Source organism: Micromys minutus (genome assembly GCF_963924665.1).
Source record: "Micromys minutus genome assembly, chromosome: 26".
Classification (NCBI taxonomy): Eukaryota; Metazoa; Chordata; class Mammalia; order Rodentia; family Muridae; genus Micromys; species Micromys minutus.
In genome coordinates, this window is record NC_137961.1 from 17,277,578 (window position 1) to 17,349,666 (window position 72,089).

The window sequence follows — 72,089 nt, forward strand, 5'->3', positions numbered from 1 at the left end:
GTATGTCACCAGAAACTCCAGCAAAGAAATGTGGACCGAAGTGTTTCACCACATAAATATTAATATTAAATTCTCCTCTGTCTAAAGTATTACTCAAGTGGGATGAGCAATGGTAAATCTGTTGACAAGTGATTAGTCTTATTTGAATGGAAGGTACTTCTGAAATGTCAGTACTTGGTTTTAAAAAGTTCTTTAAAGACACTGGAATCTTAACATCTACCTTCAGGGGGTACAATCGTAGTTTCTAGCCTTGGGAACAGATTGCAAGTGTTAGGAGTCACCTTAGCTACTCGCTGGCATTATCTCTTACCATTCCTCTAATACATGCCCATTCATGGAAGTCTGCCAACATTTTGTTTGGACTAGTAGACTGTTTTTCTTTCATAAACCATCTGAAATGCTGAATTTGGAAAGTCTCCTGGATTTTTAGAACATGCTATGGGAGTGCTGATCCTGGATGGGGTTCAGCTCAACTTCAAAGGTGAACTTGTCCCCGATTGAGTCATCTACAACCTCCTGAAATAGATAATAAAGCAAGATTTAATTTGGTCTTAGGTCTTATATGAAAAGGGAGGGATGTATAGACTGCTAACATGTTTTAAATAGGCTTCAATACAAATACAAAAGAATACAAATACAGTAAACAGTACAAAAGAAAACCAGAAATCCCGTATTCTGGGTCAACATGTATCTCCTTCAGTGTTTAAATATACCTCAAAGTCTCAAAGAAATAACTTTATCTTCAGCGTCAACTTAATCCCTTTAGCAATATTATCCCAGAGCTGGTTACAAATAGGACTACTATATAGTTCCAATCACCAGCCACATGACTGGACAGACACCATCATGTATAGTACAGGTGCACCATGGCCTTTGTAGTTATGTGTTAAATAATGAAAATGTAGTGGTGTTGGCTTCACAACTGTGAACTTCTGTATCTCTTGGCCTTTGCGAACATTGTTTAGCAAACAAATGAGAACTTAGATTTTTAGTAAACTGCTTCATGTACACATGGAGCACAGAATAACATCTTTCCTAATAGATACTCTCCCACTGTCCAAGAGAATTAATTTATTGTACAGAGAACAGAAAGTAATGGCTTCCTTGGTAGAAGAAATTCCAAGTAAGCCCAAAGGGTTTTGGGAATGAACTGGAATTTGGAGCTTGCTAAACTACAGTTGAGAATGCAAAGTAGGTCACAGGCTCAAGTGAGAGAGAGTCAGGGAGCCCTGGCTGAGGATTAGTTCCAAGGGATGAAAAGCAAAAGGGAAGGTTTTGTAAGAAGCAGCAAATGCTATTATTCTGTAAAACTCTGTCTTCAAAGCTGGTGTTAGATAGAACTTAATGGAGCTTCATGATGTGGGAAGGTCTGGCAAGAAGTCACTTAGATGAGTCCTTTGTATCCTAGATTTCTTTCTTTTTTTTCAAAGTCTGACTTTCATTTAAATACAAATATACAAAATGTATACAGAGACAATGGAGAAATTTACAAAAGATAATAAAGACAAAATTTAGTTCTAGTTATGATGCTATTAAAATCCGTGCAAGCTGTCATATCCCATTGGGTTTCTGTTGCGATGTTCAACAAGAAAAATTCTAGATTTCTTACTGTATCAAAATTTATGAATATTTTCAGATATCTGCCTTCTCTTGTTCTATGTGTTTGTTGTCCAGTTTGATTGTGTTTCTGGGTTCACTGTCTCTGTGACTGTCCACTCCTTGCTTTGAATATGAATACTGGCCCTAAACACATGTGTGAATAGCTGTCCCTAGTCATTTTCATTTTCATGACTCTGTTTGCAAATGGAGCTGGTGTACACCTGGGACGGAGGAGAGTGGCAGTCTCGGGACGTTCAGATGTCTCACTGGCTCATAATCTCCTTCTAATGCTTGGTATTTGATACGGTTTCCAAGGAAAGCTGCGGCACACGGGCATTAATCTACCTCATGACAGCATGGGGTTTTAATGTGTTTTCTGCATCCACAGAAAGAGCCTCCTATGGAGGTGGTGAAAGGAGTTATGGTGAAATCAATATCTTCATTTCACCGGGGCACTGACAATTTGCAGCAATAATACAAGGGATCGCTGCACAGGGAAAGCTTTTGGGGAGAAGCTTACATACAGTACACACACTTCAGGAAATGCACACAAACATCTGCTTGAAGAAGAAACAAGCCCACAAACAAGAGGTGGTTAGGTGACATGGAGCAATTACTTTTCTGCCTACATGTACACAGTCTAGCTCAAAACAAGGCTTGTCTCTGGGAGCAATGGCAGGTTCATTATAATTCTGTTTCTGGAACACAAAACCAATTCCATAAACTGTATAGAAGAATTAGCTCAAAATGTTCTGGCCATGTATTTAGATATCTAAATCAAAAATATGATTCCTGGTAGGTGACTAAAAGCGTAGACCAATCTAGAAAATCAAGCAGTAAAATTTCAAGGATCAATATTAAGTTCACCCAGCCTTGTTAATGAGGCTAATGAAGAAAGGAAGTCCACTTTTGAGTTATTATGGAGTGAGGATGTATGGAGTGCCACGCAGGCTAGCTTTTTAAGTCCTTGTATAGCAACAGTTTCAGGTTTTGATATCAATAGTAGGACTAATTGAAAATGATCTTTAGTGGCTAACCATTGAACTAAGCTACAATTAATTATTTTATTCTTGAGATATTACTGCTCAGCTTAACCCAATTTTTGTCGTATTCTAGTAAACAGCAGTGCTTTATAAATTCATATGCATAGTTATCTATTTGAAATGTTTCAAATAAACAAGTTTGTAGAAAGGATTCATTTTTAAAGCTGTCTGTTAATTGTTTTGCTATTTTTCTGGCTTCCACAGGGCTAAGAATATTCACAAGATATAGTATTCATTGAAATTATTTCTCTTATGCTACATAGTCATAAAAATAAAATGAAAAAGATGTATCTTCTCTGTGAGTTTCTTTTTTCCTGAAAATGTCAAGAAATAAAAAAATTTAAAGTATTTAGACTTGGGTATTTATATTTTCTTCCCTGAGTCATGAAAGAAGTGTCTTTTCACTATGCATTTCAGATGTGGTTGTTATTTCTAAAGTGAGGGAGAGACGGAAAGCAGATATGATGCACATAATTAAAACATACACTTGTTACCAAAACTCCCAAACTCATGTTCTTCAGAAACTAATCTCAAAAGAATTCTATTATCAAATAAGTTTGGAAGACACACTCTCTTATTTCCTGTAGACTTATTGCACACTCCAGAATACTTAAAGCTTTGGTAAACCCCGCAGAAAAGCAATTGCTTCAACAAAGCCCAATGCTTTTGAAATGTTTTCTACAATGAAACTCAATGGATTCATGAAATTATCATAATGACCTGCTCATTTGGGGGAAAAAATAGAGTGCTGCATTCTTTGCAAAATTATTCCTTACCAGTTGGCAGAACATCCTGCATGTAAGCATTTTTTCAATACACACACACACACACACACAGAGAGAGAGGGGGGGGGGCATATACATGCATATATAATATGTATATATATACATGTATGTGTAATAACTTTTAAAGACTAGAGAGAGAGGGAGGCATATACACACATACATAATATGTATATACACATGTGTGTGTAATAAGTTTTAAAGACTAGAGCAGAAGCAAACACTGGAGCCCTTTATCCCTCACCTGCCTTAATGGCTTTCATCCATTTTCATTATCTCCTCCATTATTTCATAAAATTGCTGTGAAAAATAACCAACTAAAAGGTCATTTGGCTTGTCAAGTTAAGTGCTATATGAATGTAAAGACAATAGCAACCATTAACGGAATACCCACTATGTCAGACACTCAGTCACCAGCTCATACATTTAACATAAATGTTCCTTGTTATACCAACAGGGGAAGCAATTGCTGTCTTCACTTTCAACTGAGGAAACCATTCTGAGAGGCCCCGAGTCTGGTCCAAGTTTGCTTGCTGCCACAGAATAACAGCATGCCGTTTCTCTTTTGTCTTCCATGCTCCTGTCGTTTTTCACTATATCATGATGTCTCCCTAAATAATGTGAATTCAGCCAGTCCCCGAAAGATAATAAAATATGAAGTGATAAGAATAATGACGCCGATAATGGTAATTAATTACAATCAGAGTGGTATTAAAACTTTACATATTGTCATCGTGTGAAATTTATAGCACTGCAGTATTTTAGCAGAAGAGAGCCCACTCTCTTCCATATCCAATTAATCACTACCCCTGGTTGATTTTTTTTTTTATTCAATATCTCTATGATTCATTGACTGCCAATAACTGTTGCTCAAGTTCTGCTGTGACCTGCTGCAGGTTTTTAAAAACAATCAATGCCTAACTGGTTTCCTTGTGGTCCCTCAGTTAATTTTATCCACGGAAACGACATGAGGCCTTTCTAAAATTCGAATCTGATTGGTGCTATCAGTTTCCTATCTCTAGGACTCCTCAGTGGTGCGTGGTTAAAGTCAAAGTGTGTATACTTCCTGACAATCTCACCCCCAGCCCCTCGTTACCTGTCTAGCTTTAAACTTCACAGTCCTTCTCCCCATGAAACGGTTTGTTGATAGCACTCATTTTATTGGTGTAACAGTGTTTCTCTGTTTCCTGCCTTCACACTTCTGAATTTAAGATGCCTTTTATAATCGATGGTTCACTGTGGTCAAGAAACAGCATATGTAAGAGGAAAGGACACCCTGACGCTGACCACTACATGGAATGAACGAGATGCTACAGATCCACCTGTCTAGTTCACTGCACTTTCTTACTTGGAATTATATCCATGGCTCTTCTATTTTTGCCCAGGATGCTGTCATGTGATTATTATGAGCAAGGTGTGGACACATATCTATTCAATCTAGATAGGCCACCCATCACAGATGAAAGAATGATTCCATCCAAGTCTAGTGTAAGGAGCAGAAAAAGCTCATGTGTGAAATCCTGAGAGAATGTGTGCTGTTGACATGCCTGACTAGACCCTAGAACCACAGACTCATGGTGGAATGGCACAGCTGTCCCTCGGAGGTCAGGCTCAAAAACATAGCAAAGCCTTCGTCTGGTTCAAGTGTAGCTTTTGACAGTGTTTTCAGAAAACATCTCCCATAGCTTTCTCCCATTGCATATTTGCAGCCTAAAGACAGCTCTCCCACAGGGATTGAACCTACCAAGATGAGCTGAGCCTGTCCCCTTGATCCAGATGTACACTATAAATTCTTCCTCCTTGTTTATCTGTATATAGTGGCCCCACCCTTTTGCTCAGCGGGATGCACCAACCCCAACCCCCATTTCAAGCTTATATATTAAACACACTAATCTTTCAGTATGCTGAATTTTCTCCAGAGGAGAAGTCAGGCCACCACACCAAAGTGTCCTGTCTTGTGGTCTCTGCTGTCTGTCTATCCTTCATTCCCTGGGAGCTGTGCATATATGAATTAGTCAAACTTAGTGAAACAATGCATTAATTTGGGTTAGTGATGAGCACATGGAGAACAGGCTTAGGAAGTCAGCTCAGATTCTCCGACACTGGATAAAATATAGCCCTCATTGTTCCCCTAATGTTTATCATAGTTTTAAAAAATTTTTCATGGTTTTACAATTTTTTTTTACCCTCCCTTAAAATATGGTGACTGCTTAGTGGTTTACTTCTAAAGACTTGAAAGTCATAGAAGACTCTGTGAATTATCTTCAAGGTTAAATTATAAAAGGGCATTGTAATTTTCCCTCACTTTGTCTTGAATTGCTTGCTGTAGGAAAGGTCCTTCCATGGCATGAAGAGGTTCACTCTTAGGAAGTTCTTCTGGGATGAGCAGCTATGTGAAGTGCCATCTGGGATGCGGATTCCTAATGTCAAGGCCATGGCTCCGTTTATTATAGCCTTGGCCATCATCTTACATGCTTACAGTGTTGTCGGAGACACTAAGCCAACATCACCTGGGCCACTTCCAATTCTGGCTCACAAGAATTATGGAATGAGCAAAAACTGTGTTGTTTATAGCTACTGCATTTTTGATGTTTTGTAACATAGCAGTAGATACCCAGTATTAAAACATGGAATAAATTGTTCCCTTTCTCTTTTGTACTTCTCTTCGGGCGGAAGACTCCCGGATGTTCAGCGCTCCACCTGGCTTATGTCATTGCTTCAGTGCTCAATGTAGCATTTGAAACGTGTAGCACATTCAGAGTCAGGAAATAATGAGCATGAAGAATCGTCTCTTCTAATGGAGCACTTTGGTTTAGACAGCAGGTGACCCTCATTATAAGCAAGTATTTGTAAAATGGTACAAATGGAAGTTTAGTTATTCATGTTATAATGAAGGAAGCAATAGATTTTTAAAATGATGACAATTTGTTTTTCCTACAGTAGCAGGACAACCATTGAAACAAGACTCTGGTCTGCTCCCAAAAGCACAGAGACATGCTTTCACAATGCATTTAGCATAAAATTGAATTTTCTTCTTACATTTCAAGATCAGGGCTTTTTAAAACTTTTCCATTCACAACCTCTTTTGTATGAGAAGTGTTTACATGACCCCTGATATATAGGTGTACACAAAAAAACTATTCAATGATAACAAATCATAAAAAATACTTTTAAAATTTTGGTGTACATGTAATATTTTCCAGTTGCTAAAGACTAAAGCAAACTTTCATACAATGATGTGTCTATAGTTGTTTACTTTTACATACAGAATGAAATCTTGTCTGAATATTTCATAGTGCAGATTATAGTACATCTTCAGTATTTTCCAGAGTGTTGATAAATAGTTTGACTTTATAATTGTTAATGCTCATAACCCCTTCATACACACACACACACACACACACACACACACACACACACAAACACACACACACACACACACACACACACACACACACACACATATATATGTATAGTAAAATATGGAGTAGGTTTAAGGTCATTTGCAAAATTGTTAGACATTCTGTCTTGGTTAAAGGGAAAGATTTATTTACTTAATTTTAAACAAAAGTCAAGTAATGGAAAGACAGAGAGTTGAAGAGAAAATCTGCTTCAAGTCAGGGTGGAATTTTCAGTTCCCTGCTCTAGCCTTATTATGCATTTCTCCATATTAATTATAAATGTCCCCCTTTAAAAAGTTAAATGAACTTGTTTTCTGGTCTGTTGCAATGAAAGCTGTCTTAATACATTCCTATTACACACACACACACACACACACACACACACACACGCTCGAGTATGCACACAGACACACAGACACACATACACATACACACATACACACAGACAGACACACACATACACATACACACATACACACACACAGGCACACACAGACACATACACACACATACACATATACACATACACACACAGACACACATACACATACACACATACACACACACAGGCACACACAGACACATACACACACATACACATATACACATACACACACAGACACACACACACATACACATACACACATACACACACAGACACATACACACACATACACATATACACATACACACACAGACACACACACACATACACATACACACATACACACACAGACAGACACACACAGACACATACACACACATACACATACACACATACACACACAGAGACACACACACATACACTCCCCACACACGTATACCCACCCACCCACACACACACACGTGTGTGTGTACACAGACAGACACACACACACACGCACACACACACAGGCGCACACACACACAGACACACACACATACATACCCACACACACATACAGAGACACACACAGACAAACACACTCATGTGTGCACACAGACACACACACATACATACATGTGCACACAGACACACACACATACACACAGACACACACACATACATACAAATACATACACAAACACACACATACACCCCCCACACACATATACACACACACAGACATACACACATACACACACACACATACACCCCCCCACACACATATACCCATACACACACACACACGTGCACACACACACATACATACCCACACACATACACACAGACACATACACACACACCTGTGCACACACACACACACACACACACACACACACACACACACACACACACACACACCGGGTGGGAGGACTAGCTATAGTCTTAATGATAATTCTGGTTAAAGAAACAGGTTGCGTTGAAAACTTGGACACATGGAGCTCATTTCACACACATGTGCTGCATCGGCTTTGTCAAACTGTGGCGATTAACATCAGCGTGGTTGCTTCAAGTTTGCCAAAAGAGGAGGTATACGAAATAAGGCGATAACTACAATCCTGACAGTGATCTAGTCATACTCAATAAAAACTAGGAAGGCTTCAGAGCTCCACACCTGGCCGGTGTGAAACGTTCACCAATGGCTTTTAAAAATATGGGCCACCGGAGCTGGTTTGCTTGGCTCTGAGGTGCTGGACTGTTTGTCACGTGACCTAGACAATACTTTCATATGATAATATCAGGAGCCAATGCTCTTCTGTCTGCCCGGTTCTTGCTGTTCTTATTTAAATGAATTCCATCTGTTTAGAAAGAATTTTTCTTTCAGAAGCTCACAGTATCTGCTCTCCTAATCAGACAAAAGAAATTCTTTGGTACACTAAAGTGTTCACTCCCACTAATTCATCCAGTCATCATTGGCAAGCCTTACAAAAGTCTGTGCTGACTCCTGACTACTGTAATAACTTTTAAGCAGTTTTAAAAAAAAAAACAGCATTTAAATAACCGGTATGTCATTTCATTCTCTATTACCAAATTTCTTTCCCCATGTTAACCCACCTGCTTGACTAACACCCATGTTCTATTGCAACTAATTGAAAGCCATCAGTCTTTTGTAAGACAAACAACACACCTTTAACTATGCAGGTTAGTATTTTGGGCATTGTTGTCAAAAATATGAAGGCTGTAGTTCTGTGGACTTATGTCTAGGTCCACTATCCTATCCATTGATCGACATGTTTGCGTTTGAGCAAGTGTCGTGGTCTAGCTGGTAATCATACAACCCTTAAATATGTATATTATTTAATCATACAACCCTTAAATACGTATATTATTTAATCATACAACCCTTAAATATGTATATTATTTACTCCTCTGAAAATTTCAGGAGTCATATTTGTATTTCCGTGCTGTACAGCTAATAAAATTCTTCTGTCAATGATTTTAGAATCAGAACCAAAGAGACGGTAAGTTCCTACTAACACATAATTATATTTTTTTAAATATAGATATCCATACGCATGTGGGAACAGAACAAAATTCTTGGAATCAAATCTTGGTTAAAGAACCTGTGGGTTATACTAAGAACAAAGCACAATACTGACGTTTATAGTTTGTGGATCAATGTAAGCACTTGTGTTTTATAAGCTTATGTGCATGAGTACTTTTATGGGGGGTTAGGGTCTGTTAAGTTGCTAGAAAAACATGTGACCATTCTTGAAAGTGGGACATCAGTCTAAGATGAAAATAGCAGTAGATTCAAAGTCTAGGAAGAGCTTACACTCTGTTTCCTATATGATGCCTTTTGTTGCATTCACATAGAGGAAGCTTAAAAGGGCTGACAAGCTCCCGCAGACTTTTTTACATGAGTGTGATATCCTTCACAAGAACTCTATCCTAATGACCTTGTCACATTGAAACTCCTCTTACACCACTGCACAAGGAGCCAAGTTTCAAAGTATGAATTTGCAGATAACAGAAACATTGATCCCATAGAACAGACCATTTTATATATGTTTTGCTAAGTCTTGGATCACATTATTTGGAAATTATATTATAGTGGTAATTGTTATTACCAGTAAGAATTGATTTTTATGAAATTCTTCTTTGATCAAAAAAGTTTGTACAACTGAGTAAACATCTAACTTACTGTTACCGGAATTAAATATGTATTGCATCATGAGTTATATGAGTTCATATAAAGTATGAATTATAGGATTCTATATAATGAGTAATGTTATGCTATTAAATTTGCATTCTTTTGTTTGTTCCCATGAATAATACATTCAAGGCTTAACAAGCCACATTCATTGCTATACAAAAATGCTAAGCTACTTAGAATTTCTCTTAAAGTAGATATAGCTATATACAGAGTTATATTTCTGTTTGAAAAATGATACCCTTGATTAGATGGTTCACAGGCAAGTAGTTAGCCCAGCTCTTGCTAAGAAAAAATAAAACAATAAAACTAAACCCAGATAATGCATTCAGTCAGTTATTTTCCATAATAGTTTGGATCTATCTTTAACACTCTGTATGCAGTAACTGTTTTGGGAGCCACTTCTGAGGAACTAGACAAAATGAAGAAATGAAGAAATATATTTACATTTTACTAAATATTTTCAGATAAAAAGGGTAAAGAGCTGTTGATGCAAACTTCGGGCCTCATAGGATTAATGAGTTAATAAGCCCAGCACTGAATCAGCTACACTGACAATAAAGATTTCTATTCAAGTGATTGACTTCCTATTCATGCATGTTTATTGGCTATTTCCCCCCAAAGGCTATGTCTATGAAGAATGTTAGAGAATTTTCTCAGAAAGCTTGACATCATAGAACTTTTGGAAACCAGAGGTCTGGATATGTGGCTTTTGTCAGTGAAACACTTGCTATGCAAGCATTAGACCCTGAGTCAAGATATCCACTAACCATTTCCAAAGCCCTATGTGGAGAAATGTTACTTTCCTCCCGGGGAAAGATGGCAGGTAGAAGCCTGGAATTTACTGGTAAGCCTGTCTATTTCAGCCAGTGAGCTCACGGTTCAGTGAGAGACTCTGTCATAAAAAGTAAGGTGGGGCAGAGAGATCAAGGAGGATACTTGGTGTCTGGCTGCCAGTCTCTACTTGTGTGGATACAAATGTGAAAACAGACAGAGACAGACAGACAGACAGAATTTTGGAAATTGAAGCAAAACCTTATGGCCAGCCATTCAGTGCCCTTGGGTTTCTATTGCACCAAATCCTTGCTCTGTGCTAAGTCAAGTGTTCTGACTGGATAAATGAGATGTCCATTTTGTTGAGCAGTAATATGGTACTTTTTATTTTTGGAGCCCACACCAGCACCATGTTGTTGGTTGCCTCTCTTGGAAGTTTTAAGGAGCTGAGGTTCACACATGACCGAACTCTGTTTCAGTAGGTGGCTTTGCTAGGATGAGCTCAGTTTTCTCCCTTAGAGCATCTTTGATTTTGAATATGTCTAAGGAAAATCTTTGTTTTCTACAATGGCCCAACCTAAGCTCATCCCTAGGCAAGGGTTTCCCATTAGATCTGGTCACATTGTGCCACCAGAGGCATTATCTGGAACAATCATCTGTGTGCTCAATCTCCTCACCAGAGGGTCTGTTTTCATTCAGTGTATCTTTGCTCAGGCAGATAAACATCTCAAGTGACAGCGTGACCATCATTCTCTAGTCCTGCAACAGAAAGGTAGACAGTTCCGGAGCTTTCCTTTGAAATTCCATGTTTCTATTTGACATTTGGAAAAAGGCGATCTGCGTGTTCAAGGTCAGGTTGGATTCTGCAGGTCATTTCAAGTGTTCACAAAAACAGCCTGTGAATTTCCGTCTAGGTCTCTCCAGAAGATGACCCCAAGTGTCTTTTATTGCTGGTTCCTTGGGGATTTTGCTTTTGTAGCTCGGAGAGCACTTATCTGCTGCCGGTGAATAAGATAACAGATCTCCTCAATTCCCCCCTGCCCTTCTAAGGCAGCTAATGAAATTAGAGCTCCTGTGTTTCATCTGCCCCTTCTAAAGTATCACAAGAGATAAGATATCAGAGCTTCCCCCAAAGCAAACACAAAGGATGAGAGGACAACACGGGACAGGCTAACCTGTGCCTCTAACTTACCTGATAATTAACCAGAGCCAAGATCTGATCATACGTCATGAACAAGAGCAGGAAGCAAATAAATTCTAGTCACTTCAAATTAGCTCACTCAACGGGCCAGGAGCAAGTTAATTCTTAAGCATTTAATGCAGTCAATTGGCACTCAAAGGAGGAGAGGCAGAAACAAATGGTACAGTCTTGGTGAGGTTGTTATCCTGACCCACACTTGTAAGGGTAAATTAAAAATGTTCAGCCTTTTCTTCATTTTCTAGGATTCTGTGAGAGTATACATTTTTGACTGGAAGCTTTTTGATCTCTGGTGTTGTAGCCTGATGGTGTACTATTCCCCCCCTTCCTTAGCCCCACCCACACAAACACATTTAGTTGCCACACCTACTTGGGCCATCAGTTTAACACTCTGCACCTTGGCTCTACACTTGTAAAATGAAGCAGCAACAGGAGCAAGCTTGACACAGGCTAAGAGTTAAAGAGTATCTAAAGCATTTAATAAATGCAGACACTACTTAGCACACCTGTGTCTGCACCCTTGCACCTCACACACTGAGAAATATAAGCGGAGGATGAGAATCCTCTGCAGAGCCCCCGCCTTTAGTCAGCCGTGGGGATTCTTCCTGGATAGGAAGTAGCCTTATATTTTCATGGACTGATGCTAACAACTGATTAGATGACATCAATTTGCTGTTAACACTCAAATTACATATTTGTTCTGTTTGCCTTTTTCCCCTGTCTTTTTTTTTTTTTTTTTTACATAACTGAGATTATACCGTCTTGATAAGGAAAAACAAAAGTTGATCCTTGCATTTCTGTACTTCAGTAATTCCTCCGAGAGCCGTGCCTCTGATTTCCCTTCTGTGAAGTGCCATCTGTGTGGCAGTGATCTTTTGTTGGCTCCTTCTGTGATTCACTGTGACTCTTTATTATTACAACCAGGATGGCCTCCCCCCCACCCCCTTGCCTAATAAGGAACAGAATCAACAAGACTGCTTTGAACACTGGCCTTTCTTCTGAATACAGTTCTAACTAGATTTGTATTTTTATGCTGTGGGTGGAAATGCCAGATAAGAAGAAACAGATGAAGGCAGATGAAAGGGTAAGATAGAAGGCGGAGGTCAGTTATTTGGACTTCCTTAGGTGGGACATTTGTTGCAGAAATGGCAACCAGCTCTTTAAAACAAAATGCACTGGAGTTCAGTACCATTAACAATAGATAAAGAAAGGGAGCAAGTAGCTACTTGGTGTTAATCTCACCCCTCACAAATAATGGCACCAGTGACATTTGACCATGTGACAGATGAGTGAGTGGAGAGCTTGGGGACTGTGATGGTGACAGTTTTCTTTTTCTGCCCTTGTAAATTATTCAGCATTGGCACAGCACTGGGAAAACACAAACTCCAGAAAGGGTGAGGGAGAAAAGGAATTCTATTGCAAACGAGAGTGGCGGCTGACAAGTCCATTAAAAAACAACAGACCAACATTCAAGATGCATCTGCTGCCTTCAAAATGTCCTTCAAAGGTTCGGTTCACTAACCTCTTTTAGACATGCAAGAAGGTAGCAGAGGGGAGAGGATAGTTCCCCCTGGAAGCATCCCACATTAGTCTCATTTCTCAGTGTGTCTGTGTCATTACCAAAGATTGGATGGTACTTCTCTTAAGGTCACATGTGGTATTAAAGCCCGAAGCCCCAGCCATACATTTCCATTGCAGTAATTGCAATCTGCTGGCATAAATGTGCCTTCCTGGTCTGGGTTAGTGTGACTGCCTTCCAACCCTGTCTCTCTTATATATCTGAGCTGCCACTCCAGTAGAGGTGGCTTTCCAGAATGTGATAAAATTTCATAGGCAAGCTATAAAAATGACAAGGCACACTTGGGGGTGGGGGATACAGAATATATTGTATTTTGATGAACTTTATAATTTCTTTCTTTTTCCCCCCTCTACTTAGGAAGGAAATTGGGAAGTCTTCCATCTCAAAACCCCAGCCAAAATGGGGACTCAAGGAGGTCTCCTGAAGGGAGTTGTAAAGGGATTCTGATGGCTGAGCAGACCAGTTATACTGCCCCAACCTTCTCTCCCACAAACATCTGCTGTGCAGCTGGAAGACAGAGAAACTGATGTTTTTACAATGGTTGTCCAGCAAGGGGGGCTAGAAACTACAGTTCCCTTTCTGTTAGAGCCAATTCCCCCTCTGGTACATCCTGCTAACGAAAAATCATTGGTAACATCTTGCCTTTGTATAATAGATTTTATGTGACATTTTCAAAATATTTTACATTAATGTGTGAAGCTTCCCCTGGTAAGGTATAATGAGGGAGCACTTTATCTCCATTTTCTGGAAGGGGTAAATGATACAACAGCAGGCTCAGCGAGGAATAAATCTGCAGCACCAAGGATGGTCCCCAGATGGTCTACCCTCTGCCCAGCCTCTGCATAGCTCTAACATTCCTTGACCTGTTTTCTCTTTACAAATTCTGACCTGTGCAAGCCCGTCTTACTAGGAAACAACATTAAAGGGTGGAAGGACCATCATGAATGTTTCTGTGTTTTTCTTGACTCTCTTGCTGTGATTGGACAGTCACCTTCTGTCCAGACACCTCTCTTTTAGGCTCCTGTGTGTCTACATCTCTGCTGGATATCTTTTATTTGATAATACAAGGGTCTGTAGTGTAAAGCTCCCATAATTCCAGGCTTTGGAACTTCATTTTGTAATATCTGCTTCCATCCTCTTCCTATTCACCTATACCTCTTCAACCACTGCAAGTTCACCCATCACGAGATTAAAGAGCTTCCATGGTGACTCTGATTATCACTCATTATCTACTGCTGACTCAGGTTAAGCCAAAAGATGTAAAGGTATATCTTTGAGATGGCAGCCCACCATATACCGCAAAAGATGCTCCAACCTATAACAAGGACACATGCTCCACTATGTTCATAGCAGCCTTATTTATAATAGCCAGAAGTTGGAAAGAACCCAGATGTCCTTCAACAGAGGAATGGATACAGAAAATGTACATTTATACAACGGAGTACTACTCAGCTATTAGAAACAATGACTTTGTGAAATTCACAGGTAAATGGATGCAACTAGAGACTATCATCCTGAGAGAAGTAACCCAATCAAAAGAAAATTAAAAAACAAAACAAAACAAAACAACAACAACAACAAAAACTGCACAAGGTGTGTACTTCCTGATAAATGGATATTAGCTCCATAAGCTCAAATTATCCAAGATACAATTTACAGACCAGAAGAAGCTCAAGAAGATGGAAAACCAAAGTGCAGATGCTTCAGTCCTTCTCAGATGGGGGAACAAAAATATCCACAGGAGGAAACCTGAAGACAACGTTTGAAGCACAGACTGAAGAAAAGGCCATTCAGAGACTGCCCCACCTGGGGATCCAGCCTGTATACAGCCACCAAACCCAGACAATATTGCTGATGCCAAGAAATACATGCTGACAGGAGCCTGATATAGGTGTCTCCTGAGACCCTCTGCCAGATCATGACAAATACAGAAGTGGATGCTCACAGCCAACCATTGAATGGGGTCCCCAGTGGAGGAGTTAGAGAAAAGATTGAAGAAGCTGGAGGGGTTTGCAATCCCATAAGAACAACACTATCAGCCAACCTTAGCTCCCAGGGACTAAACTACTCTCCAAAGAGTAGAAATGGACAGACCCATGGCTCCAGCTACATATGTAGCAGAGGTTGGCCTGGTTGGGCGTCAGTGGGAAGAGAAGCCTTTGGTCCTGCCAAAGCTCGATGCCCCAGTGTTGGGGAATGTCAGGGTGGGGAGATGAGAGGGTGTGGGGACACCCTCAGAAAAGCAAAGGGAGGGGGGATGGGATACGGGTTTTCTGGAGGGGAAACCAGGAAAGGGGATAACATTTGAAATGTAAATAAAATATATCCAATAAAAGAAGAGGGAGGGGGCAGCCCATGGAACCAAATGACCAAGAACAATCCAGAAGTATCTGACAGTAATTGGGTTCTTTAAGTTGATGTAAGAAATTAACTTTGCTCTGTTTACCCCAAATAAAACTGATACTGCAATTCTCTTTCCCCTATCTGTGTGTCTCTGTGAAGAACTAGAAAGAAATGGTAGTTGTAGGAGAATTGAATGTGCTCATGTGGAATGAAATGTAGGACTTAGGAATATAAATAGAGAGTACAAGTCAGTCATTGCTTACTTCAAAGCCGGAGCATAGTTTGTCAAAGGTTTATGCCTCCGTTTATAACCATTTTATAATGTTCCTCATTAAAGGGATTTCTTTTCCTAAAATGTCTAACACACAGCTATTCATATAGGCTAGAATTTAAATTAGGCATATTTTATAAGAATCTTAACCTTTGCATTTTGTTAAGTAAGGGGAAAAATGTAATAGAAAGAATTTAAGGGACGATGCTGTGCTGATATTTCCTGGTTGCAAAATGCTCCTGTGCCATTCAATGGTATTTGTGTAGGATTCAGGGATGCTCGGGATTCCAGCCTTTCACAGAAAAGAATCAGACATAAAATCTGCCATGTGATTTCAGATATAGATATTATAGTTTATAATTCTTCTCCTCTCAAAGATTAAGAAAATTCAGTTCTATGTTATTCAGCCAATTCCTCAGCTCACACCAGAATGCCTCCAAATTAGAACTTCTTTAACAATAATTATTACATGGCTTTTTGGTTCCCTGGGCCTCTGGTTTCCCCAAATGATCTATACACTTTCCTTTGTAAACAAGTTTGAGTGTCTTCTAAGAATTCTTTCTGAGAAGTAGAGATTCTTAGCAGATCCTTCCTGTTGGCCATGATCCATCAGATTCTAGCTAGTTCATACAGCCTCATAAGAACTTGTGTCAGACCAGTGTTAAGATGAGGCATTTCTTGATTATTCTAAGGTACAGTTAGTCTAGGTCCCTTATTATAGACTGGAAATCCACGTTTAAAAGTTGGAAGTGTTATTATTTAGAAAGATAGGGGATTTCGTGTTACTACATACATGTATATACTTAATATCCTATGAGGTAAACTGCCATGTAAATAGAAATTGTCATAGTGTCATTTTTGATGCTTATTTTTTTTTACCCTGGCCCATTTTACCAGTTGGAAATAGATGAAGCATTTGATTCAAAACAGATAAAATTATTATATTCTTTCCCAATAAAAACAGGAGGTAATCGGTTATATAACTTCATTATAAAACAAAGCCAGAAAAGATATGAGCCTCTTGTTTGACAGGTTTCACAGTGGCTCTGGCATCTAAACTTCATAAGCTAGTGAACTCCATGTGAAAGTCTGAATTAGTAGAATTTAAAAATATTCCTTAACTCTGAATGCATAATTAGCAGTTTTCTGGACACAATGACAAGTCTGTAGATTTGAAATAACAACTAGTTCAACCAGAGAGAATTCACCTGCAACAATGCAAAGTATGCAAGCCACATGGGACTTTGCTCTCTAGAGAGAGGCACAAGGGGCTTTACTCTTAAAGTATTTCTCAAACTAAATTTAGAAAGTGTACCATCCTCATTAATTGTCAACGGGGGTAGAACAACTTTACCTAGAAATAGACTCACGACGTACTTCTTCTTTTTTTTTTTTTTTTTTTTTTAGATTATTCCTGTGTATCGGGAAGGCTAGATATCCAGTATTTTTGCATAGTTTCAAGTTTTCTCTCACTCTTTGATTTTTATGAAGTTGGAGAATTTAAGTTCTATTTTTCACCTGAATGGATGACAGTATTTTTCAGACATAATGCACCCTGGGACAACAGACACAAAAGGAATGGAAACTATGATTCTGCTTTATGTTCTCTAGAATAGAAATAAACAATATGGTTGAGGGAGAGATAGATAGATAGATAGATAGATAGATAGATAGATAGATAGATAAACACTTATCATTAATTCAAGACATACTTCCTGAACCAGTTTTCAGCACTATATAGTATATCATAATATAGCCAAAAGTTACTCTTAAAATTTAACTTAGGGTTGTGGTGGGAAGATAATGATGTCCAATAACAGTGAAACATTTTGATTTGCATTCATGTCTCTTGCATTGTATAGAATTTGATCCTGAACTAAGTCATTGGGTTACATAGACTTTGGGAGCTTGGTGATCTCAACCCTTTTTAGTGAAGGCAGAGAGCCTAAGAAGAGACAAGAGGTCAAGATCTAGATGCTATTCAGAGTTGCTGAGATATCAAAGAGGAAGTAGAACATATTCTGCTAAAGAACAAGACTTGGCTTCTGAAGACTCTGGGACACACAGCTTCTTACTTCCAAGAGGGCATGAGAGTTTGCCACATCAAACAATAACTGCCTACCATGTCAGAGTCAAGAAATGTCCTTAGCTATATCTAGCATCTATCAGGAGATACATCTCCCTACTTCTCTGACAAACCACCTGGTCATCTTTCACCTCCGTGTATTCATATCTGCTTTTAATTGTAGTCTCATTTAGAAGCAAAGATGACCGTTTTCCCTGGAAATTTTTCATGGGCCTATACATTTATTTCTTAGATGTCTGATTTAATTTGGATGTGTGCCATTAAGAAAGGCTAAGTTCACAATTACACATAGGAGATATTTTGTTGAGTTACATTTTCTTTATTCCAACACTGGGTCTCAAGTCAGTCTACAGAATGTCACTCTCCCTGTAGCAAAATGCCAGCTGAACCCTTCTGATCTTGACCTTTGCCTGTGACAGTTTAGGACTTCTAAGTTTACCCAGGTTTTCCAGCCCCTCCTTCACATTGTTGACTAAGCCATTGCTAATGCTTTGGTCCAAGTGGGTCATTTTAGTTAAGCGGCTCATTGCTTTGAGACTGCCTAGTAACATTTTATTCAGTCATCATTGCCCTTGCAGTGGGGAAGGCTTTCTGTCTTCAACTTTCAGCAGCTTGTATTGAAAAATCTGCCCTTCTGAAAGTCAATTTTGACTTTTTTGCTTTCTTCTTTGATGCATTTTAGCTAATCTTTTTTTTTAATGTCTTTTGAAAATAAATCACAGAAAACCTGCTTTGGCACATGTACTAGTTGTTTGTGTGTTTCTGTGAAAAAAATTCCATGACCAGCTCCAATCTGTGGAAGGATGGGTTTGTTTTGCCTGGTTATTCCATATGGATGAATCCTTCTTGGTTGAGGAGGCAGAGCAGCAAGAAGTAGGCATTGTAGCAGAAACAAGGAGCTGTGAGCTTATCTTTTCAAATTCGGATATGAAGCTTAGAGATCAAAGAGGAAGTCAGGTAAGATTATAATCTGTCAATGTCTGCCCTCACTGATGTACATCCTCCAGCAATTGCTCAAATGCCTGAGAGGTTGCAGGGCAGTTTTCTTTCAAATCACAACAGTTGGTTGCCATCCTTAGAATTGATGTTTACATCCCTACCATCTATAATCAGCTATTTTGCCATTTTTCTTTATAAGAGAACACTACTTCTGTTTGATCTGGGACAGTACCTCACTTCTGTTATTCATTCTGTGTGGCCTTGAGTTATTTTCAGTCCTCCATATTGGATGTGTGCCCTCATACTATCAACATAGTTCAATCTCTCTGACTGGGATGACTGGTTTAGGTTTGAGAATATGACAGATTTATCCCAGTAAGAAAAAAACATGGTTGGTAGTTTTGCATATTATTATTGGGTTGGATGGGGATATTCTCTCTTTTATATGAATTCTCACTGAGGAAATGCACGAAACTGTGGGTACCACTTTGGCTCAACTAACATAGGGAATAGGCGTGAGAATGGAGCCAACACAGAGGAAAGCAGGACCAAGCTGCAGGTGACACCGGGTCCCTCGTTCAAATCATGACAGAGCTGTGTACTACTTTTCTTTGCAGTTCTATTTCCTGAAAAACATCTTTCCTTAAAAATTCTAGTAGGAGCTGAATTTTCAGATGTCTAAAGAAGATTCCATCCTACAGGTTTGTTTCCTCATAACTGAATATTGTGACAGTCACTTAGGATCATTAGGCTGTGCTTTGACTTACTGTTCAGTCATACCAAAGCGATAGATAACAGTCTGGAAACGCAGCCACAGGCTGGCCACAAACATTCCAAGATGGATTTTCCCAGAGACAAAGGTTCCAGACAGTCTGAGAGAGTAAAATTAAGCACAAATCTGTTTTCCTTCGTGGATTGAAAAGCCATAGCTATTCCTTATCCTGGTTCCACTTCCCGTAAATGTTACCTCTGGAATAATGGACAAGGGGTGGAAGGAAATAGAAGACATGGGTCTGCTTTCCCCATTAGGCCATAAAAGCTCCTCTAGGAAGAACTTTCTCTCTAGTTTACAGTTAAATCCTCCAAGTTTAGGATGACTATCTAATGAAGGGCAGCTTTTTAGTAAATGTCGGGAATTCAAAGAAGTAGAAAGAGTTACTCCCACGAAATGCAGTTCCATGCTTTTCCTCTCTCATTTGGACAAAGCCTTCCATGCCTTCAGAGATGTCCAGGACTTGTGTGACTTTTGTGTGATATATGTTCATCACTCAAAGTTACAAGTATGTTTGTGGCAGCCAGAATAAAAAGAGTCCAGTAAGGTCCCAAATGCCCAGCCATGAACTTTCCCATCCTTTCTCATCCAGGAGCTCCCTGGTCGGGAAGTATTGCATCTCAGTCTCTCAAAGACTCAAATAAGGAACCAACATTAGAGACACTGCCTGAAGCTAAATGATATTAAACTGTCTATTCCCTATCTGACAATGGGGGGTCTACAGATTTCATACTTTCAAAATCTTGGAACACTTTTATTATAGTACTTGTTCCAAATGTAGCCAACTTCAGGCCACTGGGTTTAGCGTAACGGAGGGAAGACGGAGATTGCTTATACTTTGAGGAACAGTGACAAAACACGAGGCTTCTGCAAGAAGGGTTACTGTGCAGTCAGAAGTGTGAGGTGAAGTGCAGAAAGGCCTGGAGCTGGGATACAGGCCACATCTGGAGCTGTGCCTGGCTTCTTCATGATCAAGCTTTCTCTGCAGTTCATCTATTAACTTTGTCAAACCAAACACGATCCTCCCTGGGTCATCCACACTGATAGTGAGGCAGAACTAATTAGCAAACAATCTCCTGACATCCCGAAGACCAGAGACTCTGTAGGGCAGTATCTGCTCCTTCGTATTCTAGCCACTTCTTCTCATTTGGAGAGTTATTTTTAAATAAAGAGGAACAGAGGCCAGGCCACGTGCAGCTGAGAGATGTACGCTGCCTGGAACCCGGCCCAGAACTCCTGGAGCTGAGTCCAGGTGTTCAGCAAGGCACTTTCTTTGCAGGGAGGTCAGAAGGAAGGCAGCACTGTTTTGAGTTCTTCAACAAGGCCTGTGGTGCTTTTTGTCTTGTCTTTTTACAAGGGGCGGTCAAGTTAAATGAAGGCAAAGTCTCTTCTCTCTGTTCTCCCTACTCCTCTGATGTCCTGGCAGCTAGACTCCAACTGGGGAAAACTTTAGTTGATTCCCAACAGCGGAAACAATGGCATCCCTCTAAATCATGAGGAAACCCTGGAGGGAGGGGGATCTTCAAAATACGCATCATTTCCGAGATTCAAGTAGTTCCTTCATACTGGGGGACAGAAGGAGCCACAGCAGTCCTGTTCCTAGTAACTCATAGACATCCTCCATGAGAACACCAGTCCTTGCAAACCAAGGCAACTGTGGAATTGTTTGTTTGTTTGTTGTTGGTAGTGGTTTTCATTTTCTGTTTTTCTTTTTTCTTTTCTTTTCTTTTCTTTTCTTTTTTTCTTTCTTTATTTATTTATTTTTGTTTTGTTTTCTTAGCAGACTACGCCATCCAGAGACATGCAAAAGGAAGAGAAGTTCCATGGTACACTGTCATGGCTGCTGTGACTTTGCTTGGGATGCAGCTCCATGCCAACTAACTACGTGGTGGTAGGAGGATTACTCTCAGTAACTCAGTTGGCTACATGCTGCCTGCAGTAGAACTTGAGATGCTCATATAAAAATTGAGATAAATCATGACTTTAAAGTGAAATATGATGTAAAGATTAGAGGCAAGAGGCAAGAGGTTATATAAATTTTATGTTAATAACAACTCTAGCCTTTGGGGTAGAGCACTTGTTTTGTTATCACAAAGCCCTGGGTTTGATTCTCAGAACCACAGCAAGGAGGGAAAAAATAGTGTAGAAAAATCCAGTACTATGGCTGGGATGGATTCACTGTTTTCTCATGGGAAGGAAAAATTCAGCTAAATATAAAAGACAGTGGGTAAGAGTTCGCCAGGTGGGTCACATGACTGGAACCCCCAGCACTTGGCATGGTAAGGAGTTTGAGTTTGAGGAAAATCTAGTGATAACCCTATGCCAGATAGAAACAATCAGACAAACAAAGAGAGTAGAAACCAATGGCGCATCATTGACATTGAACTGACTCATTTAAACCACTTGGATTCTCTGTAGAAATCCTGAGTTGTGAAATGTCTTTTAGGGTTCATTATAATCCAGGACAAGCTCCGGCCTCTTTGTGCCTTCTTCCTCCAATCTATCTGTGAATTCCTGTCATCAAGTGCAGTCTTCTGGTGCAGTCCTCTGGTGTGGTCCTCCTACTGAGAGTCCTCCTGTCTTCTCTTGGTCTCCTCATCTTAAACCCCCAGCCCTCTATGTCTTCAGCAGCTGGCTCTCCTGACTGTGCTCACTTTACTTTTACATCAGTGCCCTTCTCTCCAACTGACCAATGAGAGATTCTACCTAAATATCCCTGATCATCTGAAATGGTGCCTGCTCCCTCTGAAACCATTCTTCTCTTACTAGTTCCACTGGGATAGTTTTGCTGTTTTCTATTTATACTTTTGTAATACTTTCAAGTGCTCAGCCTCTAAACCAACAAAAATAAAAATGAGCAAAAACTTAAGATTTAGTCCCCCTTACTCCTTATTGTCAGGTGTCTTTTGCTCTTCCTTCTTTGTATTTTTTTCTTTTTTTCTTCCCACTAATTCACCTGACACTTGAGTTATTAAGCAGAACAACGCACCATTTCCAATCTTTTATGTAAAACGTGGGCAAAGGCAGTAGTTTTGAGTGACTCACTCAAGTAGCTCCTGAGTGATGTCTCCCAGGACTGATGGGAAATTAATGAAGTTTAGAGTGTGGTCCCTTCAGGAAACAACTCAACCTTACCTTAACTCTCCACATCTGAAGCGCTTTCGGGTGCTCCGTAGTGCATAGAAAGATCTCAGCTTTTGAATTGTGCATACATAATTAATTTAAGCATTTCTGGAGCCTTAAATCTCGCCACTGCTTTCCAACATTTCCCACTCCCTGATTTGGAGGAGGACATCTTGGGAATACATCTCTGTGACACCACTTCAAATCCTCTTTGGAAGGAGCAGACAATAAATGTTTCATCAGTCACCCGGCTTCTATGCTTCCACTTGGCTTCCTTGCCTCTGCCAAAAAAAAGACAAGATCTTACAGGCAGGGCACATGACTGGATGTGTTTTGCCCTCTGCTCTGACACAGTCTGCTGGCCTTCAGGGCACAGCTTAAGACCCATCTGTTCGATGAAGCTTTTGTCTGATTGACATGGGAGAATGGTCCAGGTGAGGGGGTCCCTTAGATTATTATCTCTGTCTCTTTGTACATGGAACTGGAGCCCTCTGGTGCCACTGCCTCCTCCAGGTGACCTAAATGAAGAAATGCATAAACAATGCTTTCACAAGCAATTATATCCATTCCAAAAACCTTTCTACTCAAATCCTTTGTGGAACAAGACTGCATATAAACATACCCATAAATAATAAATTCAAAGTATTCCAAGTAGTAGCTTGGAAAAAAAAAATCTCACTGCTTTGACAGGAAACCTTTTCTATCTGAATGGCCTTTCTTTCTCGTTCCATGCACAAGGTGAGTGTAAATTATTTTTTCCAAGACTAGTGTTTTCTGCTTAGCTAGTTGAAGTTTTAACTGTCCAAACTCATATAGAGTCTAAAGTGCCTCTTCATTATCTCAAAAAATGGGAAGTAATTGAGTCACTTTGGTCTGTACATACTTCAGCACACCTGTAGCTAAAAGTTGAAGGTATTTTAAAAAAAATCCCATGACTATGCCATTTTATATCTAGAAACCTAATAACAATTGCTCATCTGATTAACATGCATGCACACAGTCAAATGTCCTTCATTACTGCAGAGTTCCACATATTGGAAGCACCTCTGAAGTTTCTTTATTTGTTTACGTCCTGCCCCCTTGCTCACCTTGGCTTTCCAGTCTTCTGTCTTCCTGCATTCCTTAGTCTGAACTTGACTGATGGTTGTATAGTGGTATTTAACTCATTGCCTTTATCCTGGGTTTTCTGTAAGCTATTGGAGGCCTTTAATGGATCAGGATTTGATGTTTTAAAGAAAGAAACTTAGTAGATGATGCTATAGTTTTTCGCTATTTCTTTCTCTAAAGAAACAAGACATGCACACCTCCTGATTATTAATCACCAATAGCCCTGCTGAGATTAGTCATTGGAATTGGCAGGACCTCTATTCTTATTTTTGCAGAGAAAGAGTGGGTCCCATGCAGCAGACATTTTTCAGACAATAAATCCCAAAGCTCTGCACCTGAAGATGTCGGAGAAGTTTAAGAATTCTCCCATTAGCCATTTATGGTTTTGTGATGGATGTCCCTCGGGGAGATGTAGGCATGAGCTTAGTGGATAGACAGAATGTGGTACGGCCATGGCAACAGTCAAGAGGCTCACAGATGCTGCATTGGGTAGCAATACAAAATGGGCTCAAACAGTGTAGTTAGGCAATGTTCCCTCAGGAAGTATATTCAGAACTCGATTAGGAGGAACAGAAGAATTTAGCAGGAAAGAGATGTACAGGCACATAAAGTGACCCAGCCAAAGACCAACAGGAGAGGAACGCCGTCGGGTTCTACATGGGGAGAGAGTACTTCAGCAGAATTTATCCTATCAGCACTGTTTTCTCATTCACTTCGTACCTGAATAAGTAAGTACCTTATCAGAAAGGGCTCAGTGGGTATCCATGATGACTGTAGCTGGCTGAATCAATTGGCTTTGTGCCACCGTTAGACACATTGGAGGATGGGTTGAGATGTCACCTCATTTGGGGTTGTGGTTTTCAAACTTAGGAAACCTGATTAAAGAATAGACTCCCAGCCTCTCATCCTAAGAATCTGGTGCCTAACTGGTACCTAAGTATTTGCCCTTTTGATGACTGTTCTAAGCTACTCTGATGGGTAGTCCAGATGCTATGACTTAAGAAACAGTATCCAGAAAGCCATGAATAGCAGAATATGTGCCTGGGCATATTACTAAGCTTGCTTTGATAATGGTGATGATATCCACAGGCAGGGGCCATACTAAGTGTCCACATGCATTGTCACATAGAATTCTCCCTGTGTTACCTACTGTAATGGACACTATTTTCATTCCCATTTTATATATGAGGAAACTAAGGTTTGAAGGTGCTAGCTTCCCAGAGGAGCAATAAGAGAAATAAAAATAAATAAATAAAACAAATCTGCGCGGATTTTATTCTAGAAAACATGCTCTGAACTCTAATTCTACTTTGTCCTGGAAATCCAGCCTCCTTTGTGAATGGCCACAGTTTCTCTCCAATCCTCACACACCTTCTAGGCCCCACTTTACATTTTGGTGCCTCTCCTGGTGCATCAGATTTCTAGTCAGCTCTGGCAAAGGGTCATGCATTACTGCATGTCTTTGCATATTAAAATATTTAGAGTATTGTTTCACTGGTATACTGACGCTTGACTGCAGATAAAAGGATGTAGGTGTCTATCCTTTGTTCACAGGGGAGGTTCGTGTCCCAGAATGCACCTACATTTGCTCATTTTTTAAAGATAAGGATTAAAAAATAACTGTTTCTCCTCAAGTCACATCAGAAAAAACACTTTGATCTCTAGAGGGCTCAGTTGACAGCCTTGAATAGTGTTTCCAAAGGCTAAGCTTGTGTTTCTCACACATGGTTTCAGTTAAAGACACAGAGCTGAGGATGAAAACTGTAACTATTTCAGGAAATGAAATACAATTTTTTATTTTCTTGGTGTTTGTAAAATACTTTATGGTGACCTAACACATGTCCATTCACATGCACACAGACACACACACATACAAGTACACACTCATACACATATGTACACCTTGACAGATATGTACCCTCCCACACACATACATATTTTCTGAAATTTATAGTATACTTTCTGTATATGAAAACAATCAGGGGAGAAAGAAATTTGAACTTCAGCAAACATACAGTTATTAAATACATTTTAATAAGATTTTGATGTAATGTCAAAATTGGGGCAGTTAGGGTGAGGGCTGGATCAGGTTTAACCCATAACTCATTTTAAAATATGTCTCTAATGAATATGTTTGAGGGTAGAAAGGGCCACCGAGTCACCTGGCTTGATGAAATGGCCTCAGATTTGTTTAAAATATATCAGTAACTCATTTTTTTTCTGAAAATTTTGTGTCTAATGAAATGAATAGGTGTATAGAGGGACAGTCAATGATTTCAATTAGTCATCTGGATTTTCTTTTTATGGAAAATAAGCAGAGGCCAGTGAGCATCCCGATTCTGGCATCCTCATGCAAAGACATACACTTTAACTACAAAACAGCATGTTCCAAGGCTGTGTTTTCTCCGGGTAGTAGTAGCAGGAACACAGTGTTCATTTAAATTAAACCAGTTCCTTGGATAATAACAAAGTAATTAAAGAAACCACCAAGGAAAAAGAGCCAATTTATTTGAATCCTGCTCATAAAACTACATCAAGAGCCTGAAGGTAGAAAATAATGTGGATAAGATGGCAGACGGATGACTTTTTAAAATTCTGCGTGGGATGCATCTTGATAATAATTCAGATGAGTGTCCCTCATCTGAAAGTAATGCAAGATGCAAAAATCATCTTTCTTAAGAGAAATGAGATCCTATTAAAATTTCCACATTAGGAATCGCTGCTTATTCCCCTAGTCCACAACTGTCCACAAATCTGTACAATAAGAATATTTTCTTTTAAGGGTCAGGAATTTATATTGATATCTTCTGTAATCACAAAGAGACATTTTCTTAGTTTTTTGTTTTTTGTCAGTAGCCAACTTTAAAATCTAGTTTGAAATGTTTGTCATGTTTCTATATCACTGTGAGAACTGACAGTTACTTTAAAGGAAAAAAAAAAATCAAAAAACACTGCTAAAATTTATCTTGCTTCTTCCTATTCTCCTAGTACCCTGCCAGAACTCTTGGCACATCTCAGCAGAAAGGAGTGCTTCTCTCTATATAAAAGAATGCTCCTCACCACCTTCAACCCTTCTCTGCTTTTAAATCCTGCAGCTACACCTACTGATTCTTCCTTAGCCAGGGACAATAAAGGAAGCAAAGCAGTCATACAACAAGATCTGTGGATGTGAACAGAGCAAAACTGTCTACGATGAGCAGCTATTAGAGATATTAAGAACTTAGTATACGGTAACTTTAGAGAGAGAAAGAAAAGACGATCATTTGACTTTCCCTCCTAACAAAACACAAAGGGGGAGAAAATGTCAAAGTTTATCCAAGGATACAAACCAATAAAACATGTATGCTATGGCCTACATACCATGGTTCAGTAGTAAGAAAATAGACTGACATGTTGCACACTGAAATAAAGGGAGAAGAGAATGAAAAGAACCGGGTGGAGTAGATTAGATTCATTAGTATGTTGTAGAAGGGAAATGAAACTAAACAAAGAACAAGGTCTAAATTGGGGGGAGGAAATCCAGGAGAAAGCAGAAGAGAACCCAGTAGTGGAGTCAAGAAAGCCATGTCCTTCCTTTCTGCAGTAAACACTCTTGCAATATGTCCCCAGAACTGATCAGGGCTGATGGATCCTCAAAACCCACAGTCTCTGGCCTAATGCTCTCCTATGTCATTGTTTTTGTTTTTGTTTCGGTTAGTTTTGTTTTTCTTTGCTTGTCTTGAGATAAAGTCTGTTTACATAGCAAAGGCTGGCCTCCAATCACCATCTCAGCCTTCTGTGTGATCAGATTATGGGTTTGCACCATAATGACCAAAGCACTTAACCTGTATCCAGCGTGGGAGTAACTCCTTCACAAAAATATGGCCACCAAGAAGTTTTTGAATGATTAAAGATCTATGCTTTATCTATACATTTTCTCTAGTTAGCCACAGAGTTGTTTTATGAAAATGGGGATTAGTTCTTAGAAAATTTTCTCAGTTGATGTATTTATCAGGATCAGTTTTGGCTATCTACTTATTTTCAATACAGTGTAAATCAAAAAGAAATTTTCTATAACCAAATGAAACAAAATGCCCACAATAAAACCCCAAAACCGAAACCAACATACACACACACACACACACACACACACACACACACACACACATACCAACCAGCCAACAACCAACCTACCAGCTACATGAAGTTCCTTTTGTATTGGTCAACTACTCTTGGCTATGGATCACACACTGTAGTGTGTCACTCCATTGCACACACTACACACACACATACACACATGCATGCACACAGAGGCAGAGACACATACATACATACAGACAGACAGACAGTCAGATAGACAAACTGACAGACAGACAGACAGACAGCAGGCAGACAGAGTAAGAGAGAAAGAATATGAAGTTGGCTGGGGTAAAGATCTGGGAGGAGTTGGGGCAGGAGACACATATGAAAAAAAATGTATTGTTATGGAAAACCTTTTTCAGATTAAAAGAAAGAAAAAGAAAGAAAGAAAGAGAGACAAAGAAAAAGAAAATTAACAACCTGTCAAAAGAACTTTTCAGTTAGAGATCTCATTTCTGTTCTGTAAGATTTCTTTCTTTTTTCTGTCTGTCTGTCTATCTTTCTGTCTGTCTTAGAATTGTTTTCTTCAAGAAAGACTTTACAAATTCATTCTTGCAGTTATTTCTAGTTTGGTAGCTTTTGGGGCTTCTTTCTTTCTCTGACCCCTGAGTCAGGATCTGTATCGATCTTTGGTCATAATTTTTTCTTAATTTATTTATTGCTCCTATAGAAGAAGAGCTAAGCAATCTTCTGCGTTCTAGACAACTCTGGTGGTGTGATCATTATATTTAACCATGCTTGTGTCAGAGGGGATGGTATCCAGTCGAACTGTTTACCTCAGAATATTTCAGAAGTAATATTCTTCTACAGAAACTAACAAAGGATTACAAACATGGTGTCTTCAAACAACACACACATGATATCTTATAGTCTTGTAGATAGGAGGATTCTGATGGCTAAACTCAAAGTTGGTAGGTTGACCATGCTCCTCCAGGAAGGTCATGGGAAGATCTAGATGTTTCGTTAATTACTCAAGGTTGTTCTTTTTTGTTTTCTTAGCTTGTAGCTCTTCTCTATTCTGAAAAGCCCAATGTAAAGCATTTTAAATTTTCCTATGAGTTCTTTTCCAGTTTCCCTTTCGAACCTGCTTGCTGACCTACTTACAGACACAGCTACCACTACATAGCTTTAGCTGGATATTGGCTAGGTTGAGATCATCTTGCCTTTTCTCCCCAGTGCAGGAACTAAAGGGCCATAATGCCATGCTGGCTACCATTTTTTATTTATATGAATTCTTGTGACTATTTTGTCTTACCCTAATAATCTAGGATAATCACATCTCAGGATTCTTAACTACATTTATAGAAAGTACCCATTATGATACAAGGTAGCATATCCACAACTCTTGTGGTGTACAGCATGAATGTCTTGGACTATTGTTGTGTGTGCCATATTTGTGGAAGGACTCTGCAGCTCTATATTCCAACAATTGTTGTATCTGCCTCTGCTATGGGATGGCCAAAATGGAGTAAGATATGGTAACCCTTGTTTGAGTTTGTGATGTTTAACTCATCTCCAAATACTAGCATTATCAAACACCTCATTCACTCATTCAGTAAGCCACTATCCAGCAACATAGCCCCAGATCATCTTTCTTATCAGCAGTCCTGGAAAAATCTACAAAGAAAAATTTGCTACCTCAGTTCTATGATAACTCAGAGATTAACTTGTTGCCCCAGAGTTTCAAAAGCTTCACTGGATATGTCTGTCTAATACATCTGATTTTCGAAAAAGAATGTGAGATGAAGTTTGAGCTCAGATCTTCTGACGTAAATAATAATGATGATGATAATAATAATAGTCTTTTGAAATGTGAAAATAGAATAATTTAGTAAGCCAGTGAAAGTGTTCACGGCTCAGCAGTCTTTATGTTGGAGTCTTGCCATCCACTAAGACCCAGTAAGTTCTAACATTTGGGAAACAAGGCAGCTCACTTAGTTCTTTGGGTTTGAAAGCAGAGTGAGAATTAAGTGAAGTTAGCATGGCCTAGACAATCACTCTGGGAAATCACCCATCATAACATTAACCTTCCAGCCCGAGCCCTTGCTCAGGTTAAGGTTGCATCATGTTGCTTTTACTTTTAATATCAGATGAGAAGTTTTATTTAAATGAAAAAGGCAAAGAATTTACATAATCTGAAAAGAAAACAGAAACAAAGAGACAGAGAGGAAAGAGTCTGAGACAGACAGACAGACACACACACACACACACACACACACACACACACAGAGAGAGAGAGAGAGAGAGAGAGAGAGAGAGAGAGAGAGAGAGAGAGAGAGAGAGAGAGAAGGGGGAACCTTTCTACCATGCAGTTGCTACCTTAGGCAGCATGGTGCTTTAAGAATTAGGATGCTCTGTAATATAATTTCAGTAGCTGAATTAATTTGAATAGGAAGAACAGTTAAACATGGGTTGCTCACAGATTATTTCAGAAGGCAAGACCTTATTATGACTAGCCCACATGTCACTAGATGTCGAGTGACACTGTGAATCACATTTCATGGAAATAAAAGGAGAGCGCCTTTGTTAGGAATTCATTCATACACTCCTGGGAAATTAGGAAACACAACAGATGCAAATCAGCCTTTAATCCAAGTCCCAATGTGGGCAGTGTGGAGCAGAGAGGTGGCAGGAGTCAGGGGAAAGGAAAACTCTACTGTGCCCAGAGCAGGAGGGTAGACTCTGTTTCTTCAGCCGAGTTGGACCATTTGTATGCATTCTTCTCTTTTTACTCCATCTAACACTATCGCAGGCAGTTTTCTTATTTTCTTTTAGATAGAAACCACAGGGCTTCCAGAGGGGACTGACTTCGAAGCTGTTCCTCTGGGACTCCACAAGGACTAGAGACAGAATTCCCGCAGTGCAAGACGCTTGGCAGAAAGCAGAAGCGTTATTAGTAGACCCTCTGTCCAGTTGTTCTCGCTACTGCTCAACCAGAGTCACGTAAGTGTTGCCAGACTAAGTAGCCTTTTGGATAGGGGTCTGGAAGCCGGCATCCTTTTCCCAGCACCCCAGGGCACCTATTGCTCACCCCTCTCAAGGCATCTCTGTGCAAACATGATTTTGCATGAGCATCTCAGGAGCCAGGTGGGGTGGCAGTGGCGATGCTTTACTGCCTCGGTTGAGCTGCTGCATAGGTAGCCTGTCTCCAGTGCTATTCTATTAGCGTAATCATAGTATAATTCGGCTGGATGCAAAATTAGCAGCAGAATCATATTTTACTTCTAGCTTCTAATTGGCAACAGTCGCTTGCTTTTTATTAAACTATTTCAATCAAGTCTTCCCAGCATCATACATTTTGCTTATCATGGGGCCCACCTGCAGTCAGCTCTCTTCCCGGCCTCTTATCGCAAAGCCAATTACTTTCTCCTGTGCTTGCTTTGTGGTTTTGCTTACAGACTTCACCGCACCTCCACAACTAAGCCCACAGGGCATTAGGTAAATTCTCTTCCTGATCCTCCCTCCAGTCTCACTTGGGTTACTACCTTAAGGTAGGATGGTAATTCCACTTTGCCTTTGGATGATCACAGCCTCGCTGCTTTAAGACACTCATCTGCTTTGCAGACTCAGGGGCTTCTTCCCTTCTGCTGTCTTTATTGCTATTCCTTTGTACATATTTTCTCCTTGTTCATTAAGTTTTCATAGTCACTTTTAACTGTCAATAAAGACCAACTTTTTTTTCTGAAAAAATAAATAAAGCAATAGTTCTCTCCAAATTGTAGTTCTGAATAAATTCTATTCTTTCAGATTGTCTTAAAAAGAGTCATAGGAAGGAAAGAGAAACCACAGATGACCTAGCCTGGAGTGAAGTTACATTTCTCATTTTCCAGGAGGGTAGCATAAGTGTTTCTTACCCCGGTTCATGCTGTCTCCTTAGTTCTCAGCTGTTTACACTGGTGTGGGAGTTGAGTGAGCCAGGAGGCAGGACCTGTGAGCATCCTCTGTAGCCGCTCTTCTTTCCAAGACACGACTTGTTGCGATGGTGGTGGTAGTGATTTTTGTCTTTGGGTTTCTTTCTCTTAGCAATCAGGTAACACTGAACTGAGAAACTTTAGGGGAACATAAACATCAATAAAGTAAGTAATCTGTGGCTTTGAAGTGTCGTAATCTAACCAATAAGAGGGGGGAGAGTGAAAACCCAAACTGGATTTGGAAGAAACAGAGCCCTGCGTACCAGGAAACGAATTGACTTAAACCTCAGATTTATTGTGACAGAAAAGAATAATGCATTCCAGTAAGAAATGATATAACTATTCACCTCTCATTCCCCTTTCCACTTTACCTGGGCTATCACCCTCAAGAAGCCATGTAATTGGCAACAATAATACCAACACTAATATAGCAAATATAAGAGAAACCCTCTGAGGCAAGGCAGTAGCATAGGAAGTCAGAATGCTGTCTATGTAATATTCATATTAAATTTAATAACTACTTAAATATTTATAAATTATCATGCATTTTTATTTGCAAAATGCTTCGCAACCAGTTTTTTATTAATTACTGGATACGACTTATCCCCTGGCTCTCTAGTTTCCAGATGCGGCTGTAACGATTTTCTTTTAATACTCTTAAAGAAACATTTAGCTTTATCAAGCACTTCTAATTTCTCATTTCTCCAGTAGTTGGTCACTTGGAAAATAAAGAAGTAGCCAGGGATAGACCTCACTGTTCCTACTTCTAATCTACCAGTGTTCTGAAAAGTAAAAGTGCTTCTCCAAGGTTACGTTAGTGATGGCTATGGAGAAGTATATTTTGGTTAGCTTCATTACTGTGATTTTTATCCCTGGGCATATGAAAATCAGAAAACTATGATTAGTTATAACTGGGATATGATGGCTGAACTGAAGGAAGATTCTTGGCTTTTTCCCTGGGTTGGCTTAAGTTGGCCCTGGACAGAGACAGTGGTACCCTGTTTGAATCTAGGCTTCAATGGAACTCTGCACATATTCATGTTAAATGTGCTTTTCATTACAGGTCACTTTGCCTCAGATAGTCCGGCTTATGAGTTCCTCTTTACTATATATGTCCTCAAGTCCCTTTATCTTCCTCTGACAGGGCTATGTTTCTCATTTATCTCCCAAACATTCTAATCAAAAGCACAGGGACTTCATATTATGACTCAGTATATTCCCTTCTCAATTGGATAAATGGTGTCTAGTAGCTTTCCTGTTACTGCACCAAGACACCGCAATCAACAGGACTGATGAAAGAGAGAGTTTATTGTGTACAGGGTTTCAGAGTGTGAGTCTGTGGCCATCATGCTGGCCAGCATGGCAGCAAACAGGCAGGCATGGTGCTGGAGGAAGAGCTGAGTGCTTTTGTGTTAAATCTTCAACCACCAGACAGAGAAAAGAGCCTACTGCAATGGCATGGGCTTTTGAAACCTCAAAGGCCACCTCCAGGGACACACTTCTCCCTATAAGGCCATACCTCCTAATGTTCCATGAATATCAGACCAAGAATTCAAACATATGAGCCTATGGGACCATCTCATTCAAACCACCACATATGGCAAATCCTGACAGAGCAAGTTTTTTATAGTTAGTTTCTTCTAAGTAGACTAATAGTTTCTACTATACTACCTGTTTTAGTAGAGGACTTTAGTGAACATTTGTTTATAAAATGAAAATAAATATATGTAGATATATTTCTGCTATCATCATTATCTGCTATCATCATATTATATTATATTATATTATATTATTATATTAACAAAACAATAATTAAAATATTTTTTAAAATGAACAGATTTATTTTATTTCATGTGTAGGCGTGTTTTGCCTGCCTGTCTATGTGTCCATGTGTATGTACACTACATGCTTGCCTTGTGCCTGCAGAGGCCATCAGAGGGAAGTGAACCCCTGGAACCACAGTGTATGGACGTTATGAGCTGCAATGTGTGTGCTGGGAATCAGATCTCAGTTCCTAAGGTGTTAAGGTATAGGTACCCTTAATAGGCAGTCGTCTTTCCGCACCCTAAGGTTACTTTTCATGCACAAGAGTTGAAGAAAACAGCCATCAGAAACAGGCTTTGTTTTGCCTTAGCTTGTCTGAAGGATAACATGATGTGGGTCTAGTTCATATATCTTAGTGTGGTAAGATGTATAGTTTTAAAAGTGTACATCAAGTTGTGTGAATTGCCTTACCTGTGTTCTGCAGATGTCACCACTGGCAAGTTCTAGAACATTCTGGTCATGTTGAGCGATTATACCATGGCTGTTTTATTCCAGTTAGCATGGGAGGGAATTATGTATACCACAAATACAATATATAAATCTGATCGAGCCATGAAATTCTTTACTTAATCTTAATAAAACTACTCCTTTGGCTTTCTTATCCTATTAATTTGTAGACTGGGGTGACATTCTGACAAGAGAATAGTGTGCAAAGAAATACTGGGGGATAGGAAAGCACCCCGTCAGGATTCCAATGACTTAATTTGTCTGCTTGGGTCTCACTGAGGACCTGGGAAACAGCTGCTAGTTGGAATGTTGCTTTGATTATTTGTCCTCACTGTGAGCATCCAAAGCCACCTTTAACTTTGGACTTTGTGAAGGTAAACAAAAGGATCGTGGATTATAATAACCCACCTCCAGCCTTCCATACAATTAAGTAAATGTTTAACTTGAGCTTTTTTCCACACAGCAAGTGAAAAAACAAATCAGTGTGTTTCCGGGATTAAATGCTCATTTTCACTATCAGGACCAGATGGGAAGTACATGCATATGTGTTGAACTGGCCCATGAACGGTTTGCTTTTCTATATCTTTTAGGACAGCCAGTGATTTCTTAGATATCCAGAGACAATGGAAAGACATGTATGGGGAATATGTCCCTCAACTTTATTTCAGCACGCCGTAAAAGATCAAGGTACTTCAAGTCTCTAAGTGTAGAAATAGTCGGGGCTCAACATGTCTGTAATTTTCTGCTAACCACCAAGACAGCAATGGGACCAGGCTCTGGACTTTCAGAATAAGTCGATTTGAAAAACGGCGGCCCAGAAAAGCAAATGCAAGAAGCATCCTCTGATCACTGGGGAAAGTTACAGCAGTGGTAAATGTCACTGTCCCCAAAGCTGCTGTTTAACCATTTCATTGCCACCTCTATGCAGGCCAGTCCTTCTCAGTTGTTTCTTGACTACAATGCACTCAGGACACTTGCCAGGATACAGACCTTTTGCCCTTACTTTGGAGCTTGGCTTTAGTAATTTGGGGAAAGACTCAGAGTAAGCATGTCCCTAATTTGATCATAGTTTAGCTGGTCTGAGAAACAGAACTTGAAAAGATAATGCTGAACCGCCTGCCAAACGGTGCCAGCGCGTTGGGCATATTTCGTAGCTCAGTGACAAAAAACCTAAGTCACAGACACTGTGCCCTGACATCTAAGAGCTTTGCATATCACTAGCTCAGGTTAGACTATCATAAAATGTGGACATAAAATTGAATGTTCAAAGTTCTTCCAGGGACAGAGCACAAGAGAAGAAACCATCGTCACCCCACACTTCACAGTTACATAGTTTAAATATTTTATTGATGCCAGAGATCACCATCATGCATTATTTGAATCTATTTTGGAAACTGATTCTCTTACTAGAGGCTTTCCAGTCTCTCTTTGGAAGTTAAACTTGCCCAGGTTTTAAATAAAGGTCCTTTGTTAAGTTGGCCTCCACCAATGCACGGAACAGTTAGCTCAGTGATTGATTCAGTAAGATTTCTTGGGGGTCTTCTTATTTCTGACAATGCAATGAGGTGAATAAATGTTACCTAAATATTTAAGAAGGATGAACTAAAAAATGTAATTTTAATGAAAAGGAAGACTCTTGGATCCCCTGAGACGGCTGTGGGTAGCTTTCTGGGGTAGAGGTAATTTGCTTTTAGACAACACGGAATCAACAAACCCCAAGGTCTTGTTTAGGGTTGTGTTGTAACATTTATTATTTTGCTCATTTATTGATAACTTCCTGTACTTCTTATTTAGAAAAGTGAAGTTCAGTAGCAGAACTTAGCCTTCTACCGTGTGCCCACACTTCTCTTATGGCTGTCTTTGAAACCATGACCAGCATTTGATAGACTTCTCTCTGGTGACAGTGAGCTGTTGGGGTAGAGGGTGTATGCATTTCAGTGGGAAGTAGAGATGCTGGTGTCAAGCCATCACTTCTGTTTGTATGGTTTGCTGTTTTCCTGGGTATTTTTTTCCATCTATCAGTCATTTGTGGCTGGCACTGAACTTTCTATGTCTTCAAAATGAAGGTTCCCTATCTGTTCATGGTGCCACAGTATTGCCATAGAGATGACACATTATCCAAGGCTACTTTGTGAAAAGTTATTTGTTAGTCTCAAACTCACAGACTTTAGAACCACCTCAAATACCAGTGCTAGTTAAATAATCTGTTTCTTTAAAAATTCTTAGAAAATTGTAAGTATCACAAACTAAACACCAATACCACACAAACCCAAAACTAATTCTTTTAAACATTCAATAAAAATATTGCATGATTAATATCCTTGGGATACATCAAAAGACGTATTTACCCTTGAATAATCACAGTGAACGTTTCACAGTGAACATTTGCAGGGTCTATAGATTTTTGAGCAAAGAAACCTACTCAGCATTACTTAATCTGACATTCAGGCGGTGTGTCTGAATTGGAACATAGAATACCATATTACGAAGTGAATAGTCTAGGAAGCACGTTTTGGGGAAATCTGGTTATATTTTAACATCATAGGTCAGTGCATGAAAAGTGATGATAAAAAAAGCTTCAAAGAGGATATAATTATCTCCGAAATAAACTGTAAAAGGATTGAAAATAGAAAAGCACTTCATTTAGATGGGCTTTCTGGTGGTTCCCTTAAATATTTGAGTTATTAAAAAAACTAATAACGAATACAAAAGAATTTGATATAGAAATGATTATAAAGGTCAGATTCATACATCAGGATGAAGACAAATGCAATTATATTTCCAAAATCTATTAATGGCTCAATTAGTCCATAGATCAGATAATCAAATTTGTTCACCAATGAGTGTGGGTTTTAGAGAGAGAGAGAGGGAGAGAGAGAGAGAGAGAAGAAAGGGGTCATACCGTAGTAGTATATAAGGGCACAGAGAAGTAGACACATTCAGCAGTCATTTGTCTTCTTCGGGTTTCACTACCCCGTGCCCCATTATTTATTTATTTATTTATTGTGTGGAAAAGGGTGTGTCTATGTAGCGTGGTCTTTGTGTGGAGGTCTGAGGACAGCTTCTAAGAGGCAATACTCTGCTTCAACCATGTAGGTTCTGGGAATCAAATTGAGATCAGGCTTGGTGAAAACAGGTTCTCAATGCTTCGCCATTTTCACTTTTAGCTAACATTTCTACAGTTTAAGTGCTCAATCTAGCTAGCCTAAACTGTTAAGAAAAATGCTTAATGGAATAGAATAGAAGATCCAGAAATGAGCCCTCATGTATATGGTCAACTGATTTTTGACAAAGGAGCCGTAAACATTCAAGGGAAAAAGGACAGCCTATTCAACAAATGGTGCTGGTCCAACTGGCACTCAGCATGCAAAAGAATGGAAATAGACCCTTTCTTATCTCCTTGTACATAGCTCAAGTGTAAGTGGATCAAAGATCTCCACATTAAACCAGATACACTGAAACTATTAGATGAGAAAGTAGGGAAAACCTTAGAACACGTAGGCACAGGAGAAAATTTTCTGAACAAAACACCAATGGCTCAAGCTCTAAGGTCAAAGATTAACAAATGGGACTTAATGAGATTGCAAAGTTTCTGTAAGGCTAAGGACATTGTCAAGAAAATAAAACAGCAGCCAACAGAATGGGAAAAGATCTTTACCAACACCACATCACATAGAGGCCTAATATCCAAGGTGTACAAGGAACTCAAAAAGCTAGACACCAGAGAATCAAACAACCCTATTAAAAAATGGGGTACAGAGCTAAACAAAACGTTCTCAATTGAGGAATATCGAATGGCTGAGAAACATCTATGGAAGTGCTCGACATCCTTAGCCATCAGGGAAATGCAAATCAAAACAACCCTGAGATTCTACCTCACACCAGTCAGATTGGCCAAGATCCAAAACTCAGATGACAGCAGATGCTGGCGAGGTTGCGGAGAAAGAGGAACATTTCTCCACTGTTGGTGGGGTTGTAAACTGATACAACCACTCTAGAAATCAGTCTGGCGATTCCTCAGAAAATTGGACATAGTACTACCTGAAGATCCAGCTATTCCAGTTCTGGGCATATACCCCAGAGACACTTTAATATACAACAAAGATACATGCACCACAATGTTCATAGCGGCTCTATTTTTAATAGCCATAAGCTGGAAAGAACCCAGATGTCCTTCAGAAGATGAATGGATACAAAAATTGTGGTACATTTACACAATGGAGTACTACTCAGCTATCAGAAACAATGACTTAACCAAATTCTCAAGAAAATGGTTGCATCTAGAGAATATCATCCTGAGTGAGATAACCCAGTCACAGAAGAACAGACATAATATGCAGTCTCTGATAGTGGGATGCTAACCCCAGAGGCTCGCACTGCCCCAGAAACAACTCACAGACTGTGCGAAGTCCAAGAAAAAAAAAAAAAAAAAAAAAAAAAAAAAAACCCGTCATGCTCAATCCTTACACACCAAGAAAGCGTTGACTAATTCCGGGTTACACCCTGTTTTACATGTACTTTTTGCTCATTGTAACTAGTAAGAGCTTAATGCAGAGTATCAAACCTTAAAAAAAAGAAGAAGAAAAAAAAAGCCAAGCACTGACACAATTGTATTTGTATACATTTATGCAAAAATGTTTAAAAGTTTTTTCTTTTATCTTTGTTCTTTAAAATAAAGTTAAAAAAAAAAACATTACCTGCCTTGAATTGTTATAATTGAAGAGAATTGTCAACCGAAGCGTGTCTTTTCTTCAAAATCACAATGCCTGTGGTGGAACGGTGTACTACCTTATTCACAAAGTGAGTGACTTCCCCTGCTTTGGTGGTACTTATACGAAAGTAGGTCACTAGTTCTAGTTTTGTTGTTATTTTGATGCAACAGAAGGAGAAAAGGAGTCATGAGGTGTGCCATCGCTCACATTATAGCTAGAGCATCCATGTAACATGTCTATAATTGTAATCCCTCCTTGGACTGCACACATGGACTGGTCTCTGCTATAGGCATCATCAGATGAGCCCAGGAGGGACCCATCGTGGCTGACTATATGATTGGCGGTCACATTCAACGTCTCCCTGTTAGCTTCAGCGCTCTTGGCTTTCTCTGCCTGTCACTCGGGGCAATGGTTAGTAGCTGTCAGAATCACAGCTATAATTGGGAAAGGCACTTGTTAAACACAGAAGTTTGGGGGAGGTGAGAATTCATACCCAGCCTAGCAAGTCTGGGAAGTCTTCCAATCCTCCAATGCTGAGTTAAAGCACAAAAGCAAATGGAATTTTATTACTTAGGTGACATCAAGACATGTTTATACATGGGATTCATTGAAAATGTCCTTAAGACACTCACGGCATTGAATGTCCTTGGTTCTTCATGCTGCACTCAGTGTGAAGTCCCTCTCCTTCACATCCTTTCCTTTGTCACAGAAAATCGTAGCAAAGCGACAAGCTCACATTATTAAGTGAAAAACGTCTGTGATATAAATATTCTACAACCATCTGGAAAAATAAGTGCAAAATTAGCAAGTGTAGCTAAACCGAATGCTGTGAGTGCCCTTAGTTACTAAAATTGATGAGCCCGTACTCTCAGACTTGAAGGCTTATGTTTTTCTTGCTAAGATGAGGTTGATTTTGAACTTTTAAGGTTAGGATTTATGGTTGAATGTTAGCCACAAGTTCTCCATTGTCAAGAATACACTTCAATAAATTCATGGGCTATAAGGAAAAAATAAATGCCTTTTCAAACAGCTTTTTTCCCCCCTTCCTATCTGGAACATTTAATCAAAAGACTCTCATGCAAAGTATACTTATTTCTTCCAGATAAAAATCTTACTGAATTTTTATATTGAGGAAAAATTATTCACTTTCAAAATATTTTGCTTCAGGATTTACTGGAGTCTTGGGATTGATATTATTCTTTCTTTCCCTGTTCTGTCAATTAGTTCTCTGTCCTTTTTCTCCCACACTGATTCCTGTAATCCCTTTTGGGGAAATAATTGGAGCTTTATTTTTACTATTATATTTAATACAAGTTCTATATATTTCTTGTATTATACATTTTGGTATTTAAAAAATATTTTTGCATTTGTGTGTGTGTGTGTGTGTGTGTGTGTGTGTGTGTGTGTGTGTGTGTGTGTGTGTATGTACTCCTCCTGTGAGTATTTTGTTCCCCCTTCTAAGATGAGCTGAAGTATTTACACTTTGGTCTTCATTTTTCTTGAGCTTCTTGTGGTCTGTGAAGTGTATCTTGGTTAATCCGAGTTTCTATGACTAACTTCTAACTTCTTTCGAACTCATGAGCTTTGCTGGTATCCATCTTACTCCATTGCTTTGCCCCTTTGCTTATCCATCAAATAGGTCTCTTGAATGCTGAAAATAAATTAAACTGTGTTTAGATAAAAGATAATTCCTGATAAAAGCTTTCTTAGTGAGATAAGAAAAATATTTATGAATAATTAAAGAGTATCAATTAGGCACTAAACCATGTTGGAGATTCCATTATATAACCTTAATGTGTTTTGTGCTCAATGCCCTTTTCTAGTAAAGTTGTTCAAACTTTATTCCTTATCCATAATACACCCTTCTTCAGGTCCTGGACCAGATTAACTAGGTCTACAATTGACCGGGCTAAAGCTAAAGCCTTCAGAAAGAAATCAACACATCCATGGAATGTTAGTGGCTTATCAAGTGGCCTGATATTAGCTCTAACCCCAAGAATGTCTTTATTTAAGATGGTATGTGTGACACTATCTTTCTTGGGGACAAAATCTCACTCTATGACAGAAAAGAAAACACTGACATACTAAAGCAACAAACATATGTCCGTCTTGTTGAACCAGTGAGTTGATTTGGGTTACTTACAGGGATATCATCAGGGAAAAGTCTACCTCCTCATGTATGATGACCCAGGAAAGCTTAAGTCACAGAGTCCCCTGTGCAATGGGCAAGTAGCTATTCCATCAGAGTTTCCTCCACATTAGTCATCTACCTTAGTGCTTATATAAACCCTGTGAGGAGACTTCTTAATCATGCATGCTTATTACTGATTTCATGAATTTAATGCACCTCCTCTTTAGAGGAAATAGCTACAAAGCAGCACGACAAAAAATACCTTTAATATTTTGGATATTGAGGTACAGAGTATACACCGACATTGTAGCAATAACAGAAGCAATGAAACAGAGTATGGAAGTTTTGTTTTAAACCATGCTAATGCTGATTGACTTACAGGCATCTGATGCTTAGACTCTAATCTCTGGAGGTTAGAGACAGACTAAAACATTATTCAGAGTAATGCCGACAGGGGTATTCATACCTAACTCAGTTCCATGCTTGCATTGAATTCCTCAACTACTGGGCAGGGGTCTTTGGAGGTGGAGCTCCAGAAAAATGATTTAGACACAGTAAAAAGCTTTCCTGAATGGGATAAGTGCTTTTATGAGGAAACAAGAACTTGCTCCTTTCACTTCTTTTTCTTCCCATTGTGACATAATAAAATCATGACTTCTAAGTCAAGAAGCATGTCCTGACCAGACCCATGTCTACTAGCATATTTCTTTTGAATTTTCTCCAGAGCTATAAGAGATAAATCTTCTCAGTTTAAGCCGCCCAATCTAGGGTGTTGTAGTATAGCCTCCTAAACTGCTCCAGGCCTGTACAAGACAAGGATTTAGTCCCAGATATAAATTCTGGGCACTTGGAGAACTGAAGAAAAATAGGCACATATATTTATTTTCTCAACAAAAGTTTATTTCTTGATATAAGATGTAGGGGAAAAATAATTCAACTCAGAGACTTTTAAATTATGATTTTAAAATATATTACCTATAAAATTAAAATCCTAAAAGATTTATCAGACTAAAATTGGTAACAATATCAATTATAGAATCTATTGAAAAATAAATGCCATAGGTGTGGAATGACATCTTATTATGCTAAGGGATAATGTTCACAATCCAAAATTAAAAACAACTTAAGAAATTCAACCCTTTGAGTGTGGGAGAAACACAAACACAAGAAAAAAAAAAAGAAGTTAAGAGTAAGACACCTAACCAAGGATTTGAGGAAAGAGTGAAGACAACTGGGAGTATACAATAAAATAGAGAATGGCAAAAAACAATTGTGACTTGGAAAATATGTGCTATCAGATTCAGAATGCATACAAATCTGGGGCATTGTACCTACAACAAAGTCTTTACATTGTAAAATCAGAAAAGGATGAAGCTTGAAAATAATATTTTATTTTGTAAGGGATTTTTTTCTGCATAAAACAATTCTATAATTTTTTCCCTTTATTATTCTGACTCTTCTGTATCCCCCTAGCAGCAAATGCTGGAATTACAGGTATGTGCATCTTAGGTCTGCCATGTAACAGATTCTTATTACAAAACACACCAGAAGATAATGGCGCATCATCCAAATGTGGAGGGAAAATTATCTGAATGACATACTTAGCATAGTATCATTAAACAATGAAAATAAAGGCATTTTCACATATGCAAAGACTACTACCATATGAGTCATGTTTATACCTATTTGTGATACAGTGCAATTTGAAAACAACATAAAGGGACTATTGGGATAATTTGTATTTACAGTACTTGAACATTGATCTTTCTCTGTGTTGGGACTGTTCAACTCTTGTTATTTCTGCACATAAATGTACCACACATTGTTTCAGACTATGGTTCAGAGGACCATGCCATGCGGTAGAACTTCAGAACTCATTCTTTTCACACCGTATTTTGATTTCTATTATTTAACCTTCTCCACCTTTCCTCCTCCGTCTCCTTCCAAGTGTTTCCTGAACTTAGCTTTGAGAGCTTTTGCCCTTTTGTCCTAAAATTAGTAAGGACCAGAGGAATTTGTCTTTCCATGTGTAGCTCAATCCACTTAATGTGGCTTTACCATGGCTCAATCCACATAGACACAAATGACAGGATATCATAATGTTTCTATGCTTGACAAATATGCTGTGTGTGTGTGTGTGTGTGTGTGTGTGTGTGCCTGTATGTGCATGTGTGTGTTTGTACTTTTGCTCATGTGTGTATTTTTATCCCCCTCCATGTGTTATTATGTAATTTTCTTAATATATTTATCTGATAACTTCATTGATTTTTTATTGGCTATTCTAAATAGTGCTGCAATTACCATAAGAGCATAGGTATCTCTTTGTCATGGAATCTACAAAAATAAAACTTTAGTTTCTTTAGATAAGGTATTTGGTCATATAGAACTTTTCTTTTTTAGTTTAGTTTTTAAAGGAATATTTATACTGTTAGGTAAATATTCCTTTTCATCTACATCCTCACCAGAATCTGTGCTTTTTTCTTTTTAGTCTTTTTGATACTAGCCATACTTAGCGAGTATGATGATTATATATTCTGTGTTGATTTTAATTTTCTTTAAATTTAATGTTATGAAATATTTTATCATATATTTCTTGGCAAATCATGTGTCTTTTTTTGAGAAGTGTCTAGACCATTTAAGAATAGCGTTATTTGTTTTCACTTATTTAAATTCTTCATGTTCTCTGGATATTAAATCTTCATCATATGTATGTTTTGCAAATATTTCCTCATGTTTTGCTAGACATTTTTGCCATTTGATCTGTGCTGAAGTGTCTTCTGATATGTATCATTCCTTTGCCTATTGTTTTTGCCTTTGTTGTCCTTGCTTTGCAAGTCTTATTAAAAAAAAATCTCCACCTATAGCAATAATTCAGAATCCTCTGTTTTTGGTTTTTTTTTCTTTACTACTGTCATAATTTTATTTAAGGATCTGATTCATTTCATACTTATTTTTGGTCACTTTAGAGAGATATTTTAGAAGATTTTCTTATACCAATAGAAAATATATGGAGAGCATTCAGTTTGTAATAGTTTCGATTAATGTATGTAAAATTAGTATTCGTGCAAAGGAGCCTTGAAGACAAAGGCTCTTCATCAAAGCAGACGGGATTTCTACGTCCTACCTCCTCTACTTTTAGTCACTCATTTCTAAGATACAAGCCCACACTAACTGATTATTATTATTTTCATGTTGAAATGTGAGAATCTGAAGACTACCTTGTGCATGTAAACGGGAGGGCAATGAAGCGGAATGAAAACACATAAATTACTTTCTGATTATTTTATGGCTTTTCTGAGGACTCTACCCAAGTCTAGCTTAGTGAGCCCATCAGTAAGCTTACTGGGGCTATGTACAGAAGCACAGAAGAGTTAGTTATAGGCTCATTCATGGGTGATTCCCAGTCACCTGTATCACCATAAAGCTTACCCTGGCATTTGTGACAACTCATGGAAGCTGAACCCCTGAGGACACAGGACTGTTCCTATTCCCTGGGAAGTGGGAGGGGCTTGTGACCACAGTAACTTTCTGAGCCTTGAAAGTTTCATCGGTTTTTAAGCCCCCCTTTCCTCTGTAAGGCAATGATTTAATTCAGAGGAAAGCTCTATATGCCACGACTAAATAGATATTAGGTAATCCTTAGGTGTATCTTACGTGAAGTTTAAAATATGAGCAGGATTCTAACTTAAGTCTTAGAAGAACTGGAAATGTTTTCAGGAGGCCTTAACAAAGACTTTATGAAACTATGAGCTTTTGAGACACCTACTCAAAGACCAGTTAGCTTAGAGCTTGAATGAAGTGCATAGCCTGCTTGTACTGAAACATCCCACTGATAGTCCAGACTGATAACTTCTTGCTTTCCTCTTAGTCTCGGTTATGAAGTTCCTTTGTCTTCGTGGTTCGTATGCAAATGGCAGAAAGGTTGGTATAAGGCAGAAACTGTTGCAGAAAACCAGCACTGTCCTGAGCAGAAAGTACAGACAAGAAAAGAGAACAGGGTTCCTGCCAGATTCCCTTTATAAAAGAAGGACTATCACCATTTACCACTGGGTGGTTCTCATGCTATGATAGGGAAATGTATTGATCATCACTTCTATTGATCACAGCTGTAGCTCTCTGTAGGTAGTAGATAAAAAGAGCTGTGCTGAGAACTGCAATGGTTTGTAGAAGTCACAGTGAGAACAGAGGTTGGGGTTAAGGGATGGATTAGGGAAGAAAATGGCCGACTCTGGTAAACCAAGGGAGATAAAGGAGCCCGGTGGTGGCTGTGTATGAGATGACCAAGCAGACCAAGTTAGGAGGACAAGGCTTGGGTCCAGTGACAGCAGGATGACTGTTCTCCCTAAAGCCCCTGAGGAATGTGTGTTTGGTACCACTTAATCTTTGATGTTCTTCTTTCTAATGTATGACCTTCGGGTGGTAGGAGGTAGTTTTCTGAGTTCAGTCACTTTTGGAACAAGTTCCACCTCTCTGGCAGGATCAAAAGTGAGTTCATGTTTCCAAGCCCCAGAACTCAACTCCTATCCCGCTTCTCCAGATGTTTCATGTCTGTCTGCTAACCGGTCAAGTAGGTAAAGAGGGGAGATATTGTTGTCCTGTTATTTAAACTAAGGCCCACAAGTCAGGAATGTGTTGCTTGTCTTGACTTAACTAAGTGCAGGTTGCCCACTCCTTGGTTCCCTTATCATTCCAGGAGGGGACCTGGCTGAATCAAGGACCCTGGAACCTGGTTAAGGTCCAGTCACCAATGTCAATATCCTTACTTAACTCCCTGCATCAAAATACGATTGGTCAATGAGACATACTACCCCAACACCCTTTGATTTGTGTTCCTACCTTAGAAAAATGTTTTACATCCTCCCTTTGGGGACAAGGTTCAGATCCTGAACTGTTGCCTCAGTGCATGTACAGAAAACAAAGCTTTCATCTTAAGCTTCTGTATCTGATGTGAATTTTCTTAGTTTTCACTCCATTTTAAGGGACTGGAACAATAGTCTTTTTATAATTACTTCTTGCTGATTTTGGATGTAGAATGGTAACCCAAGACAATTTTTAAAAATGGTTAAGAAACCTAACTGTAGCATTTCTTTTTAATCCAGTCTATATGGTGAGAAACTTCAGGACTTAACTGAAGTCCTGACTAGAACAGTCGGTGGTGATGGACCATTTGAGTTAGCTGTTTTGAAGTTGTCCTGGATGCAAGTCTTTAGAGGAAGCAGCACTGATGTGGTGTGAGGTATGATCAGACTGGAAGCCAGAAGAGTAAGTCTTAGCATCTCAGCATCCCAAGGGTGAATCTTTTCAGGGTTGTATTCAAGGTCAAATTGTAGGCAATTTGCTGAAACTTCAGACCACCCAGAGACACAGTGATGGTAAAAACAAGCCTGCCTACTTCTGATAGCTGTGAGAACAAAGATAGCTTAGCATAATTCACAGTGATCGAGCAACCTGCTAGGCTGCAGGCAGATAGACCAGCGAGTGAGCACGGTCAATCAAAGAAGCTGGGGGTGTTCAGAGGAGTCTAGTTGAGCATCACTAACTGGTACATAGCTACCTCTCTAGCTGGACCTGCAAGATATGCATAAAGTGTATGGGTATTCCATTGTCACCAGAGGACTAACCAGTCTCGTTGCACTGTCTGCAGCCCTTGTCCAATTTCTGCCATGGCTCTATAAAAATAACCTAGAAAGGAAACCTGATGCCTTCTTCTGTCTTGGAAACCACTCCCATTTCTGGAAGCATTTCTGGCTTTCCCTCCATTCTCATTGTTCTATAATTCTTCTTAGTAAAGTCAGGTCTCACTTTGCATACTTCTCCAATAGTCTGTGTCCTTTAATCTTCACTGGTGTAAGACTGAACTTGGAGCTACTGGCCCCGTTTTGGGTCACCCACTACTGGCCCATTGTACTCAAACCCCACATAACTGCTTTCTTCTTTAACCATTTGCTATTTTCAGCTCAGTGGAGGTTTTAGAGATATTCACTGTCTTCCTTTCTTTCTGCTATTGACGGTAATATTAACTACTCCTTGGTCCAAACATATATAGTCTCTGATCACCATAACCTACAAATATTACTTGGCATGGGACATTTCAGAAAAAAAAATGGGGAATCTTCCAGACATGATTTGGGATCATATCTCTCTTCTCCTCTCCTCTCCTCTCCTCTCCTCTCCTCTCCTCTCCTCTCCTCTCCTCTCCTCTCCTCTCCTCTCCTCTCCTCTCCTCTCCTCTCCTCTCCTCTCCCCTCCCCTCCCCTCCTCTCCCCTCCCCTCCCCTCCCCTTCTCTCCCCCCTCCAGTCCCTTCTCCTCTTCCTCCTCCTTCTTCTCTTCCCCTCCCCCCTTCTTCTCCCCCCCTCTTTCTCCTTTCCTGCTTTTCTGTCTTTCTCCTCTCTGACCTTCTCTGACTCTACTACTCTATTACCCCCTCAACTCCCCCCCCCCCATGTCCTAAATAAACTATTTCTCTACTATACTGTTGTCATGTGACTGATACCTTAGGGGGAAGAGCCTCTTCAGCATGGACCCACAGAAGCACCCCTTTCTCTGCTTCATACTGTCCCTCCAACAAACATTCCTGGCTACATTATTTTTTGTATTTATGAAACACAAACATAAAATCAAAAGAAGAATGACTCACAGTTACATATTAGCAACTCCACAAATTGTATAGTGTGCTCCCGAGAGTGAAAAAATGAAGACATAGTTTGCATGGAGAAGAGTCCACATGCAGACCTGGGAACTAGAATATTTGTGAGTTATTCTAACATTGCTGGTATTGTGGGTGCATGATAGACCATGAAAAGAATCCTGCATCTGGAACTCCATTTATATATGTATGTATGTAAGTATGTAAGTATGTATGTATGTATGTATGTATGTATGTATTTAGAAATTCTCAGGATGCAAACACTCACAGGCCACCCATGATTATGCTTCCGTTGGGAACTCAAATTTCTCATTATCAATTCGCCCTAAGGCTTTGGATGAATAATAATAATAATTTCTCTGAAAGACATTGTATCCAAATATATCCCCAGACAGAATACCCCCAACCCTGAATAGAACAGAGGTAGAGTGTAAAAACAAAATCCTTATAGGGAGTGACTGAGGCTGTGGAGAGTAAAGAACAGCAGTGTTCTCCATTCCCAACAGAGTAAGTGCGCATATGAAGTCACAGTGCTTGTGATGGTGTGCATGAGAGCTGAAAAAGAACACGTTAGATGAAACCTCTGTGGAGAGAAAGTGACACTCTCACCCCTAGTTGAGGATAGTTTGGTGATTGATAACAATGACAAAGGCAAGTCAGTTTTCAAGGATGTGACCCCTGAGAGGCCACCCATGATTCAGTAGATGCCCTTAACCATGAGTATAGCAGCAATGCTACAGAGACTCGGGATGAAAATAAAGACTATATGACAAGTAGGGAATACCTTTGGGGTATAAAAGAGAAAGTGGAGGAGAAGGATTGATAGGTGAATTTGTCTAAAACACATTATATGCATATGTGAAATTTTCAAAGGATAAAGTAAAATCTTCATGCTTACGTGTGTAGTGTGTAATGTATTTGCTTTGTACTTTAATATGCCAGGGAATACAGTAAAAATAAATGCCAAGAATATTGGGTGCAGTTTGGAGGAGAGATAAATGATGAAGACCAAATTCTTGTCTACAGAAGTAATTCAACATGAGAAACTGACTTTTGAAATCATGGCCAAGAAGCAAGTTGGGGAGAAAAGTGTTTATTCAGCTTACACTTCCACATTGCTGTTTATTACCAAAGGAAGTCAAGACTGAAACTCAAGCAGATCAGGAAGTAGGAGCTGATGCAGAGGCGATGGAGGGATGTCACTTATTGGCTTGCTCCCCCTGGCTTGATTACTTGCTTTCTTATAGAACCAGGTCTACCAGCCAGGATTGGCACCACCCACAATGGGATGGGTCTCCCCTTGATCACTAGTTGAGAAAATGCCTTACAGCTAGATCTCATGGAGACATTTCCTCAACTGAGGCTCCTCTCTCTGATAACTCCAGCTCGTGTCAAGTTGACACAAACCCAGCCAGTAAAGTTGGTTATATTTCAGTTTTGGTGTTTAGAGAAGTGGCATTTGCTACTTTAGAAAAAGACCTTCTAGAGAAAGAAAGCAGATGAACTCAAATCTCAGCTTAGTTCCATGCTCATTAACTACTACTGCATAAAGAACACAGCATGGTACAAGCCATTGCCTTCTCTGGTAGTGTTGCGGCTGTTTACCTCCATCCTTTCAAAGAATAAAGATGGCCCCAGAGAGCACATTTCTAACATGCTTTCTTCTCTTCCACACTTTCTTCTTTATTTTACCCTTCTTTCTCTTTCTCATTTCTTTCCTTCCCCTTGTCTTAAATAATGCTACTCCCTACCCTGAGGAAAACTCAAGGCTACTCACTTCTCACACTGAATAATGCTAACCTGTCTGACTTGAATACAATCTTGGCCATTTGTTTACATAGTCATTAAGAGCTGTCTTCCCAGTCATATCCAAACATATTGATAGATAATAGAAAAGTACAGAAAACTACCCTGTTTATCTGCAAGTTACACTTTTCCCATTCTGCTGTGGATCCTCGGTGAAATCATGCAGCTAGCTAGTCATGGTTTCACTAGTCTTTGTTGTTTTTTCCATTTGGATGCTTCTGGGATTTCTTTGCACAAATGCTGCCCCTTCACAAAGGTCTTGGAGAAAGAAGCAGAATAGCTACCTAGTCCTCCCTTTTTTATCATCGCCTCTCTTGATTCTCAATAGCAAAACTTAAAAACTCAATAATGTTATTTTGAAACCTTCTAGATTCCCAGAATAGTTACAAAGATATATGGTTTCCCGGCGTATCTCAGATTCTGATTTCTCTCCGCTGACCTCTTACTGTACTGTGGGAAAACTCCAAATTGAGACTAAGGAGGTTTACTTGGATTTAATGTGTTTCCATTAAGTGACAAGGAGATATTAGGTACCATTATCACAGCACAAGGGCACAATGGTAGACAGCAGCCCAGTATCATTGTGCCCAGGTGTTTATCTGCTCCTCACAATTCCAGTTGTCACTGTAACTGCTGTGCCTTTTGAGCCATTTCCTCACAGCAGATCTTACAAAGCACCACCCTCCTTTGCACTTTACTAACTCTAGCTTCAGGCTGCGCTGTACATGCTGATCAATAATGCTTTTCTTCCACAAGCCTGTTTCCCACAGTGCCTTGATTTCCTTGTGTGACTGGAGGACTTTAAACTGACTCTAGATTTTGGAACGTTTAGCATGACTCAGTTAATTTATGCACCTTTGATCCAGCACTTGTGCAAAATCAGAATTTTTCTCCTTTTATTTTTGAAGCTGACATAAAACTACACATAGTTCTGTAGCACTGTGTAATTTCTTAGAACACACCCATCACATAATTCTAATATCACAATGAGCATCCATTTTCTCAAAGATCCTTTTCTTTGCAATGAGAATATTAAAAAATACTTCTAATTTTTTGGGGGATGGTGGAGGAATTCATAGTACCTGAGCCTTGTGGTTCCCAGAATCTGCCTATTTACCAGAACTGTAGGACTCACTAAAATATGTCTTGAACGAGAAAGCTGAAGTAGAGTTCTAGGGTCACATTCTACTTATGATGAGCCTATTTATTTCTTCTATTCATACTTGTGATTTTCTGGTGTACTATTGATAGAAACACCATTATATTTTAACATGTCCTGGAGCCTGTTCCAGAAATTTCTCCTTGTATTTTGTTTCAGAATTTAAGATACCTGAAGCTACATATAAGGTGTTTGAATAACCTCATAATATAGGCATGAAATACAAAAGAATTAGGAAATGACCAGTACTCATTTGTAGTCCAGTGAGGTTTAAAAGTATATATTTCAGATCTCCATAGCAGATAATATAAACCAATTACTTCAATAATTACGTAAATCATTTATTTTCACAAAGACAAGACTTCAATAGAAGAGTGTACTGGTTTAATACATATAAGACACTAATTAATCTTTTGGTAGAATCAGCCTTTTATTGGACACTTGGGGATTGAAGTCATGATAATATTTTCTCTACAAATTGTTCTATTTTCTTTGTTTTTGAAAATCTAGACTGATATGCATATTTACCTTACTGGTTTAAATTATGAATTGTGAACCATAATTATGAGAATAACTTACTTGAGCTGTGTCTGCTAGTCCATGAAATTAGACATGATGAGAAACCATCTAAAAGCTATGTAGTTAATAGCTTTGATTTCAAACTATCTGGACCATATTTAGACCTAGCAGATGAGGCAACTACCATGATGAAGGGAGAGTTGATCCCATTTATTAACTCTACTTTGGGTTAGAAACTTTATTATCACTGTTGCCTTTGGTGAGACGTTTCCTTCCAAGTCACCAAAGAAAACCACAGCAACTGGGGAGGAGAATCCTATCTCAATTAGCAAATGCCTGATTGCAGTCTATGAGCTCAGTTTCTTACTTTCTGAAGAACTGCTGCCATTTTTTTCTTTTTGTTCAATTTTGTCCCATTGTGTACATCAAACTACTGAGGATATCAAGTGAGGGAGCAGGAAGACACATGAACAAGAAGGCAGGGGAAATATTTATATTTCATGAAATTGGAAAACAAATGTTTAAGGGAGTCAAAATAGAACCCTGGCCTGTAGCTACACTGCTGTTATATATGGTCCATTCTGGGAGCCTCACTGTAGGGTTCGGTCAAGCATATGTGTTCAGTTTTCCCAGACTTCCAAGAAGATAACGTTGGGGAGGAGAATTGGAGAGGACAGGGGCTCAGCTCACCATCTCCTCATCTTAAATGTCTGTGATGACATTTCCAGTGTCCACGTTTCCCTGAATGCATAATTCATTTGTGAAAACGTTCAATAAACTTGCTGGTTGAGATTCGAGTTCCCTATGCCATTTTTTTGGAGGATTAAACCAGTGTTATTCTTTCCACCAAAACATCTTCACATGAAAACCACCTCCTTAATAGGTATCATGTTTTACTGGAGTGTGTAAGTTGTACATTATTTGGGAATTAGCTGATTTTCCCTACGGGGAGATTGTTAAGGAGGAAGGATGTTGTAGAGAGATATTTTGTTTAATTTTCCATTTTCTTTTTTTTAAATAATTTATTTACTTAGATCCTGCTGGAACCTTCTACTCTCTCCCCCTCCCCCCCAATCCATCTCTTTCTACTTCTCATCAGAAAAGGTGAGGTCTCCCATGGATAATAACCTACTTTGGCATATCAAGTTGCAGTAAGACTAGGCACATTTTCTATTGAGGCTAGACAAAGCAACCCCGCTTTTTTTTTTTTTTTTTTTTAACTTAAGACATGCTCAATGTCAACCATAATACGGATAGCATAAATTCAGGTTGGTGTCATACATGGCACCGCTCAAAACCTCTAGCTTATCACTTTGCCTGTAAATTTTCTGAACACAAGAGTATCTATATAAAATTATTAGAATCCCTTTAAATAGCCTAAGAGATACGTTTTTTTTTTTTTTTTTCCTTTGGGAGATCTTGTTGTCTCAGGGAAAATTAAAAGCCTCTCACTGCTGGGAACTCTGTCCAGCACACCTGGAGTGCACAGCCAATCTCTTACCCTGATTTATTCTTGGTCCCACCCATTTACCTAGCCTGACCCTGGAACTAATGCCTTTGTTGATTTCTTACACATATGAATGTATCTATGCATTCTTTGCTGAACAGAAAATGGTAACAAGTAAAATCAAGCAGTAATTAAAGAGGGAAAGAAAGTAAAAACTCCTAAGCCTTGCTTTCAACCGCAGACCAGAAACAGCAGCAGATGTATTGTCTGAAATATTTAGACTAAAGAAAGGAAAGAGGGGAGAGTCAAGCCGTGTTCCCGGCTGGCTCAGCATTTCCCTGTGCTGTCAGTGTGTTTGAACCACCAGTAATTCTGACGGAATGGAGAATTATTAGCAGGAGGAAATCAACCCTCTAAGGTCTTTCAAGATGGATATAATAATAAAAAAATAATTATCAGCTCTCTGAAACATTTTTCATGCATAGATAGCATGGCGTACATCTAATATTACTTAATTAAAATTCATGCTACTATATTTGAAGAGAGGATTACTATATTTTATAGATTGCAAATTGCTCTTCTGGAGGCTGTCCTGACTCACCTCGCTCAGCTTACAGCTTGAGAATGAGAGGGACAGACCATTGCTTGTTCCTTCCTTCTTTTCCCTTTGAGTCCCACCACACTAAAACACTAAGCTATAAATCAAAACTTTTACTTTGGTCTAAATGGCACAAAATGACCCATGCTGGAATTAGGTAATATTCCCCCCTTTTACTGAACTGTCAGAATTTGTTAAGAGCTTGGATATTTTTATTTATGCTCAGCAATTCTGAAAGCTCCTAAGGAGCGGAGAACATTACACAGTTCTGGGGTTCCTAGGTAAATATTCAAGCTTGGGATTTTTTTGTTGTTGTTGCAGTTTTCTGTGTGTTGATCGCTTTATAATTAGCTTGGAACTCTTTTAATAATTTTTTAAACAAAAGTGCTTATGGGAAGAAAATGCCCCCCAAGGAGAGAGATGTCCTGGATTTAAAGAAAAAGAAGCTTTTTTTTTTTTAATTTTAAAAGAAACCTTTGAAGTGTAAATCTTTAGTATTTACTCAAACTATTAAGAATCAGCATCAGTGTATCTAATGAGAAAAAAATGTACTCAATAAGTGGCATCAGCTTTATGAATTCGTAACTTCTGTCTTGAAATTCTGACCAACAGTAGCCAGGTCAAGGTGGGTAGCTACTGGCCCTGGTTGTCCTGCTTAGTTCGAACCAAGTTATGTACATAGCACTGGTGTGTTCTGACCTCATCCTTTCCTGTGTTCTTGTAGGAGGCAGGTTCTGTTGTTCACAGGTAATCTGGTTTGTCCAAGTGTTAGCTCTACTGTTTCCTGCTGTTTCTCTACCTAGGAAAGTAGAGAAGAGTTACTTTAACTTTGTGTGCTTTGGTTCTTCATCTATACAATCACGGTGATGAGAGCGTTATTTCAAGGTGAAGTGGCGGTACACAGGGGTTCTTCGGCCTCCTGACAGGCTGTAAAGCTTCTGTACAGTCACTTGTGATACCCATTAGGGCACCGAGCAGTGATATTTTTTGCCCAAGCCAGGCAAATGCAAATGCCAGGCTTCAGTTTCTCTCCACTCCCACCCCCAAATCTAGATCGTTGGTTGGTAGTCTTTCTTTTGTATTGAATTAACTCCAGTTGTCAGTTACCACCCCCCCCATCCATTTTGAGTTTCATAAAAATAGCAGATGGAAGTTATGATCTATATCCATAATCCCCACTACTGTACATAACTAATACACTGGCTACTTAATTTGATGTAAAGCAAAAGGCATTTATTTTTGTTCTCTGTTTTACTGTGATAAGACATGATTTATCCAAAAGGCATTAATTACATATCATGACTATCCTTCCCACTTCCTGACAATCAGTCTGTAAAGGAAAGGTTAATCATTTGGTAACTTAAACCACCTTTATGCCATTAGCACACACAAAATATCATAGGAATTGTCAATATGATAATTATTAGCTAATTATTTTGCATAGGGAACCATCTACAGTATTCTCAAGTGATTCTTGCATCCTTGTCTTGAATGGATTACTTTAGCATGAGTTAATAATTCGTGATAGCAATGGTAAGATCCTTTGTTTCATCTAGAACATCCCTAAGTCCTGTTCAGAGGAAAGGAAAGAGGTTAAGTTGATGAAAACATTGAAGTATCTATTATTCCTGTGCCATTAGGAGAACTGCTTTCTCTAATCACTCTCAACTGCTGTCACCTACAACTTCATGGGACATAACCCTAGATTGATGTGTTTACAACTGTTTAATGGGACAAACATATTCAGACCTTTTTATGTCTCCAACTTTTAAATACTACACTTGATCTTAGCCAAAAGGCTGAGAATCGATCTCTCCAACTTTTAGACAGTCATCTTTTCAGATCTGATCTATAATCAACATTTTTATCTTCTATGGAAGAAAACTTTAGAATTTCAATATATATTCAAAACAGACCATAAAAGTTCAAACTTCCGGCTATGGATAAGAGAAAACATACGACCCGTTTGAAGTTTTGAAGTTTTTCATAATATGCCTATCTTTTTTGACACTTAAGAAGGAATCTAGTAGGAGCTGGAGAGTTAACTGGCTATGCGGTTAAGAGCACTAATTGCTTTTCTAGAGATCCTGAGTTCAATTCCCAGCAGCCACATGGTGGCTCACAACCATCTGTAATGGGATCTGATGCCTCTTCTGGTGAGTCTGAAGACAGTGACTGTGTGCTCGTCTACATAAAATATGTATCTTTTCAAAAGAAGGAATCTAGTAAAGACAATAATGTTAGAGCAACTAATAAATTGAAAAGGAAGCAAAACTCATGAGGTGATTGATTAATGTGTATATTTTTTCTTTTGAGTGTGATAAAACCCTCCCTGAAACTCTAATGAGCAAATCATTGTTCATACATACACATAAGGAGAGCATCCAGAAGATAACTGTGTTCTCCGGAAAAAGCCAGTCATCTGAAAGTGGGTGGTCTAAACAGTGCGTGGACTGGAAATGGCTTCTCTGAGGCATGAGTGGTCATTTTGTTATTGCTAGAAATGAAGATTTTATAACTGTCTCCATCATAATGCTTCTTTGAAATGACTGTTCAAAATTCTGTTCTTTCAGAAACGTGTGGATTTTAACATGTATCTCTGGCTTGACCCAAATATATGTCTTGTGTCCTAGTGAACTTCAGGTTTCTGAGACGCAGTGTTTGAGTGGGAAAACTGGAGACACATGTTTTGCATCTGGTTTTCTCATCACTGGAGTTATCATGTTTTCTTTTCTGATTGTGACTATTTTGGCCAGGATCTTTTACCCACAAGGCAATTGGGTTGAATTAGATTATCTTTTTTGCTTATGTACCAAAACAGTACACAGAAACTAACTGGAGAACACTGAATTGTTGTCCAACAAAATAAGGCAAATTTGTTTTCTTTGCCTTCCAGTTTGCCAATACCACTGTGTTTAGCTGTGCTCCTGTACATGAATAATTCTGATTTGCTTGAATTAGTCCTCTTCCATTTCTCACGTTAACTCTGACTCTCAGCAGGCAAGATTCTGCTTTAAGAGTCCAACAACAGAGCCAGGTGCTAGAAAGGAAATATATTTGTCACGTTGGCCCTGGGCAGACAAAGCACCTGGAGACCAGGATACTTTGTTCAGGTGCTAGCTGTCACTCCTGAATTATACAGATGATGACATAGAGGAGGGCCAGGAAGTGATAACCTGGTCTCACAGACATAGTCAATTTGTATGGTTGATCAATATCTCAGATTCAAATCTGAGGGATCCTACTGGTGTCAGAAGAGATGGTTGCCTGTAAAGCTTGCTATTTCTAGAATTTTAGATAGACTGGGGAGGAGTGAAGGCCTCAGAAATATAGGCTAGAGATGGACAAATCATCATCATCATCATCATCATCATCATCATCATCATCATCAGGAAAACCATCAGGACTTCATTTATCCACTACTGATCTAGTCCATCATTTCATTGCATTAGTTTATTTCAAAGAGAGTTGTACTCTCTAGCCCAGGCTTGCCTGAAAGGAACCATATAGGCCAAGCTGATCTCAAAACTCATGGTGAATCTCCTACCTTAGCTTCTCCTGCACTGGATCACAGGTGTGAGTCAACGCCTCCAGCTTCAAATTACAAATTTTGAAATAACTCCTGGTTCAGTGCCTGGCAACTTAAGGAAGTTTGTCTCTGTTATTCTGAAGTGCACATTTATTATTCAAGATACAAATCAATGTATTGTATTTTAAACTCTAACATTTGTATTTTAGTCAATGGACCATGAATGTTTCATAACCTAAAATGTGTGTGGTTTTTTTTTTTTTTTTCTTTTTCGACAGATGTTTTGGAAACTCTCTAGTCAAGGACATTCAGATGAGTTGAGTTACAGCATTTTTTTTTTCATTCTGGCACTGCAATAGCTAATCTATAGCACATCTATGTCCACTCAAAGTCTGCTTTCCTTCACTGATTATTTTTATATGTCTGATTCCCTCTTACAAGCAGTGATATTATATTCAGTTTTCTCCCCCTTAGAGATACTTTACTCCAGCTCTGAAATGGTTCTGTGGCCCCAGAAAGCTTTGTAAAGAAAACTTACTGATTACAACCACAATTTTTTTAAAAATAAATAGAAGGCACGAGATTGTTATGAGAATTTGGGGTGCATTACCCTTTGGGACTTCCTGTTTAACTTGATTTCATGAAAATGAGCCAGCAAAATGACAGACAGCAGTGTGCATGTGAACAGTGGGAGATAGCGTTGGCTTTTCCTCACTTTAGATGTATATATCTGAAATTGTAAAGTACACAAGACTCAGCCCATGTAAGCATAGGAGTAGAAGTTAGTGAACAATCCTCATATTTTCTCTCTCTCTCTCTTTCTCTCTCTCTCTCTCTCTCTCTCCCCCCCTCCCCCCTCTCTTTCCCCCCCCCCCCCTCTCTCATTACTTGCTTTCATGATGTGCTTAATAATAATAATTTATAATAGTATCAATTACCAGTTAGTTCTTTGGATTCAAAACTGTGGGCATGCACAGAAACTACAGAGAAGCACTTTGAAGCCGATGATAGTATTTCCAATATCAAAGTCTCTGGTTTAGTTTAACTGGAGCTCGGCTTGAGCAACTTAGCTGTTTCTATTTCACTCTTTCCAGATAAATCATGTTCAATCGGGTTGAGAACCAATATTAAAATGTTACAGTAGCAGATTGTTACAGAATAAACAAGCCCAAAAATGTAATACTATGAATGACATATGAGTAACAGCATCCAGAGAACACAATGTTGATAAGTAAGTCCTCAGGGGATATAGGATCTTGTGGTACATGTATTGGAATTACTGCCATCATAATTATAAAATGGAGTTTATTGTGCCATCTTTCACAATTTTGGCTCTAAAGCTAAAGAGGTACAAAGTTATAGTTTTGTATGTTTTAGTGATTGTTGCAGAGCATTAATTATTGTCAACCATATAGTAAAACATGTATTCTCTTCTAATAAATGTGGATGGAAAACACCAAAGAATCATTGAAGTCCCCTACCAATAAATTTATGTAAAAAGAGTCAGACAACCACCTCTCAAACCCAAAATGTCAAGCTTGTAAAAATAGTATTCTTGGGAGTTACATTTGATCATTTGTTAAATATGGGGATATAAAATGTGGAAATCCACATGCAACATGTCAAATCCCTAAGCTGGTTTAAAAGGTCAGAGGAAGCCTAAAAGGACCTGACATTTTACCTTTGGAAGTCTGACTTTTGGACTTAAGACTTAACATCATTTCAGCCTGAATGACCCAAAGGATAAATACAAGGCTGGTTTCAGCTGAACTATTTAGAAAGCAGGGGATCTTCTAATTTGTAAGATGGCATTCAGAGAGCTTTTTCCATTAAGGACTCAATCGACTGAGAAATGATTTCCTTGGGTATTCCACAATCTTCAGTGCTTGTGTAAATTCTACACAGGAGGAGGGCAATGTGTGACGTTCAGTGTAGAAAACACAATGGCACAAGGAAGAAGTGTAACTCAGGTGACACCAGCAGCTGCTGATCACCTGTCAGCATCACACATTGCCTTGGCTTATCAATTTCTCGTGCAGGTAAATACCACTCACATAGCAGATAGCCATTAGCCTTTCATTATATGGAGCAAGTTCAGTGCCTTTGTCAAGTGATCGTTATGATAAATGAATATGTATTGGGCACCAACCGGGCAGGTGTTACAAATAGGCTAGAAAATAATTATACAACAAATGTCTTGCTATAAATTATACTTTATGTATATTTATAATATTTTTGTTGGACCAAGTGGCTGCATCTAACTTTGCGTGGTTTGCATAAAAATGTCCCAGTGTAAAAGGAATGAAGCATTATAATTACAGTTCTAGAATTAAGTTTGCATATTTTGTACATAAGTATTTATGTGTCTATGTAAAACATTAAACCTAGGCTAAAACTGACTGAGGCATGTTCTTTCTTATTATATATTAATTTTAAAAAATCTATTTTTTGCCTTACTGATAAGATCATTGACATTCTTTTACTGAATTAAAATTTAGAGAGGTTGATAAAACTGCAATTATGAATTATCTTTCAGTATGTTGCCTTCATAACATAAAAATAAAGTTCTTCTAAAGAGATAAAATTGTTTTTACCTATTATGGTAATCAAATTAATGCTTCCATGAGGTTTTCCCAAAGAATGTTTAAATATAAGTCAAAGAGATGAACATATTTCTCTAATGAAGAGACACTCCAGACTAGATTCTGATATTCATGATACACATCTTTGTCCTAGCTTAGCAACCACACTTTAAAAGTTTCTGTGGCATTAGGGTTATCAGGTAATTTGCTCAAGCACTGGGTAAAGTTTCAGAATTTTCCTGATTTGTGAACATCTGTTTTTAGTATCTACTTTTATTTGGTGAGACTGTGTCCCATTCACACCCATACAATAGTCTCTGTGGGGAATGGGAAGATAAATATGTATCCTGATCTTAATGTAACTTTCTAAACACAACAGTTAATTTCCATATCAGTTTTATAAATTTAAATGTTATCAGTCATATAGACCTTTAAAGAAAACCTACTTGCAGGCATCTTTAATCTTTCAAATACAAAAACTGCTAACAACTAAGTTTTAGAAAACCCAAATTGCAGAGGCTTAAGCTGGCCAACATGAAGTGGTTCCTACATTTAAAGATTTAAAGGTCACTTTTTCATCTGCATGATACAAGAGAGGTAAGAATGAAGCTGTAGTTGATCCAGTTAAAAGTTATTCCTGTCAAGCTTATGAATGAATGAGATTCAGATTATGGATATTTTTGGTTTACATTGACAATTGCTAACCTACTTTTCTAACTGTTGGCCTAGCTACTTCCCCAGTGATAAATCCCAAATTCTTGCTGTTTTTCCTGACCTTGTGCTTGTGGTCCATCTCCTTTCATGGCAACTTCCTCCTCTCCAGTGTTCTCCTTCTTTCTCTCTGTAGCCCATCAAACAAACAACTCAAAACCCACCTACATCTAATCCCCCCAGTATTTGGTTGTAGTCATTTTCATCTAAACAATAGGTTTACATTGAGGAACAAGGTTTGCTCATCAAAATTTGGTAAATACAAGAATTCATGTAGGCAACTAGACCTTCAGCTATAGAAATTTGCATTACAATGTATAAAAACAAACCAAATCTCAACATGAAACAGTAATATACTCTTTCCAAACTCCAGAGAGATGACTTTAAATGGTATCATGGAATTCTTTAGTACTTTTGAATAGCTCATTCAGTGGGAAATTGGAGTTGGTTTTTAATAATGGAAAGAACATGCAGGCTGGTGCCCAAATGGGAAAAATATGCCATCCTTCCAGCTCTTCTTGCTATAAAGTGGGCTTAGGTTTCAGACACAGGTAGAGGATGAGTAAGAACTGGATTCAGGTGTTGTGTTCTCACCTGATGTAAGGTTCTGAAGATGTATTTCACAGTGTTAAGGAGAGGTGCAAGTTGGTAAATGTATTCCGAGAAAGGAATTGGACCAGAGAAAATCAAATTCTATTTTTAAAAACAATTATGTCAAACTCCGTCAATTGGTGTAACAAAAATAAAGTTATTTTAATAGAACATTATCACAGGATCAATTTCTCTCACCTGAAAAAAATGTAGCAGTTTCTCCTCCATTCCGACAGTTATTTTTGATAAATGCTTCTGCTTCACCTCAGCATAATTTCTCAGCCAGGTATTATTATGCTGTGACAACCTTCCATTCCATTGTCATCGTGTCAAGTTATTGAAAAGGATAATAAGTAGATATATTTGCCTTTAGAATGTTAAGAACTAAGTGGCATTCCTATTCCTTATTTATAGACAGTGCTTCTTAATTTCAAAGAGTGGTTCTGTGATAATTAGATTTTTATATTGGTAAGGAAAAAAAATAAAAGCATATGGCAGTAGTACAGTTTTAATTTTCAGAAATATTTTCTTCTATAAATATAAAAGTTTCGCAATCATCACTAAAATGACTCTATTTATTAAAACACGAACACGTCTCATTAGTCCCTTGAATATCTGATCCATAATTTGCTAATTAAATAATATGGAAAGTGTTTGGAGTTTTTCTCACACTTGAACTGACAGTCAGTTTTTACCGCTGGCCTGTAGTTTCCACGTAATGAAGTTCTCCTTCTCTGAAGCAAGCCCAACAAATACCAGAACAAGTCAGGATGGAATTCAAGGAAACTCTTTGATGTATATGCAAAGCTGTTAAAATCCAGTAACTGTTGAGAGATGTGACAACCGTGGATTCATAATTAGTGTTGTAGACATTTTATGTTATTTTGTTGACAGGAATAAAGGGAGGCCATTAGGAAGCTATGCAGTCACCACCCCTCAACAAAGAAACAACAAAGAAAAACTCTACAACTGTTAGATTTATAAACATTTTAAGTCTTTTTCAACAACAAATTCTAATGTAGGGACATATGAATTCAGCTCCTTTATCATTTTCTAGAAATTAAATTTGGGGAGGGTAACCTAGCGACGCATAAAATGGGTAAGATAAATTTACTATCAAATAGTCTAGAGGTTGAAATGAATTCATTTGATATTTCCTTTTAATTTACAGTAGTAGATACTAAATTAGTGGATGAAGAACTAGTCAAAGAGGGTTAACAAAAGTGATATTACTTAGTTAATTTTTAAAGCCTGAAAAAATTATGCCATGTATTATTTATAGATGCATTTATTTTTAAAATAGCCTGTGATGGTGCGTACCTGGAGTGATGCATCCTAATTTCAGAAAAAGGGGGTTAGTCCTCAAGAGGAAAGCAATAATGTGATCAACGGAGATAAAGGAACTTCAGCATCAGTTTAATGTCGATTCCTTAAGGAAAAGAAAATGTGCTGCTGCAGAAGGGAGGCCACATAGCAATTCTTTTACATAAGTGTGAGGATGCTCAAGTCACTGTCTGTATCTTTCTTTACGTTTAAAAATATATATTTTTAATTTTTTATTAGATACTCTCTGTATTTACATATAAAATGTTACCCCCTTGTCTAACTCGCTCCCAATCCCCCTCCCCCTCTACTTGTCATCACAAAGGTGCACTAGCTCCCAATCACCCTCTCCACCCTAATGCCTTGGCATTCCCCTACATTGTGAAAACTTGCCCTCACTGGACCAAAGGTCTCTTCTTACATTGCTGCCAGACACTGCTATTCTCTGCTGCATATACAACTAGAGCCCTGGGTCTCTCAATGCGTGCTCAGTGGTTGGTGTTCTAGTCCATGAGAGCTGTGGAGGATTTGGTTGGTCGACAATGTTGTTCTTCCCATGAGGTCGCAACACTGTTCAGCTCCTTCTTCCTCCGCCACCAGCACTGTCACTGGGGTCCCCGTGCTCAGTCTGATGGTCAGCTGCAAGCATGCTCAGCTGCGTGACTCTAGAAGAGCCCCTGAAGAAGCACCCCCTACCTAGTTCCTGCCAGAAAGCACCTCCCAGCATCAGCAATAGTGCTTGGGTCCAGTGACTGCACATGGGGTGGATCCCCAGGTGAGGCAGAGCCTGAATGATTCCTTCTTCAATCTCTTTAATCTCTGCTCTTACACTTGATCCTGTGAATGTTTTGTTCTCCCTTCTAAGAACTGAGGCTTCCACATTTTGGCCATCCTTTTTTCTTTTCTTTTCTTTTTTTGAGCTTCATAAGGTTTGTGAATGTTTCTTGGGTATTCAGAGTTTTCTGGGGCTAGTATCCAAAAAGAAATTAAGAATTTTTTAGAATTTAATGAAAATGAAGGTACAATATACTCAAACCTATGGGATGTAATGAAAGCAGTACTAAGAGGGAAACTCATATCTCTGAGTGCCTCCAAAAAGAAACTGGAGAAAGCACACACTAGAAGCTTGACAGGACAGTTGAAAGCTGTAGAACAAAAAGAAGCAGATACACCCAAGAGGAGTAGATGGCAGGAAATAATGAAACTCAGAGCAGAAATCAACCTAGTTGAAACGAAAAGGACTATATAAAGAATAAACACAACCAGGAGCTGGTTCTTTGAGAAAAATCAAGAAGATCAATAAACCCTTGGCCAGACTAACTAGACGGCACAGAGAGAATATCCAAATAACAAAATCAGAAATGAAAGGGGAGACATAACAACAGAAACTGAGGAAATTCAAGAAATCATCAGATCCTACTACAAAAGCCTACACTCAACAATAAAATATTTTGGATAGTAAAAATATTAATGAAATAATTGCATCTTTTCTTATGGATCACCCTGAGCATTCTCTACAATGAAGTATGTTCTTTTATTGAGCTTTCATTCAGAAGAGATAATGGAACACTTCACTTCTTCAGGCATTTTAGGTATTTAAGATCTAGCATAATGGGAGTTTGCAACCTCATAAGAACAATACCAACCAACCAGATCTTCCAGGCATTAGACCACTATCCAAAGAGTACACACGGAGAGACCCATGGCTCCAGCTGCACATGTAGCAGAGGATGGCCTTGTTGGGCATCAGTGGGAGGAGAGGCCCTTGGTCCTGCCAAGGCTTGATGCCCCAGTGTAGGGAATGTCAGGGCTGGGAGGGGGTAGGTGGGTAGGGGGTACTCCCATAGAAGCAGGGTGAGGGGGGGGGAATGGCATAGGGGTTTATGAAGGGGAATCATGAAATGGAACAACATTTGAAATGTAAATAAAATATATTTAATAAGATCAGTAATAAAACAGAAGATCTAGTAAAATACTTTTGGTGCCTTATAATCTGGTAAATGCTTCATATCTAAACCCCCAGCTATTCTTTCATATACTTCCTACATCCAATAGCAGTTGTTTCTTTGCTTAGCAATTGTACTATTGTCTCTCAAGAATGCTACCTTCACCCTTTGTCCATTCTGTGAGTTTGATTTGTTGTAGGATTCTGCTGCTGACTGGAAGATACACTAACTGGCATTATTAGTAATTGTAGCTGCAGAGTCTTGAATCAGTGCTTTCTAGGCTTCTGGTATGTATGTATATATTTATGTGTAGGTTTCTATGCATATGATGTATATGTATATATACATGTATCGTACATATATGATATACATAGAGGGGGGAGAGGAAGAATTAAAGAACATGTGCAATTTGTAAAAGATAAGACAACATACATTTTTATTTAATAACATGATCACCTACCACCATTGTCATTTGATATGATTTTGCTATAAAAATCTAGAAATATGGTCCTCTAAACCAAATTAACTTGGAATTTAAAAATATTTCTATATTAAGATACACATGGATTATACTTTGAGAAAATTAACCCCCTCCTTCCTGTCTAGGTCTCCCTCTGTCTTCACACAGTTTTGCCCTCCCCTAATCATGCACTCTCTTTAAATTTCAATTTATTATACTAATGTTAGGTTTTTTGCTCTTGTTTTGGTTTTGTTTATTTATTTATTTTTTTACATTTTGCTTTGTGATCCAGTAGAAATCTTATTGGTCAGTATTGGCCGGTTCTTGTTTGTAACTTTGTCTACCAGGTTTGCATGTTCTCCGTGCCAACCCACGAAGGATTAATGAAGTCACTAATGAGCTGACCAGATGGATTAGTGAGTGAAGACCCCTTCCACCAAGGCTGGCCACTTCAGTTTGATCCCAGAGACCTACAGAGTAGAGAGAAACAGCTCCCATGAGTTGACCTCCACACGTATTCTGTGAACACATGTATGTCTATTTTTATACATATACATGTACACGCAATAATAATAATACATGAAATAGTTGAAGAAATCCACAAAGGATTTCAATGAGCACGTTGTGCAGCCCACTGACACCTGTCATTCTTTAAGATTGCTCCTTACCTGATGTTTGAGTAGTCTAATAGTCTTTGAGAAAGGCCAGGAACATCCTGGTTTCCCACAACCTACTTTTGTCCATCTTAGTTATAAAGCCTTTTGCCGTGAGAAGCAACACACAGCCTATGCTTCGGTCCTACAAGCTGTACTTGTCGTTGCCAATTCACAGTGAATTGTGATTTCTATAACCTTTTGTCTGCCTCTTCCTTTGGCCCCTTAGCCTCTTCGGTGACTCTTTATTATAAACCGCAATCAGGGTTTCTAACATAGGCAAGCCTCTAAAGACTGCTGCTATAAAGATCCTCAGGCTCCAGACCTTAACTTACCCAAGTTACATCCCCCAAATAGCTTCATCTGGACATAGAAGAACCCTTCTTCCCTAACCACTATGGCTGGCAATCTTTAAGTGAATGCTCTGCTTGTTTATTCATAATGGAAGATGAGCTTAGGATAGACAGCATTTTCTTCATTCAGATATCCACACTGATGTCCATATAACATTTAGAATTTATAAACGACTTTGTTGTGTAGGCACTTATGCATTAACTCTTTCTAATCAGTGATGACAATGGAAGAAGCAGAGGGGAAGTGAGAACAAGTGAATTATTATAGGTTTAGGGATTCTTTTTGTAGCCTGCTGCCATTATGGAGTTATTGCTAGAATAGAGAGGAACCAGAAGAAACTCAGAAACACCACCAACCAAAAAAACCACACTGACCCATTTACTCATATATGCTTAAAATTATCACATACAGTTCTCTTAAAAGACCAGAAGCTTCTTAAGACCATTGTCTCATCCTTTCATAATGACATTCTGTGGTGGCTCCTTAAACTCTTCTGTGAGAACCTCTTACCTGTTTCTCCAATACGTGCTCCCTGCTTTTTATTTTTGTCACTTTCATATGCAGTGTATTAGCCAAAATCTTTAACCTTTTAACCATTTGCTCTTTTGTCTCTGATACTCCCTCTCTTCCCCTTTCCCTGTCCCCCTCTCTCCCCCTCTTCCTCTCTCTTTTCCTTCCTTTCTTCCCCTCTCCCTTTCTCACTCTCTATTTGTCCCTCCCCCTTTCTCCCTCTTTATCTTCCCTCCCATTCTTCCCTCCTTCCTTCTCTCCTACCTTCTTCCTCTACTCTCCCTCTTTCCATTTCTCATTCCACAATTCAGAGCATGTGAGAATCAAGCCTAAATATCTGATGTTTTCCTTACAGTGGAGAAAATGGGGACATGAAATAGTACAAGGCATAATTTTTTTGTGACAAGAATTAGGAGGTGGAAAGGCTGACAACAGTGGAGAAATTTTAATCCAGAAACATGCTTACTCTTGCAAGAGATCTTACCTAGGTCCGTGTGTGTACTTCAGCTAGAATTTAGACAGCCCCTTGAAATACACACCTTTAATTCCTCTGGCTGGAATACACATGCTCTTACCTTTAATCATAAACAATGATGTCTATTGAGGGGCAAACCAAGTGACAAATCAGAGAAAGATTTGACATAATGAATAAATGATAGGCTATGCCCAACTCTCAAGAGGACAGACAGGAAAGAAAACTAATTAAGAGCAGTGCAGGGAAAGAGTTGGAGTGGCAGTTGAGCTCAGTTAAATTTTGTGCAGTTAAGTTGAATGCAGGGAAGTCCAGCTGAATAGAGGTGAGTTCAATTAAGTTCATACAGTTCATTTTAGTTTCGTTCTATTTCTGAAGTCAGTGAAATTCAGTTCATGGAATTCAGAGGCAGTTTCTCTAAGCAGATCAATTCAGTCAGAAACTGAGAGAATCAGCTATCTTGGAGAAGAACAATGGAGTTGAACCAGCCAGCCAAAGTTCAAAAAGAACTACAAAATCTGAGTTTATTCAGCAGTAAGTCTTGCATGCTGAAACATTCTAGGCCTAGGCTTGAAGCTGAATCCATTAAGGTCCATGCTTATAGAAGACTAGATTGTATGCATTTTAGAACTTTCAGGCTTAGACCTAGGGATAGTTAGATAAAAAATCTCTGGGCTCATCCCAAGTCATGTAATCACAAAACGTCCTGTGGTTTATAAATCATCTCATCCCTTCATCTGAAGAAGAAAAAAAACCCAACATTTAAAGATACCATGTTTGGGAATACTATCCATGTCATGAGAAAAGACAAGAATAAAGAGAAAAGTCACTTATTCTTGGGCATATTGCTGTAAACATGGAACACTAGCTTGCCCTACAAAGAATGTGGTCCTGCAGCTCCTCCTCGTGCAACCTTAAATAAAATGCAGTCAACCACAGTGACCCAATAAATAAATGTGTTTCCAAATAAAAAGATTTGCCCCTTTGTGTTTAAAGGACAGGTCATATACAGATATACAGGCACATAGGCACATGGACATATACCTTCACATACCTAAGTAGTATATGAAACCTTTAGTTAAGAAAACTATAGTGCTTTCTAACATTCATTACTTTTTCTACAGGTGATAAGACTATTTATGGAAAATTATGAGATTTAATCAATTAATACATCATCAGCGTAGCTAGACTCTAGTTCTTTAATTAAGCTTAATGGGGTCATAGCTTCATTTAAATTATTCTAGACAGTTATAGCATTTGAAGGTATTAGCAGACCATGCATGTTGGACAATGACTAGTTTCCATTTCATTTATTTCCAAGACTTTTGGAGCAGCACACATTACTGAAATTTTTATTACTCCAGTGTTTCCATAACATATGAGTATGTGAGGCCAAGTGATTACTGAGATCCCTTCAAATGCTACCAATCGTTAGTAAGGGGGAGAGCATAATAACAGTTTGTCTCCTAAATTTACTAAGGCAAAGGTGCAAGAAATTAGATAAACCTAAAGCTAGTCATATATGTGCAAATAAAACAAACAACACAAAGAGCAAAGGTGGCTACATTCCAAAAGTCTTTGTCTACAAAGAGGACAGGATCACAGGATATAAAATGACCTTCCAGCTGTTTCTGGTAGATGCAGGAGGGTGGGGTGTTTAGGGCTCACCCTCCAGACACACTGCATTTTAAAGCACTTGTTTGCAGGAACTTTTTTGAAGTTCGGCTGGTACTACTTTGCTCATTGACTCATGTTTAGATTTTAGAAACAAACAATCTGAAAGTCATTCTGAAAGAAAATTCCTTCCCCCAACAACCTAGTGCATAAACTGAGCTGCAACCCTTGCATTTTTACCATCTGGCCCACAGTGTGAGATGATATTAGTAGCATGTCAGGGAATTTTCTCCTCTTCCTTTAGAGAAAGTGAGAGAGAGAGAGAGAGAGAGAGAGAGAGAGAGAGAGAGAGAGAGAGAGAGAGAGACAGAGAGAGAGACAGAGAGAGACAGAGAGAGACAGAGAGACAGAGAGACAGAGACAGAAAGACAGAGAGTCAGAGAGAGAGAGAGACAGAGAGACAGGGGGACAGAAAGAAAAAAATAATCCCAATATATAACATGAAGAGTAGTAAAGGAAACATCTGCCTTCCTGAATGAGAAGATGAACTTTGCAGGCTGCAAGCTGCTGGTGTTTGTCAAATATCTGTTTACATTGCTGACTGCTGTGAAATTTCAAGATGGTGACATGAAACTGACTTACTAAAATATCTTATTCAAATTTTTTTTAAAAACACATGCTTCTTTCCTTCTTTTTTTTTTTTTTTTTTTTTTGTCATCTTCCTCCTTTAATGTCCTTGTTACTGATGAAAGGCTTTGCCAAATGAGACAAGATGCCGTTGAGAGTTCCACAAAGCTGACGTGTTTGAGCACAGGGGAATGATCTAATACAGTCTGCCAAGAGCTGGCAAGGGTCTCTTGATGTCGTCCTAAAGGCTAACAGACAGCAACACAAGTCAGAATTCAGAGGCAGAATGATGTTACCCACATTGTCAAGGAAATTTAATTCTGCTTGATGGCTGACTGTAAGCCTTACCACACTAAGTCTTACAAAATCAGTGGAGAACAGTAGGATAACATTTCTCAGAATCATTTCGGACAAAATGGCACACAAACTAATAAGGGTCTTGAGAGTGACTAAGAAGAGGTCTTAATCTATCTGTAAACAGGTATGTCTTGTGAACTCCACAAACAATGCGCATGCACAAAAAAAAATCCGTTTTTGACCTGTACAATTTAGTACACAGAAATCTTTGTTCTGCTTCTCCTTTCTGCCATAAAATTCTAGATAATAAACTCAAGTCAAATGTCAACATCATGAACAGAGTTGTCACCATTATTCATTCTGCTCCCTATTCTTGAATTAGGAGGATGACTTAACACCAATTGCCAGTGATATTCACCATAGACTATAGTTTCTGGTGAGACACATTCTAAGGTTCCATGGCTTCCATGTTGTATCATATTGCCTTAGGTCTAATATCTACTATATTAGGTTCTTCCCTCTGTGCTTCCTTTCATAAACATACATTAAGGTTCAGCCTTATAGATGATATAGGAAAGTAAAAGAGAAACTATAAAACAGAGTAATATGGTGGGGAGTGGGGATACTTATAAAGGAATTGTAGTATCCAAAAAAGAGAAAATTAATCTCAATATTGATGTCAAGTCTGGTCTGCAAAAGATGTGCACCATCAAATGAGGACCCAAAAGACAAATGTGTTGCCCAGTCAAGGTAGAGAGATAGCAGCATAAAGGTTTTAGGCAAAGATATAATTCAAAGGATATAGTGAAGCAGAACATGAATCACTGGGAGAACCAAAAATAATTCAGTGTCATTGTACAGCCAGGCAGAAAAGTAGAAACGCTGCAAGGAAGGCTAGTCAGCTACTCAGAAAAAAAAAAAAAAAAAAAAAAAAAAAAAAAAAAAAAAAACTAGTTTATCTAGAATTTTGGTCTTTCAAAGGTAATTAAAAGACATAATAACATATAAATTGTATGTCAAATGTTCAACTGTCCAACTATCACTGGTAGACCTTTGCATGGAAGAATAAGTTGGGAAATCAGTGCCAAGAGCCAGAAGTAGAGAGAATAAGCATTTTAGGACTGGGAACACAAGAAGTGTGAATCAGCATCAGAAGCACTGTAGCTGAATGAGGCTGTATTTAGTTCCCTGCTACACAAAGAAGAAGCGGTCTCAGTCACCCCTTCTACCATTATCATTGCTCTCAGTCACTTCTTGATGCTCTTGGAAAACAAGTCAGACAGAGTCATTGAAGTAAGACCAGACAATACAAACCAAGATGGTAACAAACATGCTCAGGCAAAGCCCTAATTCCACAACTCCTGCTTCTCTTTCTTCTTTACAGCTGTTTTTCAGGTCTAACTCAGGCCATTATGGATTAGACCATTCAAAGGTTATCTTTCCCTCCAGAACAATGCATACTATATTTTGTCTGATTGATATTTCTCACATGCTTCTGAGGCCTCCTATAGAGGCCTCTTCTATTTAGTTTACCCTAGCCCAGATTGAACAGATTTCAATGAGTGTCTGTTTGCCAGATTATTTCTAATAATCATTAGGTCTCATTTTGTGGAAAGCACAACTTAGAACAAGCACTGGGGAAAATGTGGTTGTTAATCATGTGGGCCTATTCTCTTTAGCAGAAGGAAATGAATGGTGCCTGGTCACCTGCAATGCCAGTGTCAAGGTGGTCAGTCAGCCTGGTGATCCATTGTTATTCTGTTAGGAAACAGCCTCTATCCAGAGTCCCACAATACACCAAGCATCCTTTAGGGCCTAATTTTATAGTAAAGAGAATACATTCCTGCAAAAGATGCCCCATATACATTAAATCCGCCACCAATAGAATCCTTTTTTCTTCTAGGCTCACCCTGAGCTCTATTTAATATTTTTATTTAACAGTTCTGGGTCATTAATCTTACTGTGTTTGAATGTCTGCAAAGAGTAAATAATGAGGGGTCCCTGGAGGAGGTGACCCAGTGCTCTCAAAGATGGTACTGTCTCCATTCTGTCTTGAGTTTCATTCTTCACTTTCCAGGATATGTCACCCTTTTTTTCCCCCTGAAGTTATGCTTGCATATGTGTTTGTGTGTGTGTGTGTGTGTGTGTGTGTGTGTGTGTGTGTGTGTGTGTGTCTCATACCATTTGCAGTGAAGATGCCAATTTTTAGTGTCTGTTTTTGTCTTTTCCACTTACAATTCTGGACAATACTACAATTTAGCTGCTTAAAGTTGTGATGTTTCCAAGCATGCCAGAGCATCCCATGGGTGTGAGAAAGTTGCCCCTTGGATTTCTTTGGGAAGAGAGGGATGCGAGTCCAGGAAGGCCTGCCAGATTCCCATTTGAATTTCAGCTCAAGCCTGTGTTTCTTAATTGACATTTTTCTTTCTTTGAAAGAAAAGAATGGGTGGGGGCATCTGAACTTAAATTGAAGCTACCTTTCTCCCTGCGTAGTAGAGATATTGTAGTCTGGACAGAATAGAGTTGAAGCATCGTGTATGCCTGTGGCAGAGAATTCAGAATTTGAGCCCAGCAAAGATGGCAAACTATCTAGTCTCCCTGGAATGCTGTAGCAAAGGGTCACAACTTAGGTGGCTTACAGAGGGAGTGTTTACAGTTCTTAAGGGTGAGTGGTAACAGAGAAAGTGACTGGCAGTGCTGGGGGGGGGGGCTCCTTTCCGATTGCTGGAGAGCATCTCCTTGTACTTTCAAACAGCAGGAGAATGAAGAATGAGTCTTCCCTTGGCCACATGCCTTGAAATGTTCTCCCCAAAGAGGCTTCACCGTTATGAACTCCTAAATTCCCTCCCTGCTACAAAGATCACTTTAGAGGTTAGATGTCAGCATTTGACTTTTTGCTGGGAAAAAAAAAAAGCCTTTAGATTATAGTCTCGGACAAGTCGCTCTGGAAAACATATAAAACAAAATCAACCTATTGGTCCTCAGGTTCCTAATACATGATGAAAT